The sequence below is a fragment of the Rhipicephalus microplus genome, unplaced genomic scaffold (assembly GCF_043290135.1).
Source record: "Rhipicephalus microplus isolate Deutch F79 unplaced genomic scaffold, USDA_Rmic scaffold_14, whole genome shotgun sequence".
In the NCBI taxonomy this organism is placed as follows: domain Eukaryota; kingdom Metazoa; phylum Arthropoda; class Arachnida; order Ixodida; family Ixodidae; genus Rhipicephalus; species Rhipicephalus microplus.
Window position 1 is genome coordinate 31,317,340 of NW_027464587.1, and position 72,089 is coordinate 31,389,428.

The window sequence follows — 72,089 nt, forward strand, 5'->3', positions numbered from 1 at the left end:
TAATACTACTATTACTAGTAGTGGTAGTACTCATTTCGCTTGCGTTTGTCTTCTCGTCGTTCCTGTATCGTGCTTTCGCTGACCCTGACAACGCTTAGCTTGTGTTTAGTGCGTCGTCTGTGACCGCAGTTTCAGCGGAGCGGCATGGTGTATCGCGGTCACAATACGTAATCCTTTGCAGCCATGCACTGACTGATTCATCTCCATGAAAAAGGTAATACACAACAAAGAACGCCGAAACGACACAAGATCGAAGGCGCACGTGCACAAGTAGGCTGGGGCACGTCATGCGCACGTGACCATGCTTACGCATCTTGTGCTTGGTGCTTATGCATCATGCGATTCTTCAGCCCCGATACTGAAGAAAACAGGAAATAGATGAGGCTCACGATGGCTATTTGAGACGAGAGGCAAGGAATGCAAGCATGCTTATTCGCATCATGCTTTAATGGCTCGTAGCGAACCACTTTAAAAAACATCATAGCAGAACGATTTTCGCTGGACACGCAAAAACTTTTAGCGTCTAAATATAACATATTATGTCAACTAGAGAGAGATGCTTAAAAAGTAAATTACGAACAAAAAAAAAGCTGGGTGCACATCACATCTTTTACCTGAAGGCGCTGCAGCAGAAGGGTTACAATGTAAAAAAAAAAAAACAAGCCTTCATTGACACAACACACTTTGTTCTCTTTAAAAACCATTTAATTCTGTCATGAAACAAAGAAAACAACAAAATATCAGAAAAGGTATATCTGATACGACATTCTAAAATCTTCATTGCCATCGCGCGAAGAAGACTGTTTAGGTACATTCATTTCCGAAGTGAGTTTAGCATGAAGTGCTTGAAATGGAGCTTTAACCGCCGTTGGATTAGACGCATAGATAGTAATCTCTATTCTAGTTCATTTTTTATGTTGTTACAGCTGTAACTTTTGAGCAATGGCTTAGGACAAACCGTGAAGCCCGGTTCTGTATTTTTTTCTCATGTTTGTCACTTAAGGAAATATGCCAAGGAATCTCATTCAATACAAGCGTATTCAGACATAGGGTAAAATAAGGCTATATACACCGTTGACTGCAAACAAGCCAGCGCCGGTCTCAGGCTTTGCTATGCAAAGTATAACGATTTGGCAACCTTCGCCACCAAAGAATCAACAAGAGCACTTCATGAGTGGCACTTCATGGTTTTTCAGTCGTTGTCCAGCTACCAGCGGCTGCCCAGAAAAACCTGCTCTTGCTTTACTACCGAAACACCCATGTTTTCAGGGCGGTTCTTCAGTTCCTTTAGGGCCTCTGGACAGCTGTCTGTAGAAGCCGGTCGCCGCGTCCTCGGCCATAGACGGTAGACCAAGAAAGTGCTTAACAGCGCAAACGACAGGAGGAAATAGAAGAGACAAGAACAGAGCACTCTGTTCTCGTCTCTTCTATCCCCTCCTGTCGTTTGCGCTGTTAAGCACTTTCTTCGTCTACCATGCAGCACCATCCAGCTAATTGAAGCACCTTGTTAAAAGTAATAGACGTAACTTTTATTTTCTTACCCCTTCCTCATTTTCCCCCCCTCCTTCACCTGCAGACGCTGAGACGTGCTTCCACTTAGGGCTGCAGAACTAGCGTCAATTGAACTCCTCATACTCCTCCTCTAATCACTCGCAGCATGTCAGCTTTGTCTCTGTTGAACCTATAGTGTTCAAAAATACCAATGTTGCCTTTTTTTACATGACTAACGGTTTCACACCACGCTCTAAAACAAAATTTGGGCTGCAATAGCGCTCATATAGGCACTCATTTGGTAATTAGGCATTTATAGGCAGATATAGGAATTTAGGCATGAACACCCAAAATAGGCATCATAGGCACTATAAAAAAACATAAAAACCCTTCTTAACATCTAATTCATGCTCATATATCAAAATGACACGATAGGAACACAAGGAACAACATAGGCGTTTGCCTATGATCCGGTCTCTAGTGATCACTAGTAAAAGTGCGGAGCAATTAAGCTCGACAAGTTCTCCTGCGGAATACGAACCAAAGCATGAATGAATACAATTAAAGGACAGAATGCCATCATTGTTCGTGACAATGATTGAAGTAGTGTTACTTCTTCTGCAATTGATTGCGGTAGTGATCTGCAAATGATTGACGAAATGGGTTGGAAGTTTTAAAAGGTTGTCAGCGCCTTGTGCTACGTGAGACCAACAGGCAGAAAAAGAGTGTTCCACACTCACCGTCATGGCTTCTGGAGGCGCTGACTGACGCTGGCATGTTTAAATTCACATAAAGTGATTCTGGTGGTTAGGCGCTTAGGTACAGCATAGTTACTAAAGCATCGCCCACGTTTCTCGATGGCCGTAGGTTTGTTGCCTGCTCACGGCAAGCTATCTTTCCATCCACTTTTCTTTCTTTACAAATACATTATAATTTCTACTTTTTTTGAAACTGAAAATGTCGTTAAATGTCTTGCTGTGTTTAGACATTATCTTTACAAGAAAGCACATAAATATGACATTTGAGTACAAATGAAATAACGTTACTTTACGTAAGATTTGTGAATGTGAATGCTTAGGTGTTTACTTACTTTGGATTTAGAGGGAAATAGGAATGTAGAGGAGATACGAAAAAAAAAGTCACCGCGCAAATTGGGATTCCTACGTCAAAACTTGGGCAATTACAAAGTCATTTGAAGGAATAGCTCTAATTAGCTCACGTACATTCAGTACTTGAGTACGCGTGTATCACCTGGCATCTCCATACTCGTCAGTTAGTCGACCTACTAGAAGAAATTCTGAATAGTCTGCTTTGCCTTGGGAATTTACGATAGTAGTCTAAGTATCACTCAAAAAAGAATTTCAAGAAAGTATATAAAAAGGCCATGGGGCTGAAGTTCTCCACATACTTCATTACTTAAAATAGGCATAGATAGGGAGGGGAAAATACATCAAATTGGTGTCATATTTTTCGCGTAGAAGGAACCAGGACCTCAATATTCATGAATTTCCTTTCGAAGGTGATATTTTTTACTATGCGTTTTGAAGTAGAACCAAAAGCAAGGAGAATGTACTTTCTTAAGATATTGTAAAAATGCATTACAAGGAAGTATTTTAACGAAAAAGCGTTAAAGAGCTCGTTTCGCAGATATTTTGGCGTCGGTGTGGCGTCGGTGATTGTGAGCGAAAATCATCCGCTGTGCGGGACCGTAAAATCGGGAATATTTGCGTGACCTAAATTTCTAGAAGGATGCAATTAAAAGAAATGGGGAAAAGTCTGAGTCTTAGTTGGGATCAAACCCGGCTCGTTTGTGTGGCAAGTGGGTGCTCTACAACAAAGCCACGCCTCTGATATCGTGCATACTGTGAAAATAACTTCCTCTACTTGGAAATGCAGTGAAAATAACTTTCATTCTTTACAAACGTACGTGCCCTTTATACATACTTCCGAATACAACATGAACATTTCTTAATTATGCGTGATACAAGCGTAAAGTGCCATCGGACATCAGAACGTGGGATTATCATAATGACCTCATAGTTCAAAGTGAATCACCCACTACAAAAGGCACACAGGCTACTGAACCTGTAAGGGTGCGTAGTGGGTGCATGGCAAGATCGAAAAAAAAAAGATCCAATAATAACTGTTTGAAATACGCACGGGGAACAGAGTATTGCTATCGCGTACAACGTTTAAAGCGAAGCTTGAGAATTGCCCGATTTTTTTTGTGCTTTGTGTGCTGAAGACGAATGACTGTCCACCTATTAAATAAAGCCCTGCTGGAATTATTACGTGGCGCTACAGTAACTAATAAAAATAAATAAATAAATAAATAAATAAATAAATAAATTATAATAATCACTACACTTTTCTTGACAGTGTCGTCTCTTACTTCATTTTCTTCACATGGCGTGCGTGTGCTAGGCGTGCATATTCGCAAGCACAGGCACTGCGCCCTTAAAGAGCTGTCGTGCTATGCTTGATGCGGCGATTCTCTCGTTCATTACTAATTTCTCGCAAGAGCACGCGGGTTGTGTTGTTGCACGCTGAGAATTTGGTTTCACAGAATAGATTTGGTGAATTTCATGGCTACACAAATACTGCCGACGCTCACTTTTTGGTTACCTGAAAGAAAAGTATTCTGCTTACCCGAAGAACTGCAATTGCCCAATTTGAAGACGACCACCTGAGTTCACGAAATAAGAAGTAATATTTCTAGTTTGTTTAATTACTGCTTCAGTTAAGGTATCTAGTCGCCCTACGATGTCTTCCACCCCACAAAAAATTGTGAATTAAGACAATCAGAAAGACCCACATTTTTTTACGGATGGACAAAGAATTTTCAGTCATGTATTTAATGGTATATAGTTCAAAAGTCGGAAAACTTCCTTTATTCATTCGCATTCGACTTTTCTGACGCATCTCTTGAGATGCCCTATGTAGTCCTATGCCTTTCCCCTGGAAGTCCTATTGATTGATTGATATGTGGGGTTGAACGTCCCAAAACCACCATATGATTATGAGAGACGCCGTAGTGGAGGGCTCCAGAAATTTCGACCACCTGGGGTTCTTTAACGTGCACCCAAATCTGAGCACACGGGCCTACAACATTTCCTCCTCCATCGGAAATGCAGCCGCCGCAGCCGGGATTCGAACCCGCCTGGAAGTCCTATGCAGCCCCAGGAATAATGATGGAAGATTTTACCTTTTTTAGTTTTAATGGTAACTCCGAGGCTGGCTATGATCCAAGTTCATAATGTTTATTATTTTCGATGAGACAAGTAGTGCAGTTCGCAAAATCACATGCACGCTTCCCGTGTGTCTAATCGAACAAAATGTTTTTTCACTTCATTGTTCGTTGCTGAACTTTTTATGTGACGACCACAAAGTTTCCAGTTATGTTTAGAATCTTCAAAGTTTCAATGCCATAAAATTTCCCGTAAGTATTCAAGAAGAAATCGTGAAACATTAGGGCACGAATTATAATGAAGGAGTTGTTCGGCGGCAGGTCATGAGGGATTTTCACACCGTGTATTATATATTGCAAAATATGTACATACTCACCTTTGTATTCAGTCAACTCAAGTCGTGTAAGTTGAACACGAAGCGTGCGATTGATTTGTTGACGATTTAGGTGCTTTCGCCAGTCAGCCATCTCGCTCCTCCGCTCGCCCTGCACGTACAACTGCGGGATGCGCGCGTACAAATGTGCTCGTACCTGCCGCCTTACCTGCCCGCAATAGAATGACCAGGCTACGTTGTTCCGTAAATGCTTCTTTTCATCGAGATTCAAAACGTCCTCGCAGGTGTTTTGCTTAGATCCACCGCTTTGTCAGACCAATGGCTGAGACGAGAAAAGAGTCATAACTAATAAAAAAAAAGCCCAGAATTATTGGTTCATTATTACCAACCACAAGAACCGGCGCTCTTTCATTGCTGCTGATAGGCTTTTTTATGATGCGGCAGTACAATGGAATTTGAACTCTTTATTCGTGAGAGCTTACGTTACAACGCGCGAAAAAAAAGCCATACCAAAGTTTTAGGAAAGGAGCCTCGTTAATGCCTGATATTCTCACGTAGTCTTGATGGTGGAGCAAGCAAAACTCCAGCAAGTAAACACGAAACATTTTTTCGAATGAACTTATGCGCAAGAAGAAAAACAATTTGGGCGGCTTGCAGCAGTTACGCAAGACTGGAACCATCAGCGGAGCTCTTGTTCAACCCAGCTATGTTTAACTAGTAACGACGAGGTTTTGTTGTAAAGATGCTGAATTCTCGCTGGTTGTACTGAGTGCGGCTCGACGTTGCTAGTCTCTGGTTTTATGCAGTTTCCAGTGCCCACACACGTACATGTCTCTTGGTTTTGGTGGTAAAGCGTGACATGAATTCTGGCGTAGGTTAGGTGATTTCAGTGACGTGATTAGCTAGGTGTTCTTACGGGCTTTTAGTCTCGTGACTAGCTCACACTTGTTTTGGCGAGGAGATGTCAATTGATTAGCTGTTTTGTGGTTTATGACGGGAACGTATCACGTGACTAGTCAGTACGTCAAGCTCCATGGCTGCTGCATGGTTTATGACAGGAACATGCCACGTCACAATAGCTACTACGTCATTATATATGACTAACTGCGTGATTTCCCATGACTGCTTGTTACTTGATTTTTAGTCACGTAACATGCTAACCTCGTAGCAGCAGCAGTTGCATTTGCAAGCACGCACCTACGCTAACTTCCTTAGTTTCACAGGCTCCCTGCACCGGCTGCCTTCTAGATAGCTGCGGCGAGCCGGCGACTGCCTCAATTCTCATCTGTGCATCGTACACGTCCCTGCGTGAAAAGGACTACTCTTCTGGCCTTCGCGCATATTGAGCTGAAGATGCCACCAGGAGGCCTAATTGTCCGCCTTAAAAGCCCTACCAACGAGAGCATCACTAGCAGGCAGCAGCAGCTGCATTCGCAAGCACGCACCTAAGCGAACCTCCTTGGTTTCACAGTTTGGTTGCTTTTAATCATGACATTTTCCTAGAATAGGTCAATCTATGAACTGCTGCTGCTACTGTTGGTGCTACATGCGTTTTTTTTTTTGGTTGTACGCTCACCTTGTTTTCACAAATTTAGCCATTTTCACAATGCCGGAGAACGCCAAACTCTGTAAGCAAGGGGACGAGCCATAAGCATTATTCAAGCATCGGTTAACTGAAATAGTTGACCGACTTGTAGCTAGTATAGAAGTGAAGCTTCAGGACACTGACATAGACGTTGGTGGATTGAAAACCTAAGTTGGCCGTATGGATGACAGCATAAAGCTCTTAAACGAGGTAGTCGAGTCGACTTGCTCTCAGCAGCATGAGCTGTCTGCCGCGAACCACGCTCTGAAAGCAGAAGTTGAGGCCCTTCAAAAAAAAAAAAAAGCCACTGATCTTGAGCAGTAATCAAGGTAAACAACTTGAATATAAAATAGGTGCCCTCTACAAAAGGGGAGGATTGTTCCGCAATCCTAGCTGCCATCGGTAACAAAATCAACCGTAAGGTCTCAGTCAGCGATGTCGACGCAGTGCATCGTGTAAACGCTGCGTGGTCAAAAGAATATTATCATGCGGTTTTGCTCTCGTAAAATCAGACAGCGTTCATGAAAAAAGTGAAAAGGGCCTGGCTGAACACCCGAAGCATAGAGTATTCTGTGTAGAACACACATGCAATGTTTTTCAATAAACACCTATCTCGAGACAATGAGCACTTGTTTTCTAGGGTGCTAGCTTTAAAAAAAAAGAAAAAAAAAGGCTGGCAGTTCATTTGGGCAGAAAACTTCCAAATCAAGGTGCGGAACTCTCCCGAAAGTCAGGTATTTTGCATGGTCTCTGATTCTGATTTATTCATTATTGCATGAAAATTGTAGAAGCAGTTCAGTAGTCAATCTTTCAGTTGCGTGAAATGGCTTCATACGTTTTATCTCACGAATTTCACACCTTTTTTTTGCCTGCCACTCACTAATCCATTTCAATGCACACAGTCTGCCAAAACAGATAGATGGTATCACCACTTTCTTATCGTCAACCAGTCATGAGACCAGTCATAAGATTTGCATTAGTGAAACATGGCTCTGTCCATCTCACAAGCATTTGTATACCTTCCCTTCATACTCTGCTGAATACTGCCACCGCGATAACAGTAATCACGGTGGTGTAGCTATGTTCGTATTCTCAAAATTGCGTTTTCACAAACGACTTGACTTGACACTCAACATGGCACACTGTGAATCTGTTTGCGTTGAATTTGATGATTCATTCTTTTCACGGGATAAAAATAACCTGATAGTTCGTTGTATTTATCGTTCACCTTCACTATGTGGCAGTACATACTTCTCAGCCCATAAAATATTGCTACATAAAGGTTCATTTGAGCATAAAACTGTCATTATCAAGGGTGATAATAATATTAACACCTAGATACATCTAATACACTGTGATTATTGCATTAACTGATTGAATGGCTCTGGGTATGAAACCATAGTTACACTACCAACTTGGTGTCCCGCAAATTAGCAAGATACACTTATTAACCACGAACTATCGAATCTTCCTACTAACCACAACTGTCCAGACTTCTGTTACTGATCAATATGCAACATTTGTACGACGCTTAAATTATACTCCTGGCGCTACTGTCACAGTGTTTACCAGACGGAAGTTTACCTCAACAATGTTTATTGAGTTACGTTCACTACAAACTGGAACTAAGTCATCACATGTAATTACCCTGAAACTGCCAATAATAAATTTTCAAAGATAATTTCAAACATCGTTGCAGATTAGACCATAATAAAGAAATACAAAAATGCGTTTTCAACTACCCGTAACCTATGGCTATCTAGCAGTTTGCTGAATTGTCTGTGAAAAAAAAGATAACCTTTATAGAAAAAAAACAGCCCTTATTTATCTCACTTTATGATAGATATAAAAAGTATTCTAATTGATTAGGAAAGCTACTCAAACAGGATAAAAAACATTACAATGCAAAGTAAATCAAGTGTGCTGGAAATGACGTAAAAAAACATTGAAAATATTAAGCTTTGTATTGGGTAGATTCAATCAGAATTCTGAAATATCAATGATAAAGTCGGGAGATCTTCTCGATAACCTCATAGATATAGCAAACTGTCTTAAATACGAAGCATTCCTGAGTTAACTTCGGTGACTCTGAGCGTATTCATCCATCCGTCCGTCCGTCCGTCCGTCCGTCCGTCTATCTATCTATCTATCTATCTATCTATCTATCTATCTATCTATCTATCTATCTATCTATCTATCTATCTATCTATCTATCTATCTATCTATCTATCTATCTATCTATCTATCTATCTATCTATCTATCTATCTATCTATCTATCTATCTATCTATCTATCTATCTATCTATCTATCTATCTATCTATCTATCTATCTATCTATCTATCTATCTATCTATCTATCTATCTATCTATCTATCTATCTATCTATCTATCTATCTATCTATCTATCTATCTATCTATCTATCTATCTATCTATCTATCTATCTATCTATCTATCTATCTATCTATCTATCTATCTATCTATCTATCTATCTATCTATCTATCTATCTATCTATCTATCTATCTATCTATCTATCTATCTATCTATCTATCTAGCCGCTTACGTTTGGGTGCTCTCGTGGTCACCCTCTAAACTTGGCGTAAACCAAAATCAGCACAAGAGGGTAAGATTGATTGATATGTAGGGTTTAACGTGCCGAAACCACCATATGATTAAGAGAGACGCCGTAGTGGAGGGCTCGTGAAATTTCGACCACCTGGCGTTTTTTAACATGCACACAAATGTGAGCACACACGGGCCTACAACATTTTCGCTCTATTGGAAATGCAGCCACCACAGCTGCGATTTTATCCCGCGACCTGCGGGTGAGCAGCCGAGTACCTTAGCCACTAGACCACCGCGGCGGGGCTAAGACGGTAAGATGCTTTGAAGAATATGACGCACTGGCCAAGACTTGAATAATGTCACAATCCCGTCGCGTACAACGCCAAACACTTCCCGCCAGACAGTGGCATATACCCACGAGGAGTGTGCCGCTGTTATGCTGGTATTAGCCGCAGGTGATTGACACTTAAGTATCTACCCAGGAACAACGAGAACACACATGTGCGATTTTAATGGGCGAGCACTAAGAAACACCCGACATCGCTGACGTCGACCGAAGGCATAGAGTAAATGTCAGGGTGCCAACCACAGAGGTACGCCAGGTCTCGGAACTACTTTTCAAGTGGACGCTAATCTTCTTGAAACGTCAGTAGTGGTTGCAGTGCTGCCTACCCAATTTTATAAGCATTACATACGTACTTCTTTGTTGGAGCCGTCACGTCGGGTTAACGTCAATTCTGGTTAGTAGCCATGCACTGAAGGTAAATTATGGAGCAGTGTCCAGGGCCAGCATCCTCGAGAGCATCAGCGCTTCATAACAGTTTTTGGTATTGCTATTACACATGTTGCAGTTGGTATCTTTGCGCATGTGTAAAGAACTGGTTATATAAACATCTGCAGCTTTTCAACATTTGTCTGTGCGTGCTACATTTGTACTTATATTTACCGTCAATTCATGGCGTGTCGCTCTATGAAGAAATTGCAACATGGCCACCTTCTCTCCACAAGCTTCGGATAACGTCGTTTCCCCGGTACGTGGAATCTGCTGATTTTTTCATAACTTATTTTGTACTTACATCCAAGGGCATGATGATCTACTGACGAAATTTTACCCCCGTATACCTCATAGCATGTTTCTTCAACCTGCTACACCTGAAGAAATAGTCACTGTCATATTTAGTTAAAAGATATGGGACCTGGTCTCGACAATTCTGCGCCTCTCTCATAATAAAGATAGCAGTTTCAACATCAGAAACGTTTCATCACAATGGTGAACCTTACTTTACCACGGGAATTTTTCCAGCTTCACTAAAGACGGTCAAAATATTTTCTGTTTTCAAGAAAGGGGATAAACGTCACCTATCTAACTATCGTCATATAGCTATATTTTCATTCTTTAGTACAGTTGTCGAAAAACGTAACATGCTTGACTTCCTATTTATCCAAATTCCTGATATGGATTTAGGGAGGGCTACGCAACTGATTTAGCAATACTATATTTGACAGATAGTAAACGGCAGGTAATTCAATCAGGAATCTTCGTTGGCGCAATATTTATTGATTTATCTAAAGCAGTCGATTCACCTGTTCAACCATTCTTTTTGCTAAATTAGATCACATCGATATAATAGGCCCAGTACTCAAGTTACTACGAAACTAATTGAATAAAAGAGAATATGTTGCATCAATATCTAACACTTACTTGCACCCTCAAACGAGTAACATTGGGGTACCACAGGGATCACTATTAGATCCACTCTTATTCCTAATTTATATTATTGATCTTTCAAAATGCCACGCCACGGTGTGGATAAGGTACTCGGCTGATAAACCGCGTGTCGCGGGATTGAATACCGGCTGTGGCAGCTGCATTTCCGATGGAGGCGGAAATGCTGTAGGCCCGTGTGCTCCGATATGGGTGCACGTTGAAGAACCCCAGGTGGTCGAAATTTCCGGAGCCCTCCACTACGGCGTCTCTCATAATCTTATGGTAGTTTCAAGACGTTATACCCCACATATCAATTAATCATCCAATCAACAAACAGCATTAGTTCTTTGTGAGATCTTTACTTATACAAAAAGAAAAAAAGTATATTGGGCCATTCATGATGCGCTCGTGGCTGCTTTTCTAGCTCCACATATACCAAACTTGGTGTTACGTGACGTCAATGGATGACGAAATATATGACTGAAGCAAACATTATAAACCTGACACGCGTGTCTTGTAAGAGCATGACAAATTACCACGCTCATAGCGTGGTCGCAGCCGGTTCACTAGCTTCATATATACTAAATTAGGTATTGCGTGTCGTGAATAAATGACAAAGGTAAACGACGCATCCAAACATGATATACTTGTCTTGTCTTGTCTCCTAGGAGATCTTGGCTCATACCCACATGGGGGATTGGCCACACTGTACCTCATAATGGATCATTTTTTACAACGCGAAAAAAATAAAGATAAATTAGATAGGAACAATATTAATGTTCCTTTGAAAAACGTGAAAAATTGCAGAAGAATGCGATAAACCAGATTATATAAAACAAATTAACAAGAATGAGGAAGGGGGGAGAAAGAATTGGATATATCTGGCAGTACCACTAGCAGCGTATCCTTCCGGTTGCCTGAATGAATTTATGTAGCGCTGACAGAATTACACTGCGGCCCACACCCAACTGACTGGCTCCAAACGATAATAGGGTGGATGTATTGACTGGCAATCCGACCATACCAATCAATCTTTCAAGAATTATTCGGCGCAGTGAGGCGAAGCGGCGGCATGCGAGAAGAAAGTGACCTATTGTTTCCGGTTCATTGCAAACTACACATAGGTTAGTTAATGAAAATCCTGATTTGTTGAGATAAAAAATTAACAGAGGAACTCTACAGCGAAAGCTTGTGAGGGTCACCTCACATTGACGGGAAAGGCATTTTGTGGTGTTCCATGTGAATTGCAAGAGCCGAAATTCTTCAGATTGTAGAAGTGACGTTTCGTTGATTTTTAAGATTAACAGACGTTTGAACCGTTCGGCAGTAATAAAAGGAAACTGTGGAGCTACTAGTACCACCGGGAAATTTAAAGATGCTGAAGCGAGCGAATCAGCAATTTCATTTAGTTCAATTCCAGCATGCCCGGGGACCCAAATAAAACAAACTTCCGATAGGCTATGCGGTACGAGAGACCAAAATATTCTGAGAAGAGGAGAATTCTTTGCGGACGTGAGATGTGTACATACAGACAAAGCATCCGAAATAATAATAGCTTTTGATTGCTGATAATTTAGTTTTCGAAGAGCCAATGTAATAGCCAGGAATTCTGCGAGATAAATTGGTGTGAAGTCAGGCAATCGGAGCGCAAAAGACCAATTAAGCTGATGAGAAAAAATACCTACTCCAGCCTTCTGAAGATTTTGCGTTGCGTCCGTCGAAATTACTACGTATTTAGGAAAATGACTGAGATGGTCTTGAAAGAGGCCCTCCAGAGCATGCTTTGGAAGTAACTTGGCACTTTTCGGCAAAATATCATCGAAAATTAAGTCAACTGGCACCGAGCATTGGGTTTGGGGGGTTAAATGCCGTAGGGAAACGTAAAGATTTGATAACAGAGACTCGACGAAAATGACTTGGGGTCTTTGATAACAAAACCACGGGCGCTGAAAGAAAGAAACTGGATGTTGGATGAAAACTGTCTGTGACCAGAAGAAGGGTGCATCGTAAAGTTTTAAAAATGTTTGCACAGTAAGCTGTCGAAATCTAGCATCAAGTGGAATGATTCTAGCTTCCAAATAAAGCACGCTATTCGCGACACACCTAGGTAGCCCGAGACACAGCCGCAGAGCTTGCCTTCCTAGCAATATAAAAGGTCTTAGTTTGTACTCAGCACTTCCAGAAAACAGAACGCAGCCAAACTCCAGAATTGGGCGTACGTAAAGTTTGTATATCATAAGTAACGTATCCCTGCGCATCCCTGACTTCCTATTGCAAAACCGGCGGAGCAATCCTACGGCGCTTTCTGCTTTACGGGTGTTTGATTCTTTTTGTTGCTGCCAATTTAAATTGTCCACGTAAACAATACCAAGATATTTTAGCGCTGTTACTTGTGGAATCAGATCATTTAGATAATGCAGTGAAAGAAATACGGGAACGGATAGAGGGAATACAAGCAGAGCACATTTGCTAACATTAAGTGAAAAAGACAGCCCGCCAAGCCATACCTCAAGCTCACTCAAATATGACTGTAAGATTTGATACAAACTATTGATATCTCGGGATGACGAGAAAAAATCAATATCATCGGCGTAGACGTAAAGAGGAACATTTTTATGAACGGGAATAGATGATAATAATATATTAAATAAAAGAGGTGACAGGACTGATCCTTGCGGAACACCTCTTGTTTGCTTATATAAAGCCGAAGTAATTCCCTCGTGGCAACAAAAGAATTGTCTCTCAAAGAGAAACTCCTGAATCCAAGATATAATGTACTTGGGAACCTCACAGTCCACTAATCTTGAAATTAATGTACTGTATTCCACACTATCGTAGGCTTTTGCGATATCTAACGTGACTAATGCAGAAAGCTCACCAGATACTTTTGCAAGGCGAATTCGGCTTTCCAAATCAACATGAGCCGACCATATAGAGCACCCCTGTCTAAATCCTACTTGCCTTGGTGAAAGGATGTCCTGACGAGCGATGAATTCACTGAGCCTTCTATGAAGAATTATTTCAATTATTTTAACTAGGTTTGAAGTAAGCGAAATTGGCCGAATGTTATCCAGGACATATCCGAGGCTTAGATTTTTTCGCAGCAACACAACTTTAGCAATTTTCCATGCGCTTGGAATCCAGGCGTGCTGTAAGGAGCAGTCAACAATATTCAAAAGCTCCTCGGGATGGGAATTAAATATCAATTTAATCATAGAGTTTGTAATCTGATCTGGACCAGGAGCCGCTTGCTTTACAGTTAGTATGACATCTGCCAGTTCAGCCATAGTGACCTCCCGAAAGTCCGAGGTTGCGCTTTTTAATGTCACACGTCTCAAGCATGACGAAGCGAAACGAGCTTGAAGTCCTTTCGCGATGCCCTCTAACAAATCTGTTGTCTCTTTAGGAGACAGCACTACTGAATGCGAATATGCTGGTACCGGCGTCGATTTTTTGTTCCGGAGAAACCTGTACAGGGCAGATCTTTTATCAGGTTTTGATAAACGCGAATGTAAGTCAGAATTGTGTTTATCTTTAGCTATTGCAACTGTACGTTTAAACAGCGCTGCGTGGAATTTATAGTCAACCCAATTTTTCGGAGTATGGTTGTGGCGTAAACGTTTCCAAGCAGCCTTACGACGCCTATACGCAAGCGTACAATCTTCATTCCACCAAGCTGAATTTGACGGTGTGCTGCCGTACTTAACAGTAAACCCTGCCGGCTGGACAGAGTCACTTAGACACTCTACGACTGAAGCAGCTCTTTGCTGTCCGACGCGTCCTCTCAATGACGAGAGCGCGGAGTTTAAAACAGTTTTATAAATTTTATAGTTGGTGAACCGTTGTTGCCGGATAGCAGAGCTAAGTTGTGGTAGCATGATTTCATAGGTAATTGGTACATGATCACTACTCGTCCCATTATCAAACGTTTCCCACGATGAAATCATAAACTGGCCACACGAAAATGTTAGGTCTAATGTTGACGAGCTTATCGCGCGTAGAAAGGTAACTTGTCCAGAGTTATGACACCGAAAATTTTTATCCTGCAACCATTTCCACAATCTTTTGCCACATCCATCTGTTTTAAGCCCCCAAGAAGTGTGATGCGAGTTAAAATCCCCAGCCAATAAAATTGAATTTGACGAAGAATTCTTGATAACAGAATCTAGGTGATCTGTGCGTCTTACTCCATTCGGAAAGTACGCATTAATCACTGTAATCCTGTTGGAGTCAGGTAACAAACAATCTATTCCTAACAATTCACAATCCGGACAAATATGTTCAAAAGTTACAGCAACATGATGACACATATTTGAAGATATTAGAGCCAATAATCCACCTCCTCTACCTGGCCGATCCAGTCTAAAAGTTCGAAAATATTTCAGAGTAAATGTTTGGTTTACTGAAAGCCAAGACTCTTGAAGTAAAATTATATGAGGATTTTTTTGCTGTATGAGATAAATAAGATCTGTGTAAGCGGAAGATACGGAACGACAATTCCACTGAAGAACTTTTACAGGCGCTATAATGGACTTAATATAGTGGACTCTACTGCAGAACGCAAAACGTCCTGCTCATTGTTGGTATCAGTAACAACTTTTTTTGATTTTGACATTGACAAACTGGTTGGAGACAATGGAGCATTGCGTCGTTTATGAGTGATATTACCAAGCCTCATGTCACCAAACGACCCACTGGGCCCCACAGGGGTCGGCGACTGAGTGCTGACGAGCGTTTCAGGGGTAACATCATCTTGACGCTGATTATTTTGTTCATTGTCGGGGGGCTCAGCTTCACCCTGGACCGTGACAGTGTGTTCGGCGAAGGAGGGAATAAGGCTGTTTAACCTGGCGGCGAGCATCTTGGTCAGACCTTCAGCAAAGGTGTTGAAAAGCCGCTCCATAATCATCGGCATGGCCTTATCTATCGCTGCCGACACTGCGGAAGCGACCGTCGCTTCAATTGACCCACATTGGCGTGACGTAGCAGCAGCGTACCCCACTTCGCGCTCTTTATTGAAGGAAGTTGCCTCAGACCGAGAACAACGGCGTTTCTCCATAATATCTAGAATTTGTGTTTCACGTTCTCGAGCAGGGCAGCTATTGTCCGTGGCTGTGTGTGCTCCATCACATAGGCAACACCTGCAGTTGTCTACCTGACGATTTGATGCGGCATGTGCCCCACCGCAACTCGCACATCTCAATGAGGACCTGCAAGCATTACCGCTATGTCCAAATCACCAGCAGTTACGGCATTGCAGTGGGCGAGGTGTCAATGCCTCTACACGGAATAGATAAGGTCAGGCCTTCAGCTCAGGGGGGCGTGTCAGACCAGCAAAGGTAACGATGATGCTTTCAGTAGGGACTCGCGTATCACCTACAGGTCTGGTGCATCTGTAGACAGATGTCACGCCAGCCGGAGAGACCATCTTTAAGAATGCCTCAGGACTAATGTTAGTTGGAACACCACGAACAATGCCCTTCACGCAAGCAAGATGACGGGGGATAAAAGCGCGAACAGCAATGCACGCAAATCTCGTGGCGGCCAGTAAGTCTGTTAAGCAATGAATATTTGAAGACCTGCATAGTATGCCAGTCTTGCCGAAACGCCTCACCTCTGAGATGTCCAGAAGATGACCGCTTATGTTGCGAAGTTCTTCTTGAAACACCTCCGTTTCACTCAACCGAATGGCTCCACCATCAGTGGGCACAAGCGCGACAGGCAAACTGCTTACGCTGTTCTTGAGGAAACACTCTAGTGGTACCGATTCAGCAGGGCGACTGGCCGACCAGGGCAAGACCTGGCCGGGGTCGGAGACCGGCACTGATGGCTCCTGAAAAATCAGCAAAAAGAAATTCTACCGCTAATAAAGAACCAAAGGTGATGAGTGTGGCCAATCCCCTCTCACAGCCGTGCAATCGAAAGCGCCAACTACTGCAGGAACGATCGCCTTCTTCTCAGCAGCGAAGCTACAGCTGGTCCCTGCTGTGTTAACTTGCGGGAGCTGTTGTTGTTGTTGTTGTTGTTTCCCTGTAGAAATGGCTCGTACCCAAAGAAGGGGATTGGCCGATTTTAAGGTGAATTTGCCCTAAACTTTCAGCATTGTGTCATTCCTACAATTTTTTTGTAACTTAATTTTGATTTGAAATACCGATATCATGTTTGCAGAAAAAAAAATAAGAAAGATTTTGAGACAGCAATTTAGCAAGAAAATCGTTTAGTCGCAGTGATGTATTCTTGAACGGCGAATAAAACATCCCTGTGGCTGAAACCCAGTGTAGAGGCTCCAAATGAAAGAAGATCAGGCTGTGATAGTTGCAAGCCCAGTCTTTGAAGAGGTGGTGCTAGTATGCTTTGCCTGAATAAATCGAAACGGCGACAATGTAATAAAAAATGACTGATCGTTTCCTCTTGATTACAGTAAATGCACATAGGGGAATTCAATATGCCTGATCTATGCAAGTAAAAATTGAGGGAGGTAACGCGGCAACGAAATTTCGTGATGACAACTTCCATCATCCTTGATTTAGTCAGTTCACTGCGCCAGGGAAATAACAAGTGTTTGTACTCTGGAGAAGCCGTCAGTGCAGGGTCAGATAAATTTTGCCTGATTTTAAGTGTGCGAAATCGCGCCACCGTAATGTATACTGTATGGGGGAAAATAGGAATAATTGGTGGCGAAAGGGATGCCTTCGCAAGAGAATCAGCTATTTCGTTTAACAACAAACCTTTGTGCCCTGGTGTCCAGATTAAATTAATACTTCGGAGATGACAGGGGATCAACGATTTAAAAAGTTTCACTATAGGTGAGTGACCAGATGCGGACAAAGAAGAGCACACTGATAATGAATCAGTTATGACTGCTACAACTGGAATGGAAATATTTACCTTTCGCAAAGCTAACATTATTGCCATGAATTCAGCCAGAAAGACAGGAAGAAAGTCCGGTAAGCGAAGTGAAAATGACCAATCAAGTACGGGGCAATATATTCCAACGCCTGATTTTTCATGTGATTGAGATGCGTCCGTTGCTATAATGACATTTGTTGGCATAGTACTTAAATGGTCCTGCAATAAACCATTTAAAATGCCTGTAGGTAATAGCTTTGCGTGAGTTGGGAAGATATCATGGTAAACAATTTCTGGAGAATTTCGTTGCTCAGTTAAAGGAATCAGATCACGAACGTGTACATTTAGGGGCTCAAGTAACGATTGAACGAATACTATTTGTGGTTTGGTAAATCTGGGCCAATGCACGGAGAAGAATAGGTCAGGATTGGAAATAAAAATAATTTGTTCAAGGTTAAACGGTGCTTCATATAGTCGTAAAAAGGTCTGCACAGTAAGAATGTTAAAGCGACATAATAAGGTTGGTATTCGTGCTTCAAGGTATAACACTGCATTTGAAGTATACTTTGGAAGTCCTAAGCAGAGCCGTAAAGCCTCTCTTTCCAACAGAACGAGCGGCCGAAGTTTGTAGGCTGGCGCACCAGAAAAAAGAATGCAGCCAAACTCCAACACAGGTCGGACATACATTTTATATACAATCAAAAGTGCCTTTCTTCTCATACCTGATCTGCAATTGCTCAACCTCCGCAATACCCCCATCGCACGTACTGCTTTTGTCGCGATGTATTCAATGTGAGGGCGCCAATTTAGATGCTCATTATACATAACTCCAAGATATTTCAATGATTGTACTTGTGGGATATCTTGAAGCTTGTAATTAATAGATATGTGCACGGGATCTTTGATTGGAAAAACGAGAATAGCACATTTACTGGTATTGAGGTTCAACTTCAATCCATCCAACCAATGTTCTATTTGATTAAGATATGTTTGCAAGATAGTGTAGAGACAGTGGAAGTCATGTGACATAGCAAAGAAAGCAATGTCATCGGCATAAACATAGGTTTTCACTTCTGGATGAACGGGGATGGTACTAAGCAATATGTTGAATAAAACCGGGGAAAGTACTGACCCCTGAGGTACACCTCGGGTTTGCTTGTGCTTACAGGAAGAGAAACCGCCTTGATAACAATAGAATTCTCTTCTACTTAAAAATTCCGTCACCCATGCTACTATATAAGGTGGAAGTCCATGACTCCATAACTGATTAGTCAAGATAGAATACTCTACACTATCATATGCTTTACATATGTCTAACGTTACTAAAGCCGCAAAGTGCTTTTTGTGACGGGCAATATGAATACGACTTTCCAGATCTACATGTGCATGCCATATGGAATATCCAGATCTAAAGCCAATTTGGGAAGAACTCAACAGTTGTTTCTCGTTAATAAACCTAATTATACGACCATGAAGCACCCTTTCAATAAGTTTTACTACATTAGATGTTAAGGCTATCGGTCGTATGTTGTCTAAATTATAGCCTGCCCCCTGTTTCTTAAGAAATGGTATAATTTTCGCAATCTTCCATTCGGAAGGGATCCATGCTCTTCTAAGGGAATAATTGACGAGACCTAACAGATCATTCGGATATTCCCTGTGAAGTATTTTTAGCATTGTATTTGTTATTCCATCGGGGCCTGGTGCTGCATTTGGCAATCTTTCCATAGCCTGATTTAATTCGGAAGTCGATATTTCTGTGTAGTCATAGATGGTTGTTGTGTAAGCCGAATTAGGAAGATGCGTTGAGAACCTGTTTTCTAATTCTTTAGCCAACTGATTCAAAGATTCCTGTAGTTCCTGTGAGGTGTAAACTACTGAGTCAACGTTTTCTGGTATAGGGGTCTTCTTCCTACCACGAAGGAAGTTGAATAAAGCACGTTTGTTATTTGATTTAGACAGGTACTCGAAATGTTCTTGGTCATATTGCTCTTTCGCTCGCGATACAGTGCGTTTAAATGTTGCCGCAATGAACTGATAATCCTTCCAATTTTTTGGACTCTGATTACATATAAGTCTTTTCCATGCGGCTTTTCTTCTTCTATAATCTCGTGTGCACTCATCATTCCACCATCTACTAGGTCGGGCACTTTTGGATGACGACGAAGCAATTACAAATTCTGAAGTGTTCTTGGAGATTTTTAAAGCAGAACAGAGATTTCTGCCGAGGTCTTCATTTTGACCACTGGACACTGCCCTGATGTTGGAACGCAAGCAGTCTTTAAATTTTTTGTAATTGATCAATGTTTTCTTTGTCCTTTCAATAGATTTCACAGCACATGAGATTTCAAAGTATACAGGAAGATGGTCACTGTTTGAAGAGAAATCAATTGTTTTCCAAGACTTTATTGAAACACTTGGGCTGCAAAACGTGAGATCTAATACCGATCGTGTCCGTCCGCGAATAAAAGTAGGCTGTCTATCATTTAGGCAGGTAAGATTTTTATTAATCATCCAATCCCACAGAAGAGTACCAGAATGGTCTGTTCGAAATCCCCATGAAACATGATGTGAGTTGAAATCACCAGTCAGAAGGAAATCATTCTTGCAATTAGCTAAGGCAGTATCTAATTGTTGAGTATTATGCAAACCCGTTGGAAAATATGCGTTTATAAGTGAAAAAGGGTGGTGACCGGGCAGACAGAGGTCTATTGCCAAAATTTCACAGTCTGTGGACATAAGCTGAAAAGCTATGCTCGCTGTGCGGCAAAATTTATTCGAGACTAGTATAATTAGACCACCTCCTAGTGATGGACGGTCTAACCGAAATGCTCTAAAATTGTTTAAATGATAATTCTTAACAGGGTTAAGCCAGGTTTCTTGTAATAAGATTATATCCGGATATAACTGATTAATTAAGCAAAGTAAGTCAGTAGAAGCAGAAATCAAAGACCTACAATTCCACTGTAGTACTTTCAAGGTATCTATGTTGACGAGCGAAACACTTCAGCAACGGCAGCTTCTAAAATACTCTCCTTAAAAAGTGCACTGGCATTTTCGCTGCCCTTTTTGGGTTTTGTGTTTGGGCCAGGAGATTTTAATGGAGATCCAGTGTGCTTCTGACGCCTGAAATCTTGGCATACGTCCATTTCATTCTGATCCTCCACGTGGGTCGACGTAGAAGGTACGGACGAAATTGGGGTTTTCTCCTCGCGGCATTGTCGCTGTGGGGCTAAATTCGGTATAACTTCCACTGCACAAGGTGCCGACTTGGCCATCGGTACTGCTATCGCAGAAGCCAGCTGTGTCATCTGTGAGCAAAACACTTGAGAGATGCACTCACTCACGCTCGTAACTATGTGTTCCAGCGCTTTCGACATCGCCTTTTCTACTGCAGCCTCAATAAGATTAAGAATCTTCGTCTCACTTAGTTGTTCGTGCCTCGACGCGACTCCGGCATATCCAAAGGCTCTATCCTTCACAACTGTTATTGCTTCTCGCCGCGAGCAACGACGTCTGTCCATGATTTCTAGAAGTTGCGTTTCATTAGATCTTGCGGTGCAGTTCAGATAATCGGCCGCGTGATTTCCTGCACAGAGGCAGCACTGCCTCTGACACTGCGGGAGCTCCTTGGCACGGAAGTTATGTACGGCATCGTTTACTTCTACTTCGTAAGGTTGTGCTGATCTTAAAGTTGCATATATCAACATTTCTGATCATGCTTCGCATATCATCGATTCCCACTGTACATGGGATCTGCCATTTTTAGCCTTGTTTTACAAACAAATCATGTCAGTATTGTGCTTCTTTTGTTACAGTCTCTATCGCAAAAACCAGTGGCACTGGCCCAGCGCCATACCTGATAATTGGACCAGTGTCTAGTGTGGCGCTGACACTGGGACAGTGCCAAGCTGCACGAGGCACGCTGGCGCTGCACACTGGGTCACCCACTATCAGCTGAAATCTGGCTTTTAAATTGTTTTTAAAATTTGGGGTCATGCGCACATCGTAATTAAGGTTGAAACGCGCACACAGTGAAAAAGAGAAAGAAAAAGTGTAAAAAAAAACTGAGTGAGCCGGAGTCGAACTTATTACCTTAACACATAACATATTCTGAGCCAGACACGCTGCCCACCACTTCACACCTTAAACCCGAGAATGAGTTCATTTTTCTTCATCTTAAAGGTAATTCAGGTACCCATATTTTGAATTTGTCGTTTACATACGCAGTGTTTCGTCTCTTCGTGCTCGCGCCAAACTTGAAATTGCTAGCTTATTCTTTGCGGGTTGCCTTGGATCACATCCCTGGCACGTTTCGTCGCAAAGCTAGTTAGCGTAGCTGCAGATGTGTTACGGCAATTGTAGTGACTCGCTATGCGGCTAGTCATACCTATGTATATAACAGCATTCATCTGAACTGCTCACTGGACACTGTAGATTTCACCCCTCGATAGTTTGGAAGTATTTTCTGTCCTCCTTGTTTACGTTCCGCGAACGACAGCCGCAGCAGTTCACTCTAGCCGAAACGACCACTATAGCTTAGGGCCGTACTTCTTGTGCCACGGTTGCTGTGAAGATCGTAGATATTCAGTTGAAAAGAGTTTATTATACGTTACAATGTATTTTTGGTCATTACTGACCCATTATTGGTCATATTTCCACCTTCGATTACACAAGGCGGAAGCTAAAAACACCAAGATTGGGCAATGCAGTGGATAGCTGCGGCCGGGGACGTGCGGCTTTCTGCGGTACGAGCCACAGCGACTCACTGCTAGAGTAGGTTGGTCTTGATTATCAGACTGATGCTAGGGTCATTTTGTGTTGCAAATTTTCAGTTACATTGATGTATATCTGGGGTTTAACGTCCCAAAACCACCGTATGTATATTAGAGATGCCGTAGTGGAGGGCTCCGAAAATTTCGACCACCTGGGGTTATTAATGTGCACCCAAATCTTAGCACACAGGCCTACAACATTTCCGCCTTCATCGGAAATGCAGCCGCCGCCGCCGGGATTCGAACCCGTGACCTGCGGGTCAGCCGCCGAGTACCTTAGCCACTAGACCACCACGGCGGGGCTTTTTGGTTCTGGCGATGCCGTTTATGAAATACATTGACGAAACTCAATCAAGCTTCAAGGAAACACACCCACGCCAAGGCGGGCAACCATGGGTGGGCTGGAACCATTTTCCCAAAATTCTTGTATGCCCGCACCCCCTTTGCTCCCACCTCAGGGGGCAAGCATAGGTAAAACACGATGCATAAGCTCTGTGCCCTCGCCCCCCCCCCCCCGCAGGAACAAAGTTGTCGTTTGTCCCCCCAAGCGCCAGGCAAAATCCTGGCAGCGCCTCTGACCCACGCGATCAACATATGAACGTTTTAGCGTACTCGCATTCATTGCCTAAGGAAGCTTAAGCTACATATATGTAGGAGATAGATGAGAATACCATCATATTCGGTAAATTTTACGCTCGACATGTCGCGATTCAACATGAAGTGTTACAGAAAGTGCGCCGATCGTGCCTAGCTTTTATCAATGTAACGCTAACGTTATCAATGTGCGGTAGAGACTGTACAGGGTGACCAGAGCCTCCCAGTGCGCTTTAAAACACTGGCTACGCTGTACAGTGTGACCCGGTGCGTTTCAGCGCACTGGGCGCCACTAGCCACGCTGTACAGTGTGTCCCAGTGCCTCTCAGCGCGCTGTAGTACACTGGGACACACTGTACAGCGTTTCCACCGTCACCCAGCGCACTGACACGCACTGGGGGATACTGGAAACGCTGTTTTTTTTCGGTAAGGGTGTTTCGTTTGTTTTCATATATAGCTGCATAGTACATACTTTTGTTACTCATTTCTTATGGGAGGTCACCTGTACAGTCTGTTAACTCTGAGGCCCCCCTCTGTATCTGCATAATCCCCAATCGTAACTACCAATTTGGTGCAAGTATATGATTGATTAATTGATAAACAATTGTATCGGACCAGTTGGTAAGGATTCATTTTGCTAGGAAGCGCTGCCACTATTTGTGTTGTGTGTTCTGTGTAATAGTGGCTGCGCTTTCTAGCAAGATGATTATTTGAATTCTTCATTGATTGATTCAGCCATCAGAGTTATTGCATCTCGCGCGAAAGGTGAAAAGGGCGAAGCGAGGGCGTACAAGTTTATAATATTCGTGTTCACAGTATCCCGTTCAATGAAAAGCTTAAAAACGTCTCACTTCTAAAGGGACACTAAAGAGCAGATCGATTTTTCCTGTATCAGTAACGTGCAGTTTCGTAATCAGGAAAACGCTACTCTGACCACGATATGACGCTTGGTAAGGCAGAAAATGCACGTAAACAAAATACGGGTGGAGAAGACACCTTGAAATCCATACCGTGAAGGCATAGATCTTGATGGCATATACTGGGCCTTAGGTAACTTTTAATAGATAAAAACAAAAAACAATGTGGTCATTGGGCACTATAAACCTACTATACGAAGTTCAAAAAAACAAGTGTGGAACCAATGGGATGAAAACAGAAAAAAAAAAATACATTGTGAAATGTTCGATATCACGTGCGGAGATTTCGGTGTGCAATTTCAAACAGAAAATTTCAACCTTGATTTCCTCCGCTATTGCTGAATTTATGATAGTGAGACATATGACACTTGACTTTTCAGAGTGCAGTGGTTAATCAACCTAAATAATTCATTGTTTTCCTTTCGTGTCCCCTTAGAAGCAATGATACGCAGTACGTAATGATAGCCCGAAGCGCGAGCTCCACTGATGGAAAATCAGTCTTCGGCAAAAAAGTGCATCAAATTTCATACATGTGTTGCTGTGCGTTCGGTGGTCGTCACTGATGCTCGCGTGCAATCTACACGGTACACTCCAGCATACGCATCGGGCTTGCGATTCTTGTATAGCTGTAGGCGTCGGTCGCGAAGCAGCACACAAGCTGAAACAACGTCTGCGCCGAGAATTAAAGCTCGTCACAAGAAGGCGAAGTGGGTGTTCTTCGTGAAAGAAATGAACCTAAGTGCGTTTGTCATCGGTGCGTGGCAGAACAGCAGACCGCGCTATCCGGGAAATTATTCTAACTGCACTGATTGAATATAAATGGGAAAAGGTTATGCTAGGTTTGTCTCGTCCGTTGTCCGATATGCAAGGAAGCTTGCCCTCCGCTCCCCCCCCCGCCTTCTCGCTTACATCGCTTGTTTCATATGTACAGACGATTTGCCGCAGCAATTTTTTAAAGCAAAACTAGATGGCGTCACAGAAGCGAAGCACCACGGCATTCTCATCGGCAGCGCGGACTAGGCTAACGTTGGAGAGCGCAGCAAGAAAAATGCCTCGTTAGCAGTTTGCCGAGCCGGTGCGTGGTCGGCCGATGATGTGAGAGTATGTGAAACACCGACGCCTACCACATTGTCTAACATGAGACCACCCAACCCTAACCAATGCGCCTGCTTTGATGACCTTCAACCCGGCAGTGGTGGTGGCGAATCAGCAGGCCGTCGGTGACAGTGGAGGAAAGTGGAATCGATTGATTGATATGTGGGGTTTGACGCCCCAAAACCACCATATGATTATGAGACACGTCGTAGTGGAGGGCTCCGGAAATTTTGACCATCTGGGGTTCTTCAACGCGCACCCGAATCTGAGCATACGGGACTACAGCATTTCCGCCTCCATCGGAAGTGCAGACGCGGCAGCCGGGATTGAAACACGCGACTTGCGGGTCAGCAGCCAGATGCCTTAACCACTAGACCACCGCGGCGGGGCAGGAAAGTGGAAAGAAGGCCAATAGATCGTGTGTTCAAACGTGGCAGCGCCTGTTTACCGATGCGGAAAACCATTTATAGACATATGCTATCACGTACAAGAAACACTGAAATGTTATGTAGCGTGAAGTGCCGTCTTGATATGTAGTATTTGGTCTGACGCCTTGCGCTACCCAAGAAACGCGAAACGTCGTATAAACTTCTCGAAATGACTAGAAAGGTATGCGGACATCTAGGTATAATATTTAACGTTGAATAAACGTGTTTTACAGGTAGTTTTCTAGAAGACGCGGAGAAAGCGTTGTTTGCAAGTAGTCTTTTTCAAAACGTTTACTGAAAGTTAGTTTCTAGAACTTACGGTAGCATTCGTGGATGAAATCTCGATCGTGTAGGGTGTTTTCTACGTTTCTTTTTTTAAATAAATATCGTATTTGCTTTACATACTTGTGTAGTGTTTATTTTTACATTTTTTTACATTTTATATGTAATAACTAAGCTCTAAGATGTTCAAAGGCGGTGTGCGCCTGCGCGGCTAGAACAATTTTACTTGTCTGGACGTGTTTACCCGCCGCTCAGTCGCCTATCGAAGAAGCCGGTCGAGTCAATTTCTCTCGTGTTCAAAAGTGTCCTTGCGCTTTCTGTTCGTGTTTTGTGTTCTGCCAGTGCTGCCGATTACGAAAATGCGCTTAACTCAAGCGAAGACGTGTGTGTTCCTATCGAGAAGCACTCGCCAGGTATGTACAACACTGCTGCTGTCGGCGCTTTGTTATCACTGCGTTCACCACGTTTGTCCTATCATGTGCACGATAAGTGAGCTTTTGATTTCGTGGGGACCCAGCTCTTCTGTAGTACGTCAGCAGTGTAAAGGCAAAGTTGTGCGAAGTCAAGAGCAGACAAGTTTTTTTTTCTTTTATGTGGAGTGTGATGCATGCACGCGTAGCTTAAATTCGCCGGCAGATTCGAGCAGAGTTGTGGCGGTTGTCCACCTCTGTTGGCAGTGTTGTTGGAGGGGGGCCCTGCTCGCGAGTGACAACTTTTTTGTTTATTATTTCTGGGGCGTTTGGTAGCTGTAGGCGTTGATGCCTGTACATATTGTGCGCTATTGAAGTGAGTGTGTCTAAGGCAGTTTCATATGCTGTACGCTCCATATTAAACAGCTACAATATCCTTATACGTTATGACTACTATCAGAAAAGTTTTTTTTTCCTTGCGAGTGGCTGAATTTATGTCGGTGTGTGCATCCGCGCTGGCATGCGTCTTTATTAACTACCATGACACTCGAGTTGATGCGTTTCGTGTGCAGCGTGTTGCATCATCTTAGGTAAGGCTGGCAAAAGTTGCACTTACGCTTAGGTGTTCATGCAGCTCGTTTAGTAAAATTCCAACTTGTGGTATACACCTGAAACATTGATTGCCTCATGCGGCCTGAATTCATGCATTTTGAGCCATTCGTTTACCTTAAGCTGTATTTAGAACGAATATTTAATGGCTAAATGTGGCCAAATTGCTGTTCCTTACTGTGCGAGCACTAATTTAGTCATTAGTCCAGGTGTACGAGCACCATCAATTTTACTCTGCTTGTTTCCACTATGTTTGGAGTTTGGTTTGGTTTATTAAATATTTTATGCACCTCGCCCAAACTTGGTGTTGAAACTTCGTTAAACATTTTTACGTGTATGAACATTAAGAATAGTTCATAGCATTATTTCCAATAAAATTTTCTGATTAATGACAAGCTTAACAGTATATTAGATAAAGTAGACTTTTTAGGCATGCGCTAAAGAGGTTGACGGAATCTGTGGTATGTGCAGACTGAATAAATTATTTATCACTCAAAACTGGTGACAATGTTATAAATCACGGCAAGCATGCATAAGTCATGCACGTATTGCTGTTAAAATGAAAAATTGAACATAGTATTTATTTGAGAATAATAAATATAGATTGAAAGTTTTGAAACTATTGGCACCAAAGGATTTTACGAATTTGGAATTCAGTTTCATCAAATCTTACTGCTAAATCGTGGTCAATAGCTTCTAAGAATCTGGTTCCCTGAGATTGTTGCAGAAGTTTGCGTGCTTTATTGGGATGGCGTTTCGTTCAAGGTGGGTACCTCGTATGTTTTCTTTCTTCATTAGACAGCCTGTGATGTTTGAGTGAGGGGTACTGCCATTTTAGCCAACCAGAATTATCGAAACTGATGACCATAATTTGGCAGCACATAATAGTAGTTTGGTGACACCAAATTCTGTCATTACTGGTATAATGGTCCCAGTGTGAGCAGTCTGAAAAAAAGCTATATTAGTTGTATTTGAAATCAAATTCATGTTCATTATTATAGGTTACCTGCAATGGATACTCGATGAAAGTGCATACCATCATGTATGTGTTGTGGTATTATTGAATTCGCTTTCAACGCACTATGCACGAGCTTAATTCAAGCATGGTTTTGACACATATTCAATGCGGAAATTGCATTTCCTTTCACAAGGTTGCAACTGTGTTCGCTAAGAATATCAAGAATATTTTGCTTGTAACATCTCTAGTTTGTGTACATCCTGCTTGTTTTAAGAAACATTGTTCTAAATCATTTTAAATATACTGACAAATTCAGCTTTTCTAAGAGACACATGTCACTAAATTGTTTTTTTTGGTGAAACACCGAAAAACAATATTGCAGCCTATGTATGCACCTCGTACAAAGTGAACGTGAAAGAATTCCAGACAAGCCTGTCATCAGTGGTGGCTCGTGTAAAAGTTGGCTACTGAATGTACATCAGCTGCGCATGGCTTCTATTTCTAATGGAAAGGGAACTTCACTGAGCCACCTGGTTGCTGTATTCAAGTAGCTTGCATGTTCAGAATGTTCAATACTAAGCCTTTTGTTTTTTTAAAAAGCCAGTGGTGTAAGTTGTGTGTGTAAAAGCCACCTTTGAATAGCTAAGTGTTCTGGAGAACACAATGTCCAAAAATGATTATCTCTGTAAGCCGTGCCCTTGAATAAGATTCAATAATGAACTTATTAGTGACTGTAATGACAGGTAGATTGCCACTATCCCTCAAGAGGAAGGTATATAACAGCTGTATCTTGCCGGTACTTAGCTACGGAACAGAAACCTGGAGACTTACAAAGAGGGTTCAGCTTAAATTGAGGACGACGCAGCGAGCAATGGAAAGAAAATTGGTAGGTGTAACCTTAAGAGACAAGAAGAGAGCAGAATGGATTAGGGAACAAACGGGGGTTAAGGATATCATAGCTGAAATCAAGAAGAAGAAATGGACATGGGCAGGGCATGTAGCGCGTAGACAGGATAACCGCTGGTCATTAAGGGTAACTGACTGGATTCCCAGAGAAGGGAAGCGGGTTAGGGGGAGACAGAAGATTAGGTGGGCAGATGAGATTAAGAAGTTTGCGGGTATAAATTGGCAGCAGCAAGCACAGGACCGGGTTAACTGGCGGAACATGGGAGAGGCCTTTGTCCTGCAGTGGACGTAGTCAGGCTGATGATGATGATGAGTGACTGTAGCAAGCGGCCACGCACGTATTAGATATTTGAGCCAGTCACATTTCTACATAGGCCTAAAGAATTCTGGCATGCATGTGCTCAGATATCCCGCTGGAAAGTTTAGTTGTGGCTCGTATCATTGTGTAAGAAGTACAGTGAGCACTAGCACACAGCTACTACTCCCTGAGGTGCCGCATATCAACTGACCAAGGGTCAAAGCCATAGACAAGCAATATAATGGTTACCTTTTTACTACCGCCTGGTGATAGCAAGCACTGACTGCTCATCCCACCAGGGAGTAATGTTTTGCTGATCGTCACTGCCTTGCATGCCTAATCATGAAAAGCACAATGAACTTCCGAGTGAAATATCTCAGAGCATAGAAATACTCGAAGAATTTTCCAAGTGGGAGTGTGTAGAAACACGTCTGCCACACACTTTTCTATGCAAACATACCCACTTATTGTAGGCACTAAAATTTCGGTATTCTTAGTTGACTGGGCAGCTGACAGCATTATTGTCTTACTTTGTGTCTCCCTGGACACATAACTTATATGCAAAGGCAGTTTTTGTTCTTAGGACTGAATTTTATTGCAAGGACAAAGTATGTCTCTGAATGCGTCAGTGCTGCTTCCTAAGGATTTGTGTCTTGTTTAAGTTTTGTGTAATCTGCAGTTCGTCACCTAAAATTGAAAATTTTTCATTGCAATAAGGCTCTAGCTTTTAAATGGTTTATTTTCACTGTAGTATTGACTGAATATTTTGTCTTAATGTTATTGTAACCTAATTTCATTGTCCTTTCGAACCTAATGACGTAAGTGCAATCAAATAATTTTCTACTGTCATACTTAATCATACCCGATTTTGCGAATACCTAACCTTGTGTGATGCATTACAGTGATACCTAACCATGTTTAACATTGGTAATGATGACTGACAGATGGCATTCTAGAATTCTGTAGCATTTTTTGCTTCACTGTGTTTTTTGTGTGAGTATATTGGGATGGAATTAGAATTCGGAATGTTGCCAAATCCGCAATTTGATTGTTAAACACAGATATGTGGTGAAACCCTTTAATTTCACTACTCATGGTTCCAACATACCTAAACTTAAGTGCACTGGGTGAGAATAAAATCAATTGTTCGACTGCTACTTTTTGGCTGAAACAAATTTTCTACCTTCATATATTTGCTACTGGGCTAATAATGTGTTTGCTAAGCTAGCCTGATATATTTCATTGCGATGATAGAAGTCTGCTCGAAGAAAACAGCGTGTGCCTTTTGTATGTGCGCAGGTTCCTGGACCAAGTATCGGGCCAGCCCCTCGACTGCTTTGTATAATTATAATTACTATAAAGCATGCAAGTACTGGGACAAAGTCTGCAGCCATTGTTATGTGTAATAAAGGTTACAAGTATTTATTTATTTAGTCACAATACTGCCAGTCTCCAAAGAGACCATAGCAGGTGGGCACTACAGTATACAGTTACAAAGAGCACTTAACACTTTCAGGATCGTAAATTAGTAAATAATGTGTAAAAATACAAATCAGCAACCTTGAAGCATACAATCAGCAGTTATGCACACCATACTCACCAAATACAAGTGAATGCTGGTTTGCATGTCACAGAAAAGCAGACATATCAAGGACGCTAAAAGACGTTATTTTCAATTCTTGATAAGAAATCGCACAATGACTGGGCATTAGTGGTGAAAGGGGTTAACAAATTCCATTCGTGGATGGCAACTGGAAAAAAAGAGTATTTAAACGCATCATTGTTACATTTATATTCTAATAGAGTATTTGTATGTTGGTGCCGGGTAGCTCGTGTTTGCGAATATTCAACGTAGTTTTAGACATATATTTTGAAATAATTATGTAGGAGTTGATAAAGAAATTTCAAACGTGCCTGCTTCGCCCGTGTTTCGAGCGTGGGAAGCCCAGAAACAGCTAGAAGGGTAGTTGGTGAATCAGCCAGTTTAAATTTGTTATGTATGAATCTTATGGCCTTCCTTTGTACCTTTTCTATTTTTTTTATGTTAGTCACGGTATGAGGAAACCATACAGTATTTCCATATTCAAGGATTGGCTTAATGAATGTTTTGTAGGCTAGTAGTGTCGTCGAGGTGGGTGCCAGATGGAGCGATCTGCGAATAAAAAATAGTTTTTGCATAGCAGAAGAAGTAACATTATCAATGTGAGCGTCCCACCTTAGATCTGATGTTATTGTTAAACCTAGATATTTATGTCTGTGTACATTCATGAGAGCAGCACCATTTATGTTATAGCGAAAGTTAGAGGGTTCTTTTTTCCGTATTATCGTCATGCATGCAGATTTTTTACGTTGATTGTCATCTGCCAATGAAAGCACCATTCTGCAACGGTATTAGGAGACTTGTTGAGAGAGAGGTGATCTTGCTGATTGTTAATTTCTCGATAAATGATACAGTCGTCTGCGAATAACTTTATTTTACTATCTATAATAGTAGTTATATCATTTATATAAACGAGAAATAACAAGGGTCCAAGAACGGAGCCCTGAGGCACTCCTGACGTCACTGGTACTGTGTCTGATGCAAAATGTTCAAAAATAACAAACTGGGATCTATTAAACAAGAAATCTTGAACCCAAGCGATAATTTCTCCATCCCCGATAAGGCTTCTTAATTTAGCTATTAGCTTTGCATGACAAACGCAATCAAATGCCTTAGATAGGTCGAGTAGGATTATGTTGGTTTAGAGGTGATTGTTAATGCCTAGCGCGAGGTCGTGTATTACTTCGGTTAACTGTGTTATGGTGGATAAACCTTGGCGAAAACCATGCTACTAATTGGACAGAATGCCTTCTTGTTCAAGAAAAACGGTTAAATGCTTTAGAATGATATGCTCGAGTAGTTTACATGCCGTGCTGGTTAGCGATATTGGTCTGAAATTTGTTTCAATGAATTTAACTCCTGATTTGTGTATCGGAATAATTTTTGCTATTTTCCAATCTTCTGGTAGTTTGGATGTTGAGAGGGACTTCCGAAAAATAATCCCCAGGTATCTGCTGCACCACTGTGCGTATCGTTTAAAATATTGATTTGGTATATTGTCCGGACCACAGGCTTTTTTGGTGTCTAGGCCAAGCAGAAGATTAAGAACACCGGCGTCTGTGATAACGAGTGGCTGGATAGTGGGACCAGGCCGCGGATGTAAGTCCCGCATGACACCATTATCTTTAGTGAAGACGGAACGGAATAATTCGTTGTATCTGTTGGCTTTATCTTTTTTTTTTCATTGGACGAAAGCTTAGTTGTGAGTGTGTTTTGTTGGAGGAAGTGGTTCCAAAATCTATGTGGGTTGTTTTTTAAGAAGCTGGGGAGTACAGTGTTGAAATAATGACTTTTCGCTTCTCTGGATTTCTGTTTAAAAGTTTTTACTGCAAGCGCTAGCCTGGAAGCGTTAGATGGGTTGGTGCCTGGTACCTTGTTTGCCTTTGTTATATCCCGACACCGGGCACATGGTATCACATCTTTATTACTGAGGCGCCCACTTCCAGCCTCAACACAATCAGTACAAAAACAGAAATGCACCCTCCAGATACTGTGGACAGTATATGTACACACGCTATCTCTCGGCGCATGCGCAACTGGCAGTAGCTTGAGAGCATGCATACAAACCCCGCGACTGACGTCACAACACTTCCTTCACGCACAATTTTAGAAACTATCATAAGTCAGGCGCTCAGGTGGGCGCCGTTGCCTTGTGCTACGTCGTAAGGGAACCGGCTGCTCACGATTTTCGGGAAGTGAGAGTCTCGTGGGTGACGACGAATCTGAGCTTTGGTTGGTCGTCGATGTAGCATTTGTGATGTCCGATGCATGTGGTAGTTCCACTTCCGGTGGTGGGTCCTGTTGTGCCGTCGGTTCGATGTCCGATGGTCGCAAGTGGTCCGCGTGCACAAACCGCACTTTGTTTCGCACATACACTAAATACGTCGAAGAAGATTTCACACACGTCACTTCTCCAGGCCACCAGTTCACAAGTTGCCCACGCACAGAACGCACCAGTACACGATCACCAACAGCAAACACTCGAGGTGAACCTCGGAGCCTGTCAGCAGACTTTTTTATTTCTGCGGTCTTAGCTCTCATCTGATTTGTTACGTCCGGGCGCAGCAGCGACAATCGGGTCCGCAGCTTCCTTCTCACAAATAATTCAGCAGGGGTTCTTCCCGTGAAAGTGTGAGGTGTGGTTCGATAACAAAACACGAAGTTATCTATCCTGTGTTGCAGTGTTCTGTTTGTGCCCTTTTCCGAGTCTTCTAGCACTTGTTTGAGCAGTGCTTTTTTTGTTGTCTGAACTGCGCGCTCCGCCGCACCGTTAGACTGCGGATGGTACGGCGGCGTTAGTGTGTGCCTCACACCATTAGCTTGAAGGAATTTTTTGAACTCAGCTGCCCGAAACTGCGGCCCGTTGTCCGTCACTACCTCCAGCGGAAGGCCATGCGCCGCGAACCATGAACGCACTACTTCAACGGTCTTCGCCGCGGTGGTTACACTCATTATCTTAATTTCAAGTCATTTGGAATAGGTGTCGATAGCGAGGAGAAACATCCTTCCCTTTTCTTCAGCGAAGTCTAAATGCACACGCTCCCACGGATTCTGGCATATTTGCCACGAGGACAAGGGTACGGGTTGAGCTGCAGGGAGAACCGTTTGGCATATTGCACATTTGCGCACTGTGTTTTCGAGGGCTTTGTCCATTCCCGGCCACCATACTACTGACCTCGCTAATGCTTTCATTCGGGTTATACCCAAGTGCTGCTCGTGCAGCAACTGCAAAACATTCTTGTGCAATGATTCCGGTACTACCCCTCTGTTTGTCCATATAACGCACCCGTTGTCTACACTGAGCTCGAGCCGGCGTACCCAGAACGGCTTTAGCTGCTCCGACACGGTCTTGGGCCATCCATGCCAGATCATGTCGCGTACAGCCCTCAGCACTTTATCGCATCCTGTTTCTCGACTGACATCGTTTGACGTTAAAGGCAAGTCGTTTAGTGCTGAAAAGTAGAAGATTTCTTCGCACTTGCTACCTGTGTCAGGTAACGGTAAACGGGACAATGCGTCTGCATGCTGGATAGCTGATCCTGGTTTGTGTTTGATTCTATAGGTGTAGTCGGCCAAAAATGTCAGCCAACGATGCACTCGTGCCGTGGCTACTGCACTGCCCTGCCGTTTAGGGTCAAACAAAATTGTCAAAGGTTGGTGATCTGTGATTATGTTAAAGGGCCGTCCGTAAAGGTACTTATGAAATTTTTTTACAGCAAACACAATACTAAGTGCTTCTTTCTCAATCTGCCCATAGTTACGTTCGGCCGCTGATAATGACCGTGAAGCAAAAGAAACCGGCTTTTCCTCACCTTTCACCAAGTGCGATAGCACAGCCCCTAACCCGTAATCAGAAGCATCACATGTGATCCAGATTTCTTTTTTTACGTCATACAACTGCAACACAGTCTTATCAGTCAACAGTTCTTTGCATCTTTCGAATGCTTCAGTACATTCGCGTGACCAGTGCCATGTAGTTTTTTTTCGCAACAAGTTGCGCAGTGGTACCAAGATCGATGCTAAATTTGGCAAAAATTTTTCGTAGTAATTAATCAAACCTAAAAAGGCCTTCAACTGACTCACGTTAGTGGGCCTTGGCGCTTTTCTGATAGCTTCAACTTTTTCCGCTGTTGGGTGTAAACCGTGCTTGTGGATCTCGTGTCCCAAGTATGTGACGCGTTGCTGAAAGAAGCGGCATTTCCTTGCGTTCACTTTTACGCCGTGTTTACTTAGGCGTTGAAGAACTTGCTCCACCCTTTCATAACACTGCCCGTCGTTCTCACCAGCGATGACTACATCATCAATGTAGCACGCGGTTCCAGGCAGATTAATCAAATCAAATCATTTTATTTTCCCAGAAAGAAACAGGTTCTGGAGAGGTTCACTGGCTAAAAGCTGTTTATGGACAGCTTGACGAGGCTAGTGAACCCTATACAAGGCAGGTGGGACAATTACAAAAGATGTGTGTAACAATAAAGACCATAAGCTAACATAAAAATACCAAAATACGGTGTAATAAAAACATATATATACATTCCTACGAAACATCCTGATACCAGCATAGCACAGAAGATTACATGGACGCGAGCAAAAAGAAAAAAAACAAAGAAAGAAAACAAAAGAAAAATCCAGCAACCATAACACCAATATGGACAAAAAAATAAAATAATAAAAATGATGAAAATATCAGGGAAGATGCATACAAATTTGATCCTTGTGTATGTGCTGCATCATACAATGTACATATATCAGACAAACAAAATTATACAGACTGAATTATATCATATAACCTATTCGGTACAGCATGGATGCACACACTGAAAGAAAAATGAATTGGTACTATCGTACAGACAGCACATTTTACAACGTGAAAAAAGTTAGCCTATATTTACAAAAAAGGATCGTAGTTCTTTTAATGAGAAACTGTTTACATGACTGTATTTATTGAGAATCATTGGTAAATTGTATTGCAATGTTTGAGATTTATAATTATTGCGAAACCTCGGAACAAACCAAACAGCACTGCTTGTTTCTAACAAAACATTTTTTTGCAGTTAGACATGCGGTATTTTTAATGAATTGTTTAAACGAAATGGAAGAGAAATAGTAGGATCGCAGAATGCGAAAGATATACATATATTCCACTTTAATAATACCATAGTCCCGACACGCAAGTTGTGTTGATGACAAATAATCTAAATTAGCGACATGTCTAATAATTTTTTTTCTGCATGGTCTGAAGTTTCATTATGTTCGTTTTAGTCGTGGTTGCCCACACCAAACTGCAGTAATTTATGTGCGAAAGAAAAAGAGCATGGTATATTTGCAGTTTCACCTTTGCGGGTAAGATATATCTACAACGAGCTAGCACACCAACTACACTAGAGGCTTTTTTGCAGATGTCAACGACGTGTTGGTTCCAGCTGAGGTTTGATGAAAACGTGACGCCAAGAATTTTATGTTCATCCACAAAACGAATGTGTTCACCTGCGTAAACTAACGCTTGTGTTGATGAAAATATTTTGTTTTTAGCTCGGAATACGATGGCTTTTGTTTTCAGTGGATTAATTTTCAATAAATTTTTGCTAGACCACAAGAAAAGCTTGTTCAATAGCTTATTACACCGGATAATTAGCTCATTTGCGTCAGGGCCTGAAAAAAGTAAGTTCGTGTCATCAGCATATATAACAAAGCTCACACTGGGATCAATATCCACGATGTCATTTATGTAAGCATTGAATAATAGCGGCCCCAGTACGCTTCCCTGGGGCACACCATTTAGAACAGGTAAATATGATGACGTATGAGTGCTTAACTGTACGCGTTGCTGTCTATTTTGCAAGTATGACTTTATCAACTGAAGTGACGTGCCACGGATTCCGTATGATTCAAGCTTAAGCAGTAAAATGGTATGATTAATGCAATCGAAGGCCTTGCTGAAATCAAGAAAAACAGCTAACGTGAAAAGATTTCGTTCAAAATTTTGCAGTATCATTTCCTTAAATGTTAATAGGGCCGTCTCCGTTGACCTTCCTTTCCTAAAACCAAACTGAAAGTCAGTGATTATATTTCTGGAGCAGAAGAAGGCAGATATACGCGTATAGATTAACTTTTCTAATCTTTTAGAAAACACAGGAATAATAGATATAGGTCTATAATTAGTCACCAGGTTACTGTCACCACCCTTGAACAACACAGTCACTCTGCTTCTTTTCATATCTTCTGGAAAAACACCCGACTCAAGTATCAAATTGAAAATGTGGCTGAGCACTGGAGTAATGCAATCTAAGACATATTTTATAGGTTTTATTTGAATGTTGTCAATGTCTAGTGCCTTACTGTTCTTTAGGTTCATGAATGTGTAAATTTCTCGTTCATCTGTTGGTGCTAGAAAAATACTGTCGGGGCGTTTATTTCCTGGTGTAGCCCTGAAAGAGTTTGCCTGCAAAGGCACGTTTGCTGATACACCCACATTGACAAAATGATTATTCAAGTGATCCGCAAGTTCTTTACCAGCGAGCTCGACATTGTCAACGGTAATCTTAGCTGGTGCGGAGTCCCGCTTACCGCGACCAAGCACATCATTAATTAAGCGCCAAACAACATCAGGTGATTGCTGGGCGCTTTCAGCAAACATTTTCTCGTAGTAAGTTACCTTAGCTCGCTTAAGCTCCCGATTCAGCTTGTTACGTGTTTTTTTAAACTCTGCCAGATTTGTCAGTACTCTTGATTTCAAGAATAAGTTGTAAAGTTTATTCTTAAGTCGTATCATACTAGCAAGAGAGGGGGTCACCCAGGGTTTACGTATTTTTTTCGATAGTTTAACTTGCTTGAATGGGAAGTGTTTTACGTATATACGTACAAAGGCAGCAAGAAATTTTCGATAGGCTTCGTCTGCAGAAGTTAAGTTGAAAAGAAAAGACCAATCATATTCACTAATATCCTTCTTAAAAGATTCCAAACTGTGGTTTGTTACAGTTTGTATTGTATATGGTTCACGATACATCTCCTTAATATGCGGCTTGTGGGAATAACGCATAAATACCGGGCAATGATCACTTATATCTGATGAAACTGTTCCGCACTGAAATACACTGGCTTCGATATTTGTTATTAGTAAGTCAAGGCACGAGACAGATAATGGTGTAACACGTGTAGCTGTGGAAATAACATTCCTAAAACCGGCACATCGAAGCATGTTCAAAAAATTCGTAGTAATAGGGTTATCATTCAAGATATTGATATTGAGATCACCACCACATACTAGTGTAAAATTATTGGATGATACGTAATGCAGAAATTTATCAAAAAAGCTTTGAAAGCTCAAAATATTGCCCCCTGGAGGACGATACACAGCAGCTATCATGTCTGAATTGTGTCTGAGTGCCAATACTTCGTAGTCCTCACACGTGACACAAAAATCTGATACTAAATTATACTTCCAGCGACCGTCTACGTGAATAGCAACGCCTCCACCACGCCTGTTACGACGGTCAAGGAAAAATGCTTCATATCCATTAAACTTCTGCCGGCAGCTTGCGCCGTCATACCATGTTTCAGTCATCATGATGACTTGAAACTTGAAGTGGAAATCATTGAGCAGGTAGTGTATGACGTCACTCTTAGACTCTGCAGATCGAGCATTGAAATGTAACACAGTCGAATGGAATCTGTTTTGAGCACTAAGCAAATGAGGCAATACGAACTCGTGGTATTCCATCTTTCTTGGACCAAACAGTGAGCCCTTACAAACTAGTAGTTATCTTAGATAAAGAACTTTCATCATGAATCTGAATTACAGCTGAAAGCTCGCTCTGCCTCGCGAAAATCTTGCCATTCGCTGTCCACACAGATTTCCAGTTGCATTCATGTTTTTTTCTTATTGCCATTCCAAGTAGCCGTTTCAATGTCGGGCAAAGGTGCTCATTGATGTATATCGGTGTCGAGATATCTAGTCCCACGTCTTTGTTTGTTAGTCGAGCCTTCTTTGCTTTCCTCAGAGTTGCATCACGCTTCGCTCTTGATTTGAATTGTACAACGATGTTGGATCGCTCAGGGTTTCGCGTAGGCACTCTGTGACAAGATTCTATGTCAGCTTCTGTGATTTGCTCATTAATGGCACTTCCGATCATTCACAAGATATGCGGCACGCTTTCATTTTCTTTTCTAGCAACGCCCTGAATTTCTAGATTGACATTGCGAGAGTACTGCTCGGCAAGCAGAAGTCGCCTTTCCATGTCAGCACCTCTAGACTCCAAAGCTGTGCACTTAGCCCGAAGAAGCTCATTTTGTTTTTCTTGTTCAACATTTACCGAGAGCGCAGTGCTCAGCTTTTGCTTCAGCTCCTGAATCGTTTGGTGAGCAAATTCAATGCTGTTAGTCATATTCCGCTGCTCAGTTCTTAATTCTCGAATTTCCGTTCGAAGATCCCGTTCTATCATGTCTTTATACTTTGCAAGCTCTTGTTTGAATTCCGCCCGTAGTTCTTCCTTAAGCTTTAACAGTTCCTTTGCCATAGTTCAACAACAACAGTATGCGCTTACGCGTTCGTTACAAAAGAAAAAGTCACCAATTTCACAAGCTTGGCAGTGACGACGAGAAGGAAAAAAAAAAGAGAAAAAAAAGCTACAATGTTCAACCACTAACCTGCAGCAAAAAGGCAGCAAGGATTAGGCGATATCGAAGCGTGTTCGTCGCCACTGCCAAGTGAAAGCCGTCCGCAGCCGACGTAGCCTTTTATCGATGTCTCCGCTGTCCCGTGATGCTGCAGTGCCGCCGGAAACAGCTGACGGTAGCACCTCCTGGTCGCAGTTTTCTTGGGCCAGCTGATCACGTGTGCACGTGCGATGATCTGCGCCGATTCCAGTGCGAAGTGCAGCTGTGCAGAAGCAGCGATCTGCAGCAAAAAGGCAGCCAGGATTAGGCGATATCGAAGCGTGTTCGTCGCCACTGCCAAGTGGCGACGAACACAGTATCTGGTCCATGACCAGATACTGTGTTCCATGATACTGTGATCCAGATACTGTGATCCATGACCAGGCGGTCATGGACCAGATACTGCGTTACTGGTCCATGACCGCCTGGAAAATAGCTGGTGCGCACGCTACGTCACACGGCAAGCGGCGGAATCTAAACAGACCTAGGTGGGTGTTAATAGTGAGCAGTTCCTGCGCTTGTTTGTTTAGTTCGAGTTGCAAGTACGCTTTCGAGAGGTCTATGATAGAAAACACAGTTCCACCCTGAAGATTTGCGAATATGTCTTCAGGAAGTGGCAAGGGATACTGATCGACCTTGATGGCTGGGTTTACTGTGACGCGATAGTCGCCACATAATCTCAGTTCTTGAGTGTTCTTTTTTGGAACAATCACAAGAGGCGTTGCCCATGGACTATGTCTGACCTTATATATGACTCCAGCTTTTTCTAGCTTGACCAATTCTTGTTCAACGCGCTCGCGCAAAGCGTATGGCACTGGTCGCGCTTTCATAAAGACAGGGCGCGCGTCATCCTTCAATTCAATGCTGCATTCGAATCCTTTAATTCTACCAAAACCCGCGCCAAACACTTCGGGAAATTTCTCAGCAAGCAATGCCTCCTTAGCCACCACATTTACTGAAAATACTTCCTGCCAATTTATTTTGATTTTAGAAAGCCAATCTCGGCCAAACAACGTGGGCATTCTAGCACCCTGCGTTTCTTTCGCTATGACAAGTGGCAGTTCGAAACACTGGGCTTGGTATTGCACCTTTACATCCATAATACTAACAGTAGGGACCGTCGTGCCATTGTACGTGGCTAGTTTGACATTTGCTTGCCTGCAAGAGGCGTTTGGGAAGTGTTTAGCACACTCTGTTTCTGACATTATTGACACCGCTGCGCCCGTGTCAAGTTCCATGGGTATCACTTTATCATTTATGCAAACCTTGATTACAATGGCGGGCATACCTTCTTTGTGGTTCGTATTATACAGAGATAGCAGTTCGTTAGTATTTTCTTTCTCGCATTCTTCGCTCTCTACTCTATTTACAAGCTTAGATTTGCACATTTTAGCAACATGACCCCTTTTTGTACACCTATAACAGGTACTGTTCAGAAATCGGCAACTCACGGGTGAATGCTGTCCTCCGCATCGGTGACACATTCTTTTCGTTTGTTCTTTCGCTGCCCCATTTTCCTTGTCCCAGCTGGACTGCGTCGGCGCTTCCCTCGAAGGTGCTTTACTCGGTTGTGAGATTTTCTGTTGCCAGTAGATGTCCTCCGTTTCTACAGCTGCTCCTTTAGAACTGGTTTGCAGCATTTCTTTCGTGTCTTGTGTTGCCGCTTCCATGGCCATGGCTACGCTGCATGCGCGTTCCCACGTTACTTCCTCGTCTGGCATTGCCAATAGCCTGCATCGTACTCCCTCGGTACGTATTCCAGCGACGAGCCGGTCACGCAATGCTTCGGTCAAAAAGGCACCGAATTCGCATGTTGCCGCGAGTTTCTTCAATTCGACTATAAATTCTGCGACAGTCTCATGCGGCTCTTGCTTTCGCTGGTAAAAACGATACCTTTCGGTGACCACGGAGCGCTTGGGAGCGTAATGCTTCTTCAGAACGTCAACAACCTCCGTGAATGCCGTCTTAGCTAGTGTTTTAGGCAGCAGCAAGCTCCGAAGCGTGACGTAGGCATTCTCACCTATAGCCGTGAGAAAGATTGGAAGCTTCTTGTCTTCCGCGATGTCATTGGCCGCGGCAAATACTTCGAACCGCTCCAGGTATACCTCGAAGTTACCGTCCTCTTGTTGGAACTCGGGTAACTTACCGACAGTGGTCGCCATACTCAGTTCAAGCTGGTCAGAGTGGGATTCCTAGAAGCCTGCGGCGGATCCCATCCTCGTCGCCAATTGTTATATCCCGACACCGGGCACATGGTATCACATCTTTATTACTGAGGCGCCCACTGCCAGCCTCAACACAAGCAGTACAAAAACAGAAATACACCCTCCAGATACTGTGGACAGTATATGTACACACGCTATCTCTCGGCGCATGCGCAACTGGCAGTAGCTTGAGAGCATGCATACAAACCCCGCGACTGACGTCACAACAGCCTTCCGAATCCTTTTGAGTTGGCGTTTTGCATGTATTACTTCACGTGTAATTCATGGGTTATTTTTTAACAATTTTTTAACCGCACAGGAATAAAATGTGTTACACAGTGCGACACCATATCTTTGAAACACAACCAGACATCGTTTACATCAAAGGATCTGAGGCCAACTCCGAAAACACTGGGAATTTATGAGCCAAGTAGGTTTGTATGGAAGCGTCATTTGCTTTGTCAAAATTTATTATGGTTTGCGCTGCCGTTTGCATCGGTATTGAACAATCTAGCGGTAATACACACATCGGTATTCTGTGTCTGATATCCCTTCAATTATTTCAACAAGTGTTTGTTCTAAAAGGAAGTTATTACTCGACAAGATTAAGTCAAGTACACTGCGACACTCGCCTTGTACCCTTGTGGCGCATTCCACAATCTGGCGCAGGTTAAAACTTAGCATCATATCGACAAGTGCTTCTGAAGCCTTTGTCGTGTACTGCATGGTAGCCCAGTTAAAGTCAGCAAGGTTGAAATCCCCCATAAGAATAACCCGGCGCTTTCAAGTATGTTGGTGCAAATACTCTTGTATGGCGGTTATGCATTGGTGCCCACATCCGGGGCTTCGATAGATGCAGCCAACAAATATACTTGGGCTTTTGGTAATAATTTTACAAAAAACTGCCTTGTAATCTGCTACTTCTGGAAGGATGATTATTGGGATTGATTTCTTTATTACTAACGCCACGCCTCCATTACGTGACTGGCGGTCTTTTCTAACAAGTACATAATTTGGGGGAGCAACTTCATGACTCGAGATGGATGCCGATAACCACGTTTCGGTAACTGCCACTATATCGGGTTCTCGATCGAGTAGTAGGCTTTCAAATGGCTGTATCTTATTGAAGATACTGCGGGCGTTTATGTTCAATAACGTTATTTTTTCTTGCGCTGGCTTTGGCGCGTTCCGGGCCGGCTTGCTTCGTTTTATCTTTGTTCCACTTTGTCGTACTTCTCTATTTCTACCCTTTCGTTCTTTTCGTCATCCCAGGTGAACACACGGCTGTTAATGGACAGCTTATTATATGATAACTACACTTTATCTTTATTTTCGCGGTTTTGCTTTGCTTAGCACTGTCCCAGAGTTTTTTTCTGGTTTCACTGAGTTTTTTGGCAAAAATCCTCTCCTGTAGAGAAATCTGTGCCCGTCAGTTTAAAGCCGTTTTTAGTACCGCAGTTTTTTCTCTGGCATCAAGTAATTTAAGTATGACTGGCCTTGTCATGTTTGGTCCAACTCTTCCTAAGCGATGAATGCGCTCAATGGCCACAGGTTCAAGTTGAAGAGTTTTTGTAATTATGCCGTCATTGACTGCCTGTTCTAGGGTTTCACTTGTTTCTCCTTCCGGTTCCGGTATGCCATTAACGATTAGGTGTGACCTCCTGCTGCGGTTTTCCAAGTCGTCTATTCTTGCTTCAAGGCCCCTGATTACCCCCTTCATAGAATCCATTTCTTTGTGGCATGCCGCGACTTCAGCCTCAAGTTTTGTAATTACGTCAAGCTTGTTATCAATATCCGAGAGTCGCTTTTATTTGATATCCTTAATGTCTGCAGCGATTTCCGTCAGTTGTTTAGCAATATTTTCGAGCTCGGGGCCGGGATTGCTTTCGATATCTCCACCCATTAACAGTAATTTCTTGAAATATGTCATGCATGATTCACGCACAGCGCAATACTGCCATGGGCACGGCAACACCAGCAAGAAACGTATGCAACAAGATTGCAAAGTATGCAACAAACGTATGCAACAAACGTATGCAACAAGATTTGTTGAAATTTTGCATTTACTTTTGGATGTGCAGTATGATGCATTCCAGGCAACATAAGGAACAATAATGAGTTGACGTTTAAAAGCCCGTCTTGTCTCGAAGCAAATCCTATTATCGTAATGATAGACGGCAGTCACTAATTATTTCTTTCAACAAATATGGCACCAATTTTCTGGTTAGAATACCGGCAGCAATAATTTGATGCCAAATTATATTGCTGTCCGTACTTGTCTATCTCCACACAGAACAGCTAGATGCACTGATTGTAAAACCCTGACATGATGCAACAAATTAACCACGGGAAACACCGATGAAGGCGGAAATGTTGTAGGCTCGTGTGCGCAGATTTGGGTGCACGTTAAAGAACCCCAGGGGGTCAAAATTTCCGGAGCCCTCCACTACGTTGTCTTTCGTAATCATATGGTGGTTTTGGGACGTCAAACCCTACATATCAATCAATCAACCACGAGAAAAACTGAACAAGCTGGTTTGCATAAAAAAATTAAGTCTAAAAGAGGTGTTAAAAGATTTAGCAAAAGTATTTTTAGAATCTTGGAAAGAAGTTTACTAAGCTTCTAATATTATAAGAATAGTAAACGTTCAAAATTGTTTTTTTTTGAAAATCCAGAAATACGTTTTTTTAAATTCTTGCTAGAAGATTTCTAGCCGTATAATAACGTGGCATGATCACAGCTATAGGAGGTTTTCAGGCTGGTTAGGTTTAAATAACATCTCAACAAGACTTCTTATGTACTTTTGGACTATCATTTTTGGACATTTACTAGACGTTTTTAGCTTTTCTTGTGTTCGTGGGTACTGTCCTGCTTTAAGCCTCACAATACGACGTCATGTGGCAAGTAGGTGCTTTACTGCCCCACCCCTTACAAAAGACTCAGGCATACTTGCGTCAGCAGCATGTCATCAATAAAGAGTGCAGCTGCCAATGTGCACGTATGTTTTTACGGACGCCGACCGGAACGTTTAGTAATAAAAGGCCATCTCTTAGTTGCACTGTAAGTATGCAGCATGTCAGGGAAAATAAACTTTTCAGTAGCAGGGGGAGCAAAGCCTGGCAAGCGTATTAGGGGACGATGGGTTGAGAGCCTGATTACTCTATCGCTGTGCTCATGAAGGCGATGCTGCCGCTTTAAACGGACCCTGAAACACTTTTTCAAGTAACTATAGAATAAAATCCCTAGAAGAGCATATTGCCTAACGAATTCAATGCCGCAAAATTTTAGGAATCCATTCAGTGCGAGTGGAGTTACAGAGGTTTGTCGCATGCTGCAATTTCATGCTCTCTTCTCTCGACACGACGAGAGCGCAGGAAGCTAAGCAGCAAGAAATGACACGGCCACAAAAAAAAAAAAAAACGCCAAGCACGATTTGCGACATTGAGTGCTTATTTTTTCTTCGAATGGACGGCTCTTTCAGTGTGATCGCGCGCGCATAAATGGATGGATGGATATGGCTGTACCATTTAGATCGTGCGGTGGCAAGCGCCACCAAGCCGTAATACCTAGTGAACCAGAAACTAGATCTATATTTTTTTCTTTAAATAGTGAGGTTAAGGATTCGTACTTTGCAGTGAAGGGTTTAATTTTCACTCATGCCTTGACTTTAGCCACCAATCAGATAACCTCCTTCAAGTCAATTCTACCCGCTTAAAAACTATTTTGCCCTCCCTGTCCCTAAACCCCAGTGCTTTGAAAAACTCTGCGCCATCTTCCTGATTATCATAGGGTGAAGCCTTTTACAAAACATTATCAACTGTTCGGCAGTTTCTTCTTCTCCACACGCACTGCATACCGTGTCTACCCCTTCGTATTTGGCCCGATATGTCTTGGTTCGCAATACTCCCGTCCTGGCCTCAAACAGTAGAGAACTACCCCGAGTATTATCATAGATCCGTTCCTTGGCAATTTCCCGCTTAAAAGTTCGATAGATCTCTAGTGTGGACTTCTTAATCATGCCGATTCTCCACATATCGGGCTCAGCTTCCTTCACCTTCTTCTTAACCGATATTTTTTTTTGGTTTGGCCCTCTGCTGTTTTCTAAGTATTTACCAGTCAATTTTCTGGTTCGCTTCCTCCATTTTGTATCGACATTCTTCATGTACAAGTAGCTGAATACCTACCTAGCCCAACGCTCCTCCCCCATTTTTCTCAGTCGCATCTCAAACTTTATATTGCTGCTAGCTTCCCTGCCCTCAAATGATGTCCATCTTATATCACATTGTACTCCCTGATTTGGTTTATTCCCGTGAGCTCCTAAGGCAAGCCTACCTTTTCAACGTTGCTTAATTTCTAATCTTGAAGGAACATCTGATCTCATGCACAAGACCGCATTGCCGAACGTCAGACCAGGGACCATGACCCCTTTCCATATTGCTCTCCCTTTAGAGATACCTTTATAGATCGCACCTTTATCGATATCCTTTAAAAGATTAGTGACTACATCTTCTATGCCTAGTGTGTCCAGTGTTCCCCAATATTCCTCTGCAACCACGCTATTGTACGCTCCCTTGATATCCAAAAATGCTAGCCACAGGGGCCTGTGTGCCTTTTCTGCTATTTCGATGCACTGCGTTAATGAGGACAGATTGTCTTCCAACCTCCTGTGTTTCCGAAACCTATTCTGCAGTTCCCTCAGCACCCCCTCATCATCTATCCATGCCTGGAGTCTTTCCTTTATAATCTGCATCGCCAGCCTGTAGACCACTGATGTCACTGTTATAGGACGGTAGTTGATTATGTAAGCTTTGTCCCCCTTTCCTTTATAGACCATGCTCATCCTGCTAAGTTTCCATTCATCGGGAACTTCTCCATCGATTATTATTTTGTTCACTACCTCTCTCAAAGCCTGCTTGGACTTCGGACCTAATGTCTTTATCAGCATAACTGGAATGCCATCTTTGCCTGTTGATGTACTACTAGAAACCCTTTTCTCAGCCCTTTCCCACTCTCGTAGTTAAAATGGAGCCATTGCGCCATTTGATTCATCCTTGTCTATTGTGGTGCATAAAGCACTTCTTTGTTGAAATTTTTCAGTCACCCTTGTTCTTATATATTCAATAGCTTCGTCCCCTTCTAGCCTAGCACATTGAGCTGTAGTTATACACCTCTGCTCTAGGCTCATCTCATTTCTTAGGCAGTTTAGATGGTTCCGAAAATTTGCAGATGCTTTTCGACCTTTTTTATGTACTTCTGCCACCCACTGAGCTCCCTTTCTTCTAATCTTTCTATGGATCAGAAAGGATGCACCCCTTCTACCGCTTAGAAAGATTTCCCATTTTCTTTCAACACCATCTGTTGGTTCACCCTGCTGCTTAGTATGTCTGTGTTCCCTGGAGGCTTTCTGATATTTTGCTATGGCTCTCTTAACTTCCTCATCTCACCAACTTTTGGGTTTGTGTCTTCTTTTACGGGGTGACTTGTCCCGTGCCTTAGCAAGCTCTAGCTCAAACAGTCAAATTATATTCGTGTATGTCCACACTGTTTTACTATCCTCTGTGATTACTTTCTCAATCTGTTTAGTGGCTATTTCAATTAGCCTTTCTGAAAAAAAAATTCCTGTTGTTGCTCATCTTGTCTCTTCCCCACTTTAATTGCTCTTCCAAAACTAAACTTGATACGTTTGTGATCACTACCCAGACTTCTGGAGCCACCTTCATCTATGTGCGTTACCCTGAGCTTATCGTACATCATATGTGACATCAGTGCGCAATCTATCGTCGACTGCAGCCTTCCTACCTCCCATGTTATTTGCCCTTCACACTTCTCGGTACTGTTGCAAATGATCAAATCAAGCCTTTAACACATATCCATGATGATTTTGACTGTCGGGTTGGTATACCCATCTATATCTTCTATGTGCGCGTTCATATCTCCTAGTATGACTATCTCGCACTCTCCTCCTAACTCCTGAATGTCATTTGATATACACTCTACCATTGCCTGGTTTTCCTCTCTGGCCTTTGCTCGCGTCCATAAGTACACGAAACCAAGGAGTGTCGTTTGCCCTGCCACTGTTCCTTTCAGCTATAAATGTTCCTTGCACTCCTGCTTGACCTTTTCCAGTCTGTACTATCATGAATGAATGCCCCAATACCACCCCCCTTTCTGCTGCCTTCTGTTCTATTACAATATTCCCACGCGTAGTCTGCATTGTTAGGAGGTTGCTCCATGTCCCTGAGATGTGTTTCTACAAAACTGTATACCATCGGCCTCTCCTCCCTTAGCTGTTCTTTTATCTCTTCGCACTTCAGCCTGTTCCTACCACCCTGCATGTTAATATACCCTATGTCTGAATTGGCTCGGCGCTCGTGACTACGTCTATTTCTGTTCCGGACTCTACGTATCTTAGATACTGGTGCTACTTTGGAATCGTATCTGTCCATATTACCTGTGAAAGGGTCTCCCTGGTTGTTTTCCTTGTTACTAGCTATCCAGCACCCCGAAGGACCCGCTTGGCCCCCAAAAAAGCTACTGCGCGTTCTGCAAGTCACCAACCCACCTCATGACCTAGCCGCCCATCGAAGTGAATCCTGTCTCGTTGAAAACCACCCCATCTATGCACCTCTCTGTTTATTTCAACCACCTCAAAGCCTTTCTCTCGACTCATCCACCATATTTCTTGGTTTGCGTTGACAACCTCTCTTTGCAGGTTGACATCACACACCGGTATCTCCGGTATAGTGCATATCACTACCTGTACCTGAGGAGAAGTTGCGCGCATGTCATCGACGCCTTTCGCCAGTGTGGTTGCTAGTCCTGCTGTATCTTCATTTAAGACATCGTTTAAACCGCCAGAAATTATCACGAGGTTTCGTCTATCAGCTGTAGTTTAGAGTTTTGCGCTCGCTTGCCTCATGACGGCTTCCAGCTTCTTGCGTCCTGGGAACGCCCCTACTGCAACCCTCTTGTCAACTCTTACTTTCTCTTTGATGGCTTCTGTTCATCGATTTAAATTCGAGTCCCCGGCGATTATCACATGCTGTGACTTTTCAGCCTGAGCGTCGTGCCCCTGGGAGTTACTTGCACTTGTGACGCCAACTGCTTTGTCCCCTCCCAGCCCCACCACTACTTCGCTGAAGCTGGGCCTTGCGACATTTGAACCGGCTGAACTTGTTTTTTCTGAACTCGCTTCTTGTTCTTTCTTCTCCACCGTTCTGGTTGCCGGTTCCCTACTGTTCTCTCCGTAGGCCACTCCTCTGTTCCCCTTGGTTAGTGCTTCCTCGGCGAACTTAAGCCTTTCTCCTGTAGCCCTCGTTTTCTCTTGCTCTGTCGCCAACGCTATCTCGAGCTCGGTGATTCTCATCAGCAGGTAGCTATGGGAAAGCATCATTTTCTCCATTTTTACCTCGACCCCACATTGCCTACACTTTGTGTCTGCCTCTTCTCCTTCCGCTTCTACACTTGGGTCCACTTTCAAAGCCACTCGAAGTCCTGAACACTTTACAGGCTTTTTAACCATGTCTTTCCGACACCAATTGTTCCTATGACTTGTCTCACTCGATAATTACAAAACTCAAGCCCTGCTCTACGAAAAAGAGAAAGTCTAAGCTCTCCTACAAAAAATTGCGTTTTCAATGCACGTGCACCTCCCCCGTGAGGAGGCAAAAAAAATCAAACACACACACACGCACAAACTAATAAATACCTGGTGACTGACCCCCGAAAAAGCCCTACAATACAATAAGTGCTACAGGTATTTTAACTGCTGCCTTATAATTATAAAGACAAGCTCAAAACATGCAATCAACTTATCTGCGCAATCTATCGGGAGCGCTCAAAAAACACGTCCATCCACCGTGACAGTCCGAACCGAACTGGACAAGTAGCGCGTAGACAAGGAAGCACGCATAGACAAGTAGCGGCCTCTTGCGGTGATCGCTGTAACGAGCAAGCGCGCCATGTTCAAACCAGCCAATGGCTGATAGATGGGTCAGCGACGTGTAAATTTTGGGCATATAACGTGATTTGTCGAAAGAAAAAAAGCAAATTTTAGGTGATTTCGATAACCTATTGTGAATTACAGGCCGCGAGCTGTGCTATATTATTTGGTTCGTGTGTTGCCGATCTACCGATCGGCCGCGTTTGCTACCGATCCCTACCGATCGGCCGCGTTTTCTGACCATGCTCAAAAAGAGTTGCAGGGCCTGTTTAATTAAACTGTAATACTGAAGCTCTTGTGAATCACCGCTGCTTTTGCGGCATTGCAAAGAAGCACATGTGGGCATGCGCCCCAGCAATTGGGCATGCCGTATTACCGAGTAAAGCGGTGCTATTCGTTTCTTTGTTTTTCCTAAATAATTGGCACATACGTTCTTTTGGGGATTGGCCAAGAATGCCACGTTAGGACTTATAAATGTTATTAAATGCGAAGCATTCGTTGGCGAACTTGAATGATTTTGAGCGTATCTATCTATCTATCTATCTATCTATCTATCTATCTATCTATCTATCTATCTATCTATCTATCTATCTATCTATCTATCTATCTATCTATCTATCTATCTATCTATCTATCTATCTATCTATCTATCTATTTATCTATCCGCTTAAATTTGGGTGCTCTCGTGGTCAGCCACTTAACTTAGCGTGAACCAAAATTAGCATGAGAAGGTAAGATGGATTTACAAATTTGACGTGCTGGTCAAGACACAAATAGGGTCACAATCCCGTCGCGTACGTCGTTAAACACGTCCCTTCAGACAGTGGCACATACCCACGGGCGGGTATGTGCCGCTGGTATGTGGGTATGTGCCACAGGTGATTGCCACTTAGTATCTACCCAGGAACGACGTGAACACACATGGGAAATTTTAACACGCGAGGGTCAAGAAATACCAGACATGGGTAGCCAATATCAAGGTCCCAGCTGGTATCGAACCCAAGAACTCTGCATGGTAATGGAGCATTTTACCACAGAGCTATGCCAGGTCTCGGAACTACTTTTCAAATAGACGCTTATCTTCGTGAAACGTCCATAGTGGTTGCAGGGCTGCCTACCAAATTTTATTAACATTACATACCCATTACTTTGATATAGCCTTCAGGTCGAGTTTGCGTGAATGGTAGTTGTTTGTTATGCGCTGAAGTTGAGTTATGTAGCAGTGTCCAGGGCCAGCATCTTCGCGATAATCAGCGCTCCATACCAGAATCTGGTGGTGCTAATACGCATTTTCCAGTTGGGTTCGTTGCGCAAGTGCAAACAACTGGTTATAAAAACGTCAGCAACTCTTTAACATATGTCTGAGCGTGCAACATTTGTGCATACATTTAGCGTCATTTCATGACGTGTCGCTCAATAAAAAAATCGCAACATGGTCACCTCACTCCACATGCTTAGCATAACGTCGATTCCAAGGTACGTTACATCTGCCAAAATTTTTAAGGAATGGTGGGTGAATAAAAATAAAGAAAGTACGTAATATTGCGAGTGCTAAAGGAAGGCATACCTCGACAAAGTGGAGTACGTGATACACGTGTAAAAGAGGGAGGTGAAAAAGGAAATGAAAAAATTATAGAAAGAACTAAACCGATGAAAAGAAAAAGAGAGTATACAGTAAAATTAATGCAAAAAAGATATAAATATTGGTGAAGACAGAAAGAAACGGACACGGAGAAAAGACAGAAAAAAGAGAAAAAAAAGCAGGGAGAGAGAAAATGGGGTAAAAAGATATAGCTAGTAAGACAAGTCGAAGTGAGATGAAATGAAGAAAAACAGGGATAAAAATCAATGAACAACTACTTCAAGGTCACTGGTTATCGAGTGACCTGTGACTATAAAGGGATCCAGCGAGTGTGCCGTCGATGTGGAGACAGCGGGCACTTCCGTATGAATTGCACAGCTCCGTTTTGTGGAAGGTGTGACGTTTACGGCCACGACGGGAAGGGCTGCTCGCTGCCGTGTCGCTGTTGTTGTGACCCGCATGCCACCGTCGCCTGCACCATCAGGCCGTCGTATTCAGAGGCGGCCTCCAAGAATTACCCGCCACTTCAATCAGGCAAGAGTAAGGATGTCGTATCATTGACGCCAGGCCAGGATATTTGCCCGGACGAAGTTGGGTGCATCACAATGCCACACCAGACGCCACACCAAACGCCCACAGCGTCCCCAGCCAGCCCCGACCAGGCAGCTCCTCAAGGTGCGGATGATCCATCTAGCGGCCCGTGACCAGTGGTGGTTCCCACAGAACCACAGGTCGAGCCCTCACCAGAGGAGGCGCCACTCGGCGAACGCGTCGCAGATGCTGACGTGATATCTGTTGCTCACCCCATGGCTGCCCAGTCGTTTGAAAGTCCTCCTATCATTGAAGAGACTTTGTCCCAAGTTGACGAGGTTTCCATCAACGAGGACACGAGCAGTACTAGGAGCGACACGGCCCTGCAGATAGACACCAACAGCACTCCAAGCGAGATCAGTCGGGACAGTTTTGACGAATTTGTGCCATCTTCACTCAAGAGCCTCGGCACCAAGCGCCACCGAATATCCAGCAGCGACTCGGAGGCCCCCAGCCGAGACAGAAGTCCCCTGCGGACTTCGATGCGGCCCCGGAAGGCCCGCGCTTCCGGTGGGTCGCCTGGTCGTAAGAAGTGATTCAGCTACTTGCGGGGCACCCGCTCCGGCGTCTGTCAGAACTGGGAGTCTAGTATCCCAATTTGTCTTTATTGTTTACGATGGCTACCAAATTGAATACTATTTCCTTCAACGCAAAAGGTTTTCGCAGTCCGGTAAAGCAGGCCGAGGTGATTAGTGTAGCCCGTGCTGCAAATTGTGATGTTTTATGCCTGCAGGAAACTAATTTCTGTTCACTATCCGACGTTAGGGCTTTTAAACAAAAGTTTAACCTAGATTGCTATTTTTTTTCGCTACAACTCGTTTTACGGGAGTAAGCATCATTATATTCAATCGGGCTTTATTGACAGGTCACCACGTTGTTTATGACGGCGTCGGTAGAATTATTGCTCTAGATTGTACCTCCTTTTCTTTTCGAATGAGGATACTATGTGGGTATGCGCCTGCACAAACCGGACAGTCTAATGATTTTTTTCGAAATTTGGATGTTTTTTAGATGCGGAAGCATCTTATACTCGCGCCTTGTAGTGCGCCGTCCGCGCCGTCCGCACCGCTTCTCGAACATTCGACAGCTGACGCGCGCGCATGCGCCGTCGCGCCGTCGCCCACTCTTCCACCATCTGTGCATCCCTTCCTCCTCTACACACCGCGCGCGCTTCACTCCTCCACCATCTGTGCACCCTTCCTCCTCTACACACCGCGTTCGACATCTACAATTCTCCTGATTCTCCAGTGGACGCGCATGTGGCGTCGCGCTTCGAGAACATTCAACAGCTGACAGTGCATGCGCCGTCGTGCTGTATATATACTCAAGGTCGGCGCTCGCTCGCTAAGTTGCCGCTCGTCGGTTGGTTTGTACGGCGCGTCGACGTCCAAGGTCACGGTGAAATGAATTCCAACGAATCCACAAACACAATGATCGACGTCCCTTCGACCAGCGCCGCCCTTTCGCATACGTGTGTACGTGTTCACTCATTTAACACCCCCTCCTACAACCACGTTAACCAATTTAGCCATCGACCCAAGTAAGTCGCAATTTAACACCCCATTTCACAACCACGTTAACCAATTTAGCCATCGACCCAAGTAAGTTGCACTTTAACACCCCGTTAACCAATTATATGGTCCGCATCCTCCTCAGTGTTCCCCCGAGGGAAGCTGCGGGCAATTTTTTCCTAGACGGTCGTCATGTAATTCTAATTGGAGATTTTAACTGTGTGCTAAATACGCGATGCGATGTACAAGGTCCTGGCTGGGGTCGGTCTGCTTGGAAGTCACGTGAGCTGCGACGCCTTGTCTAGCATTTTTCATTGCTGGATGCGCATAATGTCATACACGGGAATACTTTTGTTTGGACATGGTGCCGCGGACACTCCTCCAGCAGACTCGACCGGGCTTATATTCCGCATGCTTTAGAGAAGTTTGTTTTCAACTTACGTGTTCCGCCCATCTCGCCTTCGCCTGTGCACATCTCTGACCATCGTCCGATTCTATTAGACTTAAAAATTCCATTTTCTTTTTCGGAGAAACCATGGCGTCTTGATGTTCGCGTCCTCCAGGACGCGCGCTCTTGCTCAAATTTGTCCCGCGCAATACGCGTGTCACTTGCTGCGTCTGATTTATGTGATTGGGATGCGCTTAAAACGCAGTGGCACCTGCACTGATCAGTTGAAGGGTGTTTGTTCCCTTCGTCGTCGCGTTTCTGAGGAGCTGGCCGATAGTGCAGCGAAGTTACGCATCATATTGCGCGCTGAAACGCCGTCTCCCTTGATGCGAGCTTGGCAACATGAATTACGTGAACGCTTCCAGCGTTTGATTGCCACCTCGTTTCTGGCAGCGGCTGCATGGCGTTGTAGGCACAACCCTTGTGCCCACCCCGAGGTGCTACGCTATGCGAGGCAATCGTGTTTTGGGCAGCCACAATCACCTGTTTTTACGACCATGCAGACACCACCTACACAGCCGCTTCCTAAGCGTGATCGATCTCTCTTTCTGGCGCATTTTGAAGAGATGTCATGTTCGGCCATGTGGACAAACTGTGATATAATACTGCCCATGCTTAGAGGTTTGCCTCGCGTTCCTCGACAAGCTGCTGATTCTCTGCACGTCCCTCCATCAGTTTAAGAGGTAAAGGCAGCACTACAATCAATGAAATGGGGGACAGCCCCTGGGCCAGGCGGTTTTCCAGTTGAGTTTTACTTATCATTTTGGAATGAGCTTGGTACTGCATTAACCGCGGTTATCCGGCGATGTTTCGAGGATGGTGTCTTTCATCAAGTTTTTGAGATGGACGCATTGTGCTCATTTCAAAAGGTGATGATTCTTCTGTTAATCCTGAAGATTGGAGACCCATCACGCTTCCTAACGTTGACTATAAGATATTCGCGACGGTGATCGTTCAACGTTTGAAGGCTCTGTTGAACACCCTGGTGGGTCATCACCAGGCTTCATCTATGCGGGGCGGGAAATACACAGTTTGTCCTTTACCACCCGAGATATCATAGCCTATGCTCTGTCGCGATCTGTGCGTGGTCTCCTTGTGTCATTAGACCAAGAGAAAGCATTTGAGCGACTAGAGCACACGTATATCTTTAAAGTGCTCACAGCCCTTGTTTTTCCTGGTACTTTTGTTGAATTAATTAGACATACATACTCTGGTATAAAAAGCACACTAGTTCTAGATGGTTGGGAGAGTGCTGCCTTTTATATTACACGTGGCGTCCGTCAAGGATGCCCCTTGTCTCCTGCTCTATTTGTCCTCAGCCTTGAGCCATTTTTGTGTGCTCTTGAAGCAGATTCGCATGTCCGGGGTCTTGCGCTTCCCGGCAGCAGTACCGTAAAAGTCACAGTTTTTGCTGACGACATAACCCTGTACCTTTCAGATGAAGATAGTCTTTCTCATAGCCTGCGTTTATTCTTCCAGTATGGGGACATTTCAGGTGCCACGCTAAACCTATCTAAATCCCGGTATTTGCTCATCGGCTATCCCAACTCTACACTTAGGTCTACATATCTTCTTCAGTCGGCTGCGTCTCTTCGCATTTTAGGAATTCTATACAACCACTACGGCGTTTGTAACTCCGTTTGGTCAAACGTCCTCGATGAAGTAAAACAAGAACTTGAGAACGCCCGGGAATTCGACTTCCCGCTTCTTGAGCGGAGGCACCTTGCGCCACCTTGCGCATAATGTGTTCTGCGGTCACATTTGGTACCTTTCTCACGTGGAACAACCGCCTTTACGCATCGTGAGGTCATAGCAGTCTGCCTTGTGTTCCTTGTTTTGGTCTGGTGGCACTGAGTTGGTTTCTCGTGTGGCGTAACGACAGCAGCGTTCCCAGGGAGGTTTTGCTTTCCCTTCGGTATCAATAGGCTGCTGGCTATTGGCCCTGCGCTTCTTGTGGCGCCTCGTACAAGGAGAAAAATCCCCCGCGCGAACTCAGGCTTATTATTTTCTAGGCACTCACCATCGGTATTTATTGCCTAATGTGCGCTTTAATCGGGGCCCACAATCATTAGTACTTCCTTCGTTTTATGCAACAGCTGTCGTGCTTTTTCGTCATATCCAGTCGACTTGCCCTGATTTAGATGTGTTAGACAATTCTATCGTTGACACAACAGCCGCGTTGTTGCTCCCGTTAGTTCCTCCGGCACGCGCACCCGCTATAGTTGTGTGTCTTGGAGCACGCTGACGGCATCATTTCTACCTGGCCACCTCCGGGACTTCATGTGGCGGCTTGGGTGGGGCGTTCTTCCTACCCTTGACCGCCAAGAAAGGAGGAGAATGGTCCTGTAATCAACATGCCCGAACTGCTCCCTACGGGAAACAAATCAGCATGTGTTAAGGCAATGTGTCGTTGCTCGTGTTTTCTGGAGGGCTGTGCATACAGGATTTCGTGGCCTCGGAGTGAACCGCTTTGTTTCTTCTGGACGTTGTTCTCGAGGCCGCTTTGTCTGCCTTCTTATTGTTGCTGGTGCCTACTGTCTTTGGCGTAACCGTTGTGAAGCTCTTGCAGCAGGTCGTCGCTGCCATGCTCTCTTCCCGATTTTGGAGCGACTGTACAAAGAAATACTATCCGTGTTGTCGGAGGAACTCTTCTTTCTGGGTGAGGAGGAATTCCTTCGACTCTGGTCCTGCCGTTTTGTGTTCGTCTGTGAGAGACGTGTAAGGCTTGTTTTCAGGCCTGCCTTGAATTGGTAGGTTAATCTTTGTTTAGTACTTATACAAATACCTTGTAAATACTATGCAAATATCTGACATATAGATCTCTACATTTAATTTGTGTGTTCTTCGTTTACCATGTATTGTTCATATGTAGACATTGTTTTTGTAACAATTCCTATGTAGTTGGGTAAGTTGTGTATGTTGTGTTCCGTTTACATATGTACACATATCTTTTTGTAACAACTTTTGGTGTGTCTGGGGATGTTGTGTTCTGTCGCAATGTTCTGTTGGATTGTAATTGATGTTCACTGTCTGTGAGAATAAATTTCTCTAAACAGAAATAAGGATAACAAAAAGAAAAAAGATACACAGGCAAAAGAGCAGAAATGGAAAGAGGAAAATAAAAAACAGATATAAAAAATGCAAGAAAACGAGAAGAAAGCAAGAAAAAAATTGGCAGCATATGCACAGAGTGAATGATGGAGAGGGGGGCGAAGCATTCATCCGTCTATTCGTTCTTGCTTGCATCCGTTTATCCGTCCGTCTGTGTGACAGTCCATGCGTCCATCCGCCCGTCCGTGGATGCGTCTGTTCGTGCGTCCATCTCTGTGTTCGTCCATGCATTTGCCTTTGCGTCCGTTCATGCGTCTATCCATGCATCTGTCTGTGTGTCCGTTCGTCCATCTATTCAACACTCCAAGTACCACCATCTCGCATCTTTTCATCATATATTCCTCATATAGAAGCACCGCCATCCAGCGGACATTGCAAGGACTAAATGAGAGGTGGCACACGCACACATTCTTATGGCTTGCGCTTCGGGTCTACTTCCCACTTTCAACCCCCTCGAGTTCATAGTAAATACTAGTTCAGTGTATTCATGGCACTGCTGCCTAACGCTCGCTAAAAATTTCTAAAACTAAGGAGGTTACACCCAGCGAGTATAACGTAGCAACCCTTTCTTGTCAGATAGTGCTCAATGTGCATGCCAATGATTGCTAAAGGGGATCACAGCCTGCGCGTTAACTAAAAGCCAAATGCTTCTGTCTCTCATTCCCCATTAGCAGCCATTGACATGTACATTGAGCACTATCTTTTATTGTTCAACAACCCCCAGAAGAAATCTCTCACAGTCATAACCTTGGAGGCCAAATGTTATGCTCATTACACACTACAACGGCTACGAGGAACGAACGTGTGCCGCTATAAAAAGCTTCGCCTCTAAAAAATAAAAAAAACTCACACTTTTGCTGCAAAGGCAAATAAATGAATGCGACAGCAACAAAATCAAAGGTCACGCGCAGAATGCCAAGCAGATGAAACAGATGAAACGTACTCACAGGTAAAAATGATGTGTAGAAAATTTGTTACTTCACTGTGTCTGACAAACGCGCTCTTTTTGCAAACGGACACTGTGCACCGATTGCTGGGACATTTGTGCGCCCGGTAACTACAACGGAATTGTTCCGCTGAAAGCTCAAGAACGGCCAAGAGAAAAGATGCTCTCGACTGTGAGATAAGGGGGTGCGAATGTGCATTCAGACCTTTACGACCACCCACTCCTCTCCGCAAGATAAAGTATGCGTGGGAGATGAGAGCACGTGCCACCACGTGCCACCACGTGCCACTGCGCACTCATTGTATCATTTCGCTGTTAATGCTGAAAAAACGATAGTTCCCCTCCGAGATGCCCATCACCAGCAGTAAGTGGTATATATAAATGGCTCCTCATTTGACCATTCAAGGACTTGCTTCTTCGAAGCTCAGTGGTAAACGCCTCGCACTCCCGCACTTAAAAGTCCCACGGTTGATTCCGCGCGCCAGATTCTTTTTCTGGATAATTTTTCTTTCTTGCGTTCTCATATATATATATATATATATATATATTGTCACAGGTAATGGGTATGAGTCATAACTATAGCATGAAATCGCGTGGAGGTAGAGAAAGAAGAAAACATTGCTTCCTGGTCTGGGAGCGAGCAAGACGTTGATTCGTGGCTGTTATTTTGTTTATGGCACTGGTGGAGGTGCTGGGTAATTGCGCCTCGGCTCCAGATTTTCAGCCGACACATCCAACTACTTAGAGACAGCTACAGCTCCCACGGCAAGAAGCAGTCGCCGCCTGCGAGGACTATCTCCCCAATACGGTTCTCTCTCTCAAGACGAGGTGGCAACCTCGACTACCAACCAGGCGAGTCAGACTAACGACGCCTGTTCTTTTCTCTCGCATGTTTTGCATGCGCTTCAAACACCACGCTCATTCTATAGAGACATTCATGAGGATGTTGATGACTGGCTTGATCACTTCGATCGAGTTGCCAACATCAACGAATGGGATGAAGCTCGCAAGCTGTGGAGAGTTTACTTTGCGTTAGAAGACTCTGCCAAAACGCGATATGAGAATCACGAGGGTTCCTTTGCGACGTGGCAAGAGTTCAGCCGACAGTTTCGCGATGCATACCGCAGCGCTGAAAGGAAAGAGAGAGCGGAGCAGGCCATCTCGTCTCGGAACCGACGACCTAACGAGAGAGTTTCAATGTTTGTCGAGGACATGCTTCGACTCTTCAAGCGTGCCGACCCTGCAATGTCGGAGGAAAAGAAGGTGCGGCATTCAATGCGTGGTGTAAAAGAACAGCTCTTCGCTAGACTCGTGCGCAATCTACCGACAACTGTGGCTGAGTTCATGAATGAGGCAACCACAATAGAGCGTACTCTCCAGCATTGGTAGTCACAGTATGAAAATCACGACGTCATCACTGCTGCATGCTCTATCGGGGCTGACAGCGAGAGGCATGCCCTCGCAGACTTCATAAGAAGTGTCGTGCGGGACTAGTTTCGGACTTGAAGCAGCGGCACCACAACCAACCGTAAATGCTCTCGCAGACCTAATCCGAAATGACATCTGACAGGTGGTCACCCCACTCGCGCCAACAAGGCCTTAGGCCCCTGGGCTGTTTTATGCGGCGGCCCTGCAATCTCCGGCACCACATGTTCCTGATGCCACTATGCGGACAATGGATCAGGTTAGCCATCGATTCCAGGGCACCTCTTCGACTCCGCCATCCTCCTCAAGGTTCCCAAGTGCACCCACTTATCTGTCTGGATCGCGAGAGAACGCCACAAAGGCCAGCGTGTGGCGTACGTCAGATTACCATCCACTCTGCTACCACTGTGGTGAAGCGGGTCACGTCTAGTGCAATTGTAAGTACCGCCAACTTGGTCTCCGTGGCTTTCACTCTGATGCTCGGTGCCTGCGTTACGGTGAGCGTCCTTCCGACATCGAAGCGTACGTTACGGGCCAGCAAGCTCCTCGCCTTGGTCAACGCCCCCAATCACGATCACCATCACATCGCCACACCACGTCACCTAGTATTCCCTTGTCATCTTATGCTCCTTTCAGAAGCTGGTCACCGAGTCCCCACAGGGGAAACTAGAAACCGCGGCTCCGGGGGGTGAAGCCGTGTCCCAACAAACTGTCAAGAGCCTCTCTCGACGCTAAGACCCGACAAAGACCGTTCTGAATTTTCAGTCGTTCCCGAAGGTCATAAGACTGTTTCCGCCGACATCACCGTACACGTCGATAATCACGTCGTCACTGGCCTCGTCAACACTGGCGCCGATTATTCAGTTATGAGCAGCACCCTGGCATCCCAACTGAGGAAGGTAACTACCCCTTGGCAAGGACCCCCGTTGCGCATGGCAGGGGGCAACCTCGTCACGCCGACTTGAATGTGCACAGCCCGTGTTCTAGCCCATGCTTCGACGTTCACGGGGTCTTTCCTCGTGTTGCCTGTGTGCTCCCGTCCACTCATTCTGGGACTAGACTTTCTTCGCGAACACGGCGCAAATATTGACCTACGAGACTTGCAGGTGTCGTTCGAGGACCCTTTTCATTCTGAACCTGGAAACACCTACTTATCGAAGGCTGCCCTACGTGTATCATCCGAATCTGTTACTCTGCCTCCCCACAGCAGCCCCTTTATCAGCGTTGAATCTGACCAAGACGTCCCCGATGATGTAATCACGGAAGGAAATTGGTCCCTACTATTTGCATAACTAATATGCGTGGGCATGGAATGGCAGCAGCGACGATGGTCGCTAAAAACCCTTCTTGCTTTTTTGTTCAGTTGGCTGCACTTCTCCACACGTGCCGTTATGCCTGCGCCGTGACTTCGGCGCACCCAAATGCTGCTGAAGAACGCCCGGTCCTGGAGATAACAACGATCCATTCTGCGCCATGTGACCTGCCTCCATACGTGTCTCCACAAGGGGACGCTGCCCAAGCCGCCAGAGGGACATCGACCGCATCCAGCATGGCCTACTTAAGCCGCCTTCTGACTTCACCTCATTTCAGTGGGCATGGAATGGCAGCAGCGACGATGGTCGCTAAAAACCCTTTTTGCTTTTTTGTTCAGTTGGCTGCACTTCTCCACACGTGCCGTTATGCCTGCGCCGTGACTTCGGCGCACCCAAATGCTGCTGAAGAACGCCCGGTCCTGGAGATAACAACGATCCATTCTGCGCCATGTGACCAGCCTCCATACGTGTCTCCGCAAGGGGACGCTGCCCAAGCCGCCAGAGGGACATCGACCGCATCCAGCATGGCCTACTTAAGCCGCCTTCTGACTTCGCCTCATTTCAGTGGGCATGGAATCCCAGCAGCGACGATGGTCGCTAAAAACCCTTATTGCTTTTTTGTTCAGTTGGCTGCACTTCTCCACACGTGCCGTTATGCCTGCGCCGTGACTTCGGCGCACCCAAATGCTGCTGAAGAACGCCCGGTCCTGGAGATAACAAGGATCCATTCTGCGCCATGTGACCTGCCTCCATACGTGTCTCCGCAAGGGGACGCTGCCCAAGCCGCCAGAGGGACATCGACCGCATCCAGCATGGCCTACTTAAGCCGCCTTCCGACTTCGCCTCATTTCAGTGGGCATGGAATGGCAGCAGCGACGATGGTCGCTAAAAACCCTTTTTGCTTTTTTGTTCAGGTTGGTACTGTACCCTCGCTCTATTCGGAAAGATCCGATAATATCTGCCTGCTGCTATTCCCGTGCCCACATGTTTTAGTGTCTGAGTTTTATGACATTGTGTATGTTGTTAAACTTGTTGTACTAGGAGGCGACGTTGAGCTTAACCCTGGTCCCCCAAAACTGGACCCTGCAGCTGAAACTAGCCAAGTCTTGTCTGCAAATAACCGTTTTACTAAGCACCTAGACGAGCGGCACGACCAGCTCTTGGAATCTATCAATGAGGTAAAAGAAAACAAACGAATTCTTGACACCAAGGTATCTGACTTAACAATGCGTCTTGCCGCTGTTGAAGAAAAAGTAAGTTCCTTTGACGCACTACATGATGAAGCGAATTTGGACGCGATGATTACGTCAGCTGTACGTAATGAAAGCGCCACACTACAATCTCGGCTAGATGATTTCGAAGACAGGGCACGACGAGAAAATTTGGTATTCTATGGAATATCTGAATGTGCGGAATAGACGTGGGCTGAAGCAGAAGATAAAATTAAGGGAATTCTTTCTGACAAGTTCAAAATACAATTGTCCGATGAAGCGATTAATCGTGCGTACAGATTAGGAGTGTTTGTCGAAAATAAGTGCCGGCCAATTATCGTTCAATTTGCGTCTTTTGAAACGAAAGAATCAATTTTTTCACAAAAGTCCAAGCTACGCGGTACAAACATTTCAGTTGCTCAGGAATTTTGTAAGGCAACGCGCACCGTACGTAAAAAGTTACTGGATTTCGCGAAGGCCACCAGTCACCCATTTTCTCTGAAGTACAACAAAGTTGTAATCGACAAAAAGAGCTATGTGTATTGCAGCATTACCGATCGTGTTGTTGAAACTGGACTAAAGGATGGGCGCTTTCAAAACTGCCGAAATAATCATATTAGTCTGGGCCAAGCCGAATCGTGTTCCCCAAACAAAAGTGAAGGTCAGTCTTCAACGTAGCTAGATGTGCGCACACAAGCTGATGCTATTGAGCGGGAAATTTCCTTTCTCTTTTGTAATGTAAGGAGCGTAATGAACAAGCGTGACGAATTATTATCCCTTGTTCATGCGTGCCTGGCAGATGTAATCATACTGACGGAAACTTGGTTGTCAGCGAAAATTGATAGCAGGAAAGTTTTGCATGATGCAAAAAACTACGTTCTTTATCGGTACGACCGGGGTAGCCGTTCTGGCGGAGGTGTCTTAATTGCGGTATCAAATGAATTTGTGTCTTTCAAAGTTGATGTCGCTTCTGAACTAGAATTAGTTTGTGTGTGCATTTGCCTGCACCACAAAGACTACATTCTTTGTGCCTGCTATCGGCCTCCAAATTCTTCTTCAGGCTTTTCCGAGATATTTCACGATGTTTTAAATAAGATACATATTAGATTTTCTGCCGCAGTGTTCTGTGTTCTGGGAGACTTCAATCTGCCCGATATTTCTTGGTGTTTATCCCAACGAAGTGCTAGCTCCAGCTCGTCTGAAAGCGCATCTTTTGTCAGTGTGTGCTCAGATTTCAATCTAATACAACTTGTCAAATACCCGACTCGTGTTACTACTACCAGCTCAACTATTCTAGACTTAGTTCTCACAACTCACCTAGATCTTGTTACATCCCTTTCTGTGATACCTGGTCTCAGTGACCATTCAGCAATCCACATTACTATTCCCAACAAGAATCCCAGACGACAGAAAACCTCCAAAACAGTCAGAGACTACAAACGTGCAGACTATGCTGCAATAAATAGGGAGCTTGAAATATTCACCGAAGAACTGTTTCAAATTTTTGATCAGCGTTCTGTAGACGAAAACTGGCATCGGTTAAAATCCAAGGTGTCTGAGACTGCTATGTACCACTGCGTAGAATAACGAATACTGTTCAATCCCCGTGGTTCACACCGACCCTAAAGTTACTACGCAATAAAAAGCAGCGCCTTTTTCGGAAAGCCAAATGCTCGAGGTCAACTGACCGATGGGCTGCGTACAATGAATCAGCCGATGAATATGCGCACGCGCTTGCTGTGGCTAAGCGTTCCTTCTTTGAAGTTACTCTCCCCTCTATGCTTAGAACTAATCCCCGTAGATTTTGGCTAACCATCAACGGAAAAAGTGAAAAGAAAATTGAACTGATGTCTGAAGACGACTGTATGATCCCAAGTGAAATGTGCTGCGAAGTCTTAAATACGGTATTTTCGTCGGTATTTGTAACCTGTACGCCATGCTGTTCGTCCCCTTTCCCTGCCTGCAATTATTTACCCATGGATCTATTAATCATAGACTGGGTGGGTGTTGCCAAATTGATAAGTAATCTGAAACCTTCCTCCGCCGGAGATGATTATTAACCCCAAATTCTTACAAAATACTGAAATGTTATCCGCTATAATTCTATCTAAGATTTTTTCACAGTCTCTGAAAACTTCTGCAATACCGCAGGATTGGAAGGTCGGGAAGGTGGTTTGCCCAAAACAGGTAATTCTCACAATCCCATCAATTACAGACCCATATCGCTCATCAGTGCACCATGTAAAATTGTTGAGCACATTATCTACAGCCATTTAGTCCGCTTTTTCGAAAACAATTCCTTTTTTAGCAAATTCCAACATGGTTTCAGAAAAAACTACTCCTGTGAAACTCAGTTACTTAGCCTCACTAACGACCTATTTTGCGCCGCTGACCGTTCTTCAGTTATCGACTGCGTATTTATCGACTTCGCGAAGGCATTCGATACCGTTTGTCATAAACTACTGCTTTCTAAATTAAACTCAATCAATCTAGATGTAAATATTCTTAAATGGTTGGAGTGTTTTTTAAGTAACCACACACAATACGTAGTTGCTAATGGCTTTATTTCCACGCACTGCTCTGTTACGTCTGGTGTGCCGCAAGGTTCTGTCTTAGGTCCTCTATTATTCTTAATTTATATTAATGACTTGCCGAATACACTATCATCAGCTATTAGACTCTTCGCGGACGACTGGGTAATTTACAGAGAAATTTCGGATTCCGCCGACCAAAGTGCGCTGCAATCTGACCTTAATAAGATTTCTACCTGGTGCGATACATGGTTAATGAAATTGAACACAAATAAGTGCAAAGTAATGTGAGTAACCTGTCAAAAACATAATACTACAGCGTGCACTTACATACTCAACCACGACCCCCTAACCAAAGTGTCATGTTACGAATATCTTGGCGTGTACATCTCGGATAACCTTTCTTGGCAAACACACATCGATCATATCACAAGCGACGCTAACCGCATGCTCGGTTTTTTACGACAAAATTTTGCTCTTGCTTCAGCAGATATAAAACTCGTTTTATACAAAACTTTAGTTCGGCCAAAGCTGGAGTATGCGTCGTCGATCTGGGACCCGCATATCAACTCGTTACTTCATGATATCGAAGCTATCCAGAATCGTTCCGCACGCTTCATATTATCAAACTATTTTCGTACGGCTAGCGTCTCGTACTTGAAATCTTCCCTTAACCTACTTGATCTGTCTGTTCGCAGGAAAATATCACGACTTTGTCTTTTTCATAAAATTTACCACGCCAATTCAACACTCAAAGATTCGATGCTTTTTCCTCCCACTTATCATTCGACAAGAAACGACCATCAGTTCAAGGTTGGCGTACCCGGCAGCCGGACAAACTATTATTTCAACTCATTTATTCCTAGAACCAGCTCGGACTGGAACCACCTCCCCACCTGCATTGCTTCAATAATTAATCCAGCCAATTTCAAGGTGGCTATTAGTGGCCATATTACCTGAAATCTTTTTTTTCGCGAATTTCGCGGTTTTGTGTAAATCCTGCTCGGTTGTTCCCGTGTACGGCAAATGTTTTTTGCGCCATTTGATTTTTCCTTTCTGTTATTGTTTGTTTATTTTCCAGTTTATGCGGATATTTCAAATATGTTTTATATGTGTAACCACACTCCTGCTGCATTGTATACCTGTAGAGTGTTTACCCCCACTCTTCTCTGTAATGCCCTTGGGCCCTGAGAGTAAATAAATAAATAAATGCGTTGCCCGAGGTATTGTTCAGCCCAGGAGAAAGTAGGCTTGCCTATTAGTCACGAATTTCAGCGAGGAGTATCGCCATCTTACCAAACACATCGCGATTGCATACCTTGAGGATATTGCCGACGTCCCTGGTCCCTCAAATTATCTGCCCTTTCGTCGTGCGACCATTCCGCCGTGACATTCGCAAGCACTCTCGACGTAAACCAGGCTCTACCGTCCGCACAAAGGGAACGTCTTTTAAAGCTACTCGACTCATTTCGGGACTGCTTCGCTACGACTTCGAAAGTGAACCAAACACCACTTGCCAAGCTTCGTATCATTACATAGCCTACCGAGAGACCCATTCGACAGCACGCCTACAGAGTCTCGCAGAAAGAACAAGACGTTATACGTTAACAGGTCTAGCAGATACTCAAGGACGATGTCATCCAGCCATCGACCAGTGCCTGGGCGTCCCCTGTTGTTTTATCAAAGAAAAAAAGGTGGTACCCTGAGATTTTGCGTCGACTACCAAAAGTTGAATAAGATCACGAAGAAAGACGTGTATCTTTTACCACGAATAGATGACTCGTTGGACCGCATTCGCAACACTCGTTACTTTTCTTCTATGGATCTACGCAGTGGCTATTGGCAAATTTCATTGGATGAGCGCGACCGCGAAAAAACCGCCTTCATTACTCCTGACAGACTCTACGCGTTCAAGGTCATTCCCTTCGGCTTATGCTCGACGCCAGCTACTTTTCAAAGAATGATACACACGGTTCTTTCTGGGTTATAACGACAATCGTGTTTTGTCTACCTTGACGATGTGTTCGTCTTCTCGGATACGTTTGAGCAGCACGTCCAGTGCTTACAGGCAGTTCTTCAGGCAATTCAAACAGCTGGACTTTCTCTCAAACCTGATAAATGCCACTTTGCTTTCGAGGAACTGAAGTTTCTTGGTCACGTTGTCAGCCACGCCGGAATACACCCACACCCAGAGAAAACGAAAGCTGTTGCCGCATTTCTTGCCCCAACGAACAAGCGCGATCTCCGCCGATTTCTGGGACTGTGCGCATATTACAGACGCTTCATCAAAGGTTTTTCTAAAATCACTGAACCGCTACTTGAACTTACAAAAGACGGCATACCATTTGTTTGGGATCAGGATCAGCATCACGCCTTTGACACGCTACGAAAGCATCTCCAAGCCCCACCTGTACTCGATCACTTTGACGACAACGCTGCCACAGAGCTACACACGGACGCCAACAACGTTGGACTTGGAGCTGTATTGGTTCAATGGCAAAATGGCCTAGAGCGCGTGATTGCCTATGCTAGTCGAACGCTATCATTCGCGGAGAAAAACTACTCTGCAACAGAAAAAGAATACTTGGCGTTCTTCGGGCTATAAAAATTTTTGGCCTCATTTGTATGGTCGACCATTCAGGGTAGTTAGCGACCACCATTCTTTATGCTGACTTGCCAACCTCAAAGATCCTTCCGGTCGTCTAACACGGTGGAGCCTTCGGCTGCAAGAATTCGACGTTACAGTCATTCACAAGTCAGGACGCAAACACACCGATGCTGAGTGTCTCTCGCGTTCACCAACAGGAATTACGAACGTGGATGTTGAAGAGGACGATACTCCTCTCCAGTGTATCAGCAACCGACGCGGCTAAACAACAACGCGACGACATGGTGCTTAGCCCGCTGATTCAATACCTCAAAGGCCGGAAAAGCAACCTTCCTCGAAACTTCGCACGTTCGCTGGCCTCGTTCTGCATCAGGGATGGAGTCCTCCATAAGAAAACTTTCGACCATACTCAGGCTACTTACCTACTGGTTGCGCCAACCTCGCCTCGGGACGATATTTTACATGCTTGTCACGACGATCCTTCATCCGGACACCTTGGCTGCATGCGCACCTTGGAAAAAATTCGCAGCTCACACTACTGGCCACGCCTCGTGAAGACAGTCAAGCAGTACGTCAGAACATGCCACGACTGCCAACGCCGTAAGACTCCACCTGTCCAACCAGCAGGACTACTACAGCCTATCACCACGCCGAAAACACCATTCCATGAAATTGTTATTGACTTGCTCGGATTGTTTTCCACGTCTTCGTCTGGAAAACGGTGGATTGTGGTTGCCACCGATTATTTAATGCGTTACAGCGAAACAAAGGCCCCAGCCAAAGCTACCGCAGCCGAAATTGTCCAGTTTTTTGTCACCAGCATCGTACTTAATCACGGAGCGCCAGCTGTGATAATTACTGATTGTGGGACAGCTTTCACCACAGAGATGCTTCAAGAAATGCTGAGACTAAGTGGTACAGAACATCGGAAAACCACGGGTTATCACCTCCAAACAAACAGACTTACTTAACGGCTAAACAAAGCCATTGCAGATGTGCTGTCAATGTATGTGGCCGATGATTACAAGAACTGGGATGATATACTCTTATACGCAACTTTCGCTTACAATACAGCAGTCCAAGAGAGTACAGGTTTCACCCCATTTCGCTTAGTTCATGGTCGAAAGGTCACTACAATTCTCGATGCGATGCTCCTGCCCAACAACCTGGGCATGTTCAACGCGGATGCTGCCTTGTTCGCTCAACGCGCCGAGGAGGCCCATTAACGCGCCCGATCTCGTATTCAGGCTCGCCAAACTGCCGACGCAAGCGGCTACAACCTTACACACCGAGAGGTTGCTTTCCAACAAGGCGATGAAGTTTGGGTGTGGACCCCCATCCGCCAGCGTGGTCACTCTGAAAAGTTGCTGCGGCGCTACTTCGGCCCGTACAAAGTCTGACGCCGACTCAGTGACGTTACATACGAAGTTCTCCCTGAGGGCACCTCAAGACATTCCCGTCGGTTTCCACAAAGTGATGTGGTGGATGTGTCAAGGCTCAAGCCATATTCCTCGCGTCAGCAATCGAACGTGGACTGACTTACCATGCAATGACTATTTTTTTGCCACTTTTGTTCCTTTTTGTGCGTCTTGTGTCGTAACTCCCCTATTTATTGAGTACTCCTATGACACCAGGCCATTTTTTTGTCTTACGACGCACTTGTTAGGTTCCATGGTAGTGTCGTTTTTTTTCTCATATTTTTCAACGCTCATACCAGCATAGAGACGATTCTTTTCAAGGAGACGGAATAATGTCACAGGTAATGGGTATGAGCTATAACTGTAGCGTGAAATTGCTTGCAGGTAGGGAAAGAAGAAAACATTGCTTCCTGGTCTGAGGCCGAGCAAGATGTCGATTCGTGGCTGTCTGTTATTTCGTTCGTGGCAATATACATACATATATATATATATATATATATATATATATATATATATATATATATATTGCAAGGGAGTTTAATAGCAACGGGTAGTAGGCAGGCAGCCAGTGCGGACAGAAATGCTCGAGCAGTCCAGCGTCTACAGCTCGTGCACACACTCGCGCTTCGCACTCCGAGAGAGATGGTCCCACTAGTCAGTGCCTTGCGAATTCCCCACTACAATACCCCGGCGACGAAGGCGAGCCATCCTGGCGACTCAAGGTGACGAGAGAACAGGAGGGTCGTAGCAGGACTTGAGGCGACTGACGTGGACTGTCTCACGACCAAGGCGGCGCTTGTCCGTGGATGGCTTGAGCAGTTCAATCACATAGGTCACAGAAGAAGGGTGCTGTATGACGCGGTAAGGGCCCGTATACTTCGGTGCAAACTTGGGAGTCAGTCCAGGCGAGTGGAAAGGCAGTCGGAGCCACACGAGAGAATCGACGGGGAAAGTCCTGAACAAGATCACGGTCGTGGCAATCTTTTTGGAGGGCTTGATTATCGGCTGTGAAGGACCGTGCAAGCTGACGACACTCTTCGGCATGTTCTGCCATTTCAGAAACTGGGCTGAACTCGGAGGCATCAGGATTGTATGGCAGAATTGTGTCGAGTGTGCTGCATGGGTCATGACCATATAAAAGAAAAAATAGAGAAAAGCCCGTTGTTGATTGAATAGCCGTAATGTAGGCATACGTCACGAAAGGAAGGACGACGTCCCAATTGGAGTGGTCGGAATCAATATACATAGCGAGCATGTCTCCGAAGGTTCTATTGAAACGTTCCGTTAGGCCGTTCGTCTGAGGGTGGTAGGCTGTTGATGTGCGGTGCACCGTACGGCATGAATGTAAGATCTGCTGCAGAGTTTCGGCCAAAAATACACGGCCCCTGTCACTCAGGAGCTCCCGTGGTGCACCATGACGAAGAACAAACCGATTCAAGATGAAAGTTGCAACGTCACGAGCACCAGCCGAAGGTAGCGCTGCCGTTTCGGCGTACCTTGTCAGATGGTCGGCAGCCACAATCACCCATCGATTACCACCAACAGAGCACGGTAGCGGGCCGTATAGGTCAATCCCAACACGATCAAATGGGCGTGCAGGACATGGTAAAGGCTGCAGTTGACTGGGTGAATGAGGGAATGTCTTGCGCTGCTGACACAGGGAACATGAGCGAATGTGTTGTACAAACGTGTACATACCCCGCCAGTAGTAACGTTGGCGGATCGGTTCATAAGTCTTTAGTGCAGCGGCCTGTGCGTGTTGCGGCTCAGCATGAAAATATTCGCAGATATCAGAGCGCATATGGCTGGGTATGGCTAGCAGCCATTTACGACCCACCACTTCATAGTTGCGACGGTATAACAGGTCATCTCGTATGGTGAAATGCGTTGCTTGGCGGCGAAGAGCACGCGGGTAACCGGAAGCTGATGCGTCAAAAAGCATATTCAAGAGCGAGACAATCCATGGGTCTTTCCGCTGTTCGGATGACATGTCTGTGACGCTGACGGCAGAGAAGGGAAGGTCAAGGGCTGATATTTCTGTATTATCAGATTTCACGGGTAATCGTGAAAGCGCATCCGCGTCAGAGTGCTTTCGCCCCGATCGGTAGACGACGCGTATGTCGAATTATTGGAGGCGTAGTGCCCAACGTCCGAGGCAACCAGAAGGATCTTTCAGTGAAGCCAACCAACAGAGTTCGTGATGGTCTGTTACCACGTCTAAAGTTTGGCCGTACAAATAGGGGCGAAACTTGTTTAATGCCCACGCAATCGCCAGACACTCTTTTTCCGTAACAGAATAGTTGGATTTCTGCCTTAGTGAGGGTGCGGCTGGCATAGGCGACCACACACTCCGTAAAACCTGGTTTGCGTTGCGCGAGTACTGCACCAAGGCTGACGCCACTTGCATCCGTGTGTACTTTGGTCGGCGCAGTAGGGTCGTAATGACGCAGTACGGGTGGTGAGGTAAGGAGTTGGCGCAGTGTTGTGAAGGACTCGCCACAGGCTTCTGTCCAATTCGAAAGATCTGCAGGGTCAGCAAGGTGTTTGGTGAGCGGAGCGATGATGAAAGCAAAGTTCCGGACGAACCGACGAAAATAGGAGCACAGGCCCACAAAGCTCCGTAGTTCTTTAACTGTAGTAGGCTTGGGAAATTCAGCAACAGCACGAAGCTTGTCATGGTCGGGAAGGATGCCGGCTTTCGAGACGACATGACCAAGCATGGCGAGTTGTTTAGCCCCGAAGTGACATTTCTTCAGGTTAAGCTGAAGCCTGGCGTTTGTAAGGCATTGTAGAATTTTGCGCAGACGAGTGAGATGCGAAGTGAAATCGGATGAAAAGACCACAACGTCATCAAGATTGCTCAAGCAGATGTTCCATTTGAGACCGCGTAAAATGCTGTCCATCATTCGCTCGAATGTGGCGGGCGCATTGCAGAGTCCGAATGGCATTACGGTGAGTTCATAGAGACCATCTGGTGTGACGAACGGCGTTTTTGGACGATCAGACACAGCCATTGGGACCTGCCAATAACCTGAGCAAAGGTCAAGCGAGAAAAAGAATTCTGCACCTTGGAGACAATCGAGAGCGTCGTCTATGTGGGGAAGAGGGTAAACATCTTTCCTCGTAATGTTGTTTAGGCGCCTGTAGTCTACGCAGAACCGGATCGAACCATCCTTTTTTTTTGACGAGTACAACTGGTGAAGACCAAGCATTACAAGAAGGCTTGATGACTCCACGCTGTAGCATGTCGTCTATTTGTTCTGAAATTACGCGATGCTCCACCGGAGACACACGATAGGGGCGCTGGCGCAAAGGAGTACTCTTTCCTGTGTCAATTGTGTGCACAACGGCGTTCGTTCTTCCTAGAACCACTTGGGGAAAGTCGAACGAACGCCTCAATTTGTGCAACAGGGTAACAAGCTGCTCTCGTTGAGCTGGGGCTAGATGGCAGTCAATAGAACGATGAAATGCATCGGACGACACACTGTTCAAGGCAAAGTGAGGAACCAACGCGTTCTGCTCCATAATCGGCTTGGTGTCGAAGAAATCGGCATGCACGATAGTACCTTCATCGATAACTGATTGTGGCCGAGCGTCTCGTTGCGGCGCAAACTGAGGGGGCACGAGTTCGGATTGGAAATAAATATTCTGGTAGTGTCTTGACAAAGCGCAAGAACGGCGAATGGCAGCGATGTGTGATGGCGGCTACCGAAGATGTGAGATGGCGTGAATAGGACGGTAGCGTCAGAAAGTGAAGTGCAGCAGGCAGGGACAAACAGGGCGCTGAAAGGAGGAAGGTCTATGTCCGTCGCGACGACAAGGTAGCCACACTAGATACGGCCGCATCAACAGAAGGGGCGTCACGAAGCGGTAACAACTCCACTTCGGCCCGAGCGCAGTCCACGAAGGCGTGATGACGTGATAGGAAATCCCATCCTAGGATGACATCGTGGGAACATGAAGCCAACACGTGAAATTCAATGATGTACAACACGTCTCGA

The 72,089-nt window shown here is 44.4% G+C and overlaps 1 protein-coding gene across 1 annotated transcript; it reads right to left on the reverse strand.

The window, feature by feature from the left end:
• Positions 1 to 15,996: 15,996 nt before the first annotated feature.
• Positions 15,997 to 41,430, reverse strand: LOC119181505 (uncharacterized). The gene is made up of 3 exons (XM_037432761.2): positions 40,698 to 41,430; positions 16,485 to 16,703; positions 15,997 to 16,080 (listed from the first exon to the last, which is right to left on the reverse strand). The coding sequence occupies exons 1-3, from the start codon at positions 41,406 to 41,408 to the stop codon at positions 15,997 to 15,999; spliced, it is 1,014 nt and encodes a 337-aa protein (XP_037288658.1). The 5' UTR covers positions 41,409 to 41,430.
• Positions 41,431 to 72,089: the final 30,659 nt, after the last annotated feature.

Excerpts from the sequence above, each read along its gene's own strand:
- LOC119181505 (XM_037432761.2), bottom strand. The coding sequence starts at position 41,408 with ATGGCGACCACTGTCGGTAAGTTACCCGAGTTCCAACAAGAGGACGGT. Across the intron at positions 16,704-40,697 it reads GCGGAGGACAGCATTCACCC|GAGCCATCAGTGCCGGTCTC; the intron begins GTGAGTTGCCGA and ends CTGATTTTTCAG. Across the intron at positions 16,081-16,484 it reads ATCTTCTGGACATCTCAGAG|GTCCTCATTGAGATGTGCGA; the intron begins GTGAGGCGTTTC and ends TAATGCTTGCAG.